Source organism: Microcaecilia unicolor, chromosome 1, assembly GCF_901765095.1.
Source record: "Microcaecilia unicolor chromosome 1, aMicUni1.1, whole genome shotgun sequence".
Lineage (NCBI taxonomy): Eukaryota > Metazoa > Chordata > Amphibia > Gymnophiona > Siphonopidae > Microcaecilia > Microcaecilia unicolor.
Window position 1 is genome coordinate 398,853,532 of NC_044031.1, and position 72,089 is coordinate 398,925,620.

General features: G+C 44.7%; 1 protein-coding gene across 2 annotated transcripts; it reads right to left on the reverse strand.

Annotated features, from left to right (window-relative positions):
* Positions 1-7,600: 7,600 nt before the first annotated feature.
* On the reverse strand, positions 7,601-54,748 carry LOC115475416 (TBC1 domain family member 7). 2 transcript variants are annotated; one of them, XM_030211124.1, is made up of 8 exons: positions 54,625-54,748; positions 53,277-53,394; positions 50,417-50,497; positions 42,169-42,356; positions 38,978-39,115; positions 36,117-36,262; positions 31,707-31,836; positions 7,601-7,896 (listed from the first exon to the last, which is right to left on the reverse strand). In XM_030211124.1, the coding sequence occupies exons 2-8, from the start codon at positions 53,386-53,388 to the stop codon at positions 7,810-7,812; spliced, it is 882 nt and encodes a 293-aa protein (XP_030066984.1). In that variant the 5' UTR covers positions 53,389-53,394; positions 54,625-54,748; the 3' UTR covers positions 7,601-7,809. The 2 variants fall into 2 exon arrangements, with proteins under 2 accessions (XP_030066984.1, XP_030066975.1); XM_030211115.1 differs by having other exon boundaries at positions 54,556-54,636.
* Positions 54,749-72,089: the final 17,341 nt, after the last annotated feature.

Consider the following 72,089-nt stretch of genomic DNA (forward strand, 5'->3'; position numbering starts at 1 on the left):
CACCTTATTGACTAATTAGTTTACATTTGGATCTGGGATTTGTGCCCAAATTTGGACAACCTATACAGAATCTGGGGGTGTACAACTAGAATGATTTAAACCTGCCTATCAAGTAGGCTCAGGCAGACTACGAGAAGTGGCACAGAAGCATCGGACCTCATAATTGTTGCCCCTACAGAACTCTTTTGCTCCATTACAGCACTGTGATGCCCCTGAAAATAGAACTGAGGTGGAATAAAAAGCAATGAAGGTGCCCAAAGAGAAAAGACACCCCCAAAGCACTAATATTGAAACACACCCCAGGAAACTGTTGCTGCTAGGGGATTCCATTATCAGAGGCATTAACTTTGAAACATAGTTCAAGGGGCCAAGCAAAGTGAAATGCCTTCCAGGCTCCTCAGCTACCAGGAGTACCAGACAAATAATGACTATAATCAGAGAAGAAACTAAGGAGTCTAACACTGATGTTGTTATCCCTCTGGGAACAAATGACCTGGCCAATAATATGAGAGAAGATCCGCCAGCAAGCGGAGAACTCAAACGCCCCATGGTAAAAACAGTAATGTACAAAAAGTGGGAGAGCGACCAAGGATGCCAGAAACTGGAGGATGTTCTTTAATTAAAAAAAACTTTATTGAAGGTTTGAAGACTCGACACAACGTCGTGTTTCGGCCGTCAGGCCTGCATCAGGAGTCTGCTGTGCAGAATGCTGCAGAGCAATGATGATGGAAGTCCTTTGGAGATCTTACAGCAGTCTCTTGCATGGAGTATTACTGAATAGCAATGAGGATGGTTCTTCAAAAGTAACATAGTAGTCTTTAAAAAGACTGGGAAAGTCCGTCAAAAGCGCTGCAACGAAACAGTGTGACAATGCGGTGACTGTAGCCAGAAGGAAGCTGGGCTGTATAGAGAGAGGTGTAACTAGCAGAAGGGCGGTATTGATGCCCCTGTACAAGTTGTTGGTGAGGCCTCACCTGGAGTATTATGCGCAGTTTTAGAGGCCGTATCTTACTAAAAATGTAAAAAAAAACTTGAAGCAGTGCAAAGAAAAGCTACAAAAATGGTATGGGATTTGTGTTACAAGACATATGAGAAGAGACTTACTGATCTGAACATGTAGACCCTGGAGGAAAGGGTGATATGATACAGATGTTAAAATTTTTGAAAGGTACTTATCTGCAAACAAGTCTTTTCCGGAGACGGGAAGGCAGTAGAACTAGAGGACATGAATCGAGGTTGAAGGGGGGCAGACTCCGAAAAAAATGTCAGGAAGTATTTTTTCACAGAGAGGGTGGTGGATACTTGGAATGCCTCCCACGGGAGGTAATGGAGATGAAAACGGTAACAGAATTTTAAAAATGCATGGGATAAACACAAAGGAATCCTCTTCAGAAGGAACGGAGCCACAGAAGCGTAGTGGAGACTTGGTGGCAACACCAGTAATAGGGAAGCAAAGCTAGTGCTGGGCTGACTTCTTCGGTCTGTGCCCTGAAAATGGCAAGGGCAAATCGTCAAGTATACATATAAAGTAACACATACAATGAGTATCTTGTTGGGCAGATTGGATGTACCGTACAGGTCTTTATCTGCATTTACTATGTTACTATCGGGCTCATTTTCGAAACATAAAAACGTCTAAAAAGTGGCATAAAGCAACATTTGGACGTTTTTCTCATAAATACATCCAAATCAGTATTTTCATAACCCATTTCTAGACGTTTTTCTATGAAGTCAGTCAGAAGTACATCCAAAACTCAAGGGGGTGTATCAGGGGCATGTTCACGCTGGGACATGGGTGTTTTTAAGACTTAGACGTTTTTCAGCCACAATAGAACAAAACAAGTATGTCCAGGACTAAAACTAAGCCGTTTTGAGCTAGACCTGTTTATAGAATGAATAATGCACAAAAAGGTGCCCTAACTAACCAGATGACCTCCTCTTATTCCCCCAGTGGTCACTAACCCCCTCCCACCCCCCCCAAAATGTGATGAAAAACATTACTTGGCAGCCTCAGATGTTATACTCAGGTCCATTAGAACAGCATGCAGGTCCCTGGAATAGTCTAGTGTTAGGTGCAGTGCAGTGCACTGCACTGCACTGCAGACAGGTGGACCCAGACTCCTACCTCCCCCTAGCTGTTACACTTGTGGAGGAAACTGTGAGCCCTCTAAAACTCATCAGAAACCCACTGTACTTACATATAGGTGCCCCCTTCACCTGTAAGGGTAGTGGTGTACAGTTGGGGGTAGTGGGTTTGGGGGGGCTCAGCACACAAGGTAAGGGAGCAATGGTGAGATGTGTACCTGGGAACTTTTTATGAAGTCTACTGCAGTGCCCCCTAGGGTGCCCTATTGCTGTCTTGGGATGTCAGGGGGACCAGTCTACTAAAAATGCTGGCTCCTCCTACCTCCCAATGGCTTGATTTTGTGCGTTTTGCACTTGGACGTTTTTGGGGGGGGGGGTTTTTTCAAAAATGGATGAACAAACAAAATGTCCAAATTACAAAACATTTGCAACCGTATTTTCGAAAACAAAAGATAGATGTTTTTCTCTTTCGAAAATGACCTTCTTTCCTATTCAGATTTGGGACGTTTTTTCGCAGAACGTCCAAAGTTGGACTTAGATGTTATATCGAAAATATCCCTCTATGTATAAGTTGACCCCCAATGAAGCATAAGAAACAGAGCCTATAAAATCAAGCCTAAATAAAACAAAGCATAACATCACATTAAAACATAAGAGAAGGGTCCTAATACTGTTGAAAAATTTGATGTCATTGCTAAACATTGATGCTACGCCTTTATCTGCTTTCTAAAGGGGTGTACATAAGACAAAATTTGAGGATCTAAAGGTAGAGAATTCTGAAGAACAGGTGCCATTACCAAAAACATATGTGGGCATGTAGTGGCCTCCCTGCTCCAAAGAAGAAAGCAGACAACCCACCAAATGCTGCAAAAGCAAATATTTAAATAACAGAGGATATGTCCTGCACAGTAATGCAGCTTGCATTATATAACAAGTCAATCTCCAAAGTAAAACACATTATTTCAGTCAAAGAGATCAACAATACCTCCTCAAAATCTTAAAGTGTATACTGGACTATCAGAGGTGATCCTCAAGAGTTCATATACTTACTCTGGGGTCTATTTACCCAGGTTACTGGTCAAGTTGGCAGGTGACACTTATCCAACATCATTCCTTGATACAGCTAACCAGCAAAACATGACTTATATTGGATGTGTCCACTCACTGTTTGAGAATATGTATCAGTCAGTTTTCATGCTCCCCCTCCTAACATTTAGGATACCAAAGAAAAAAGTCAATTGAACCACACGCTCACAGACCAATCTCAAAAGTAGAATTTCAAGAGTTTATGTAATTCCTCTGCAACTATATCCCAGACAAACTCCTTTCATTGGCGACAATATCTGGAAAAACTAAGAGAAGCTGGTAGTCAGGAAAGCAAAGATGCAAATGGAAAGAAAAATAGCCAATATGGTAAAATGGGGGGGGGGGGGGGGGGGGACAAGACTGTTTCTAGATAATGTTAGTGACAGGAGGAAGTACAAAAGTGGCATTGTGGGGGGCTCAAAGGAGAAGGGAAGAATATGTGGAAGCTGATAAAAATAAGGCGGAATTACTTAACAAATATTTCTGTTCTGTGTGTTCACAGCTGAAGAGCCTGGAGCAGGGCTGCAGAATATAAATAAAAATAGGAATGGTGGTGGTAGTCCCTGAATGATTTTCAGAGGACTGTGTTCATAATAAGCTGGCTAAACTAAAAGTGGACAAAGCAATGGGACTGGATGTCATACATCTGAGGGTACTGAAGGAACTGAGGGGTACTGTGTTCTGATTCACAGACTAGTTTCCAGTACAGCCTTTACCTCTCTGTGAGCTCCAGCTCTGGCTCCGCCCCCTGTGAGCATTTGAACCGGAAGCCAGTGCCGGAATAACTGCCTGCCTGATCAGTGCTGGACATTTTTACCATCTCTAACTGTTCTGATTCAGTGGCTAGTTTCCAGTGCAGCCTTTACATTCCTGTGAGTGCCAGCTCTGGCTCCACCCCCCCTGTGAGCATTTTTACAGGAAGCCAGCACTTGAGGCACCATGCTCCTTCGTGTGGAATTCAGGCAGAGTCAGGGCAGAATTTTGGTGTTTTCCCTTCACCTCCACTGGAATTTTTCATTAAACATGAGTGCTACTCCTATGATCCTAGGAAGGGGAAGATATGGCTCATTGTCAGATGCTAAGCCAGCACTGATTTAACTCCTGTTAAAATTGAGTCAAAGAGGGGCCACGGGGGAGATACACCCCATGTAAACAATTCCTAGCCACACAACTGACTGCAGGGGTAGAATTTCCAAATTGATGAATTTCACTGAAGGGAGAAAATCACATACCACTCTTATTTACACACATCCTATATAATAATTCTCACCTCCAACGTTCTGTGCTTGGGACCGTGGCTCCCTGGAGGTGGTCTGCTAGGCAGACATGCACTGACATCATGACAGCTGATTCCAAGGCAAGGGGAGGAGTAGGGAAACACGCGCAGCCTCGGAATCATCTGTCACCCCCCGCGCTACGGCCCCCTTGACCCCCTCTTCCGCGAACCTGTCGACCCCCCCCCCCCGGCCCGGCGTAAACCGCCCTCCCCCCCGCCGCCTTTGTGGACTACCTGTGCTGACGGGGGACCCAAACCCCCGACACCCGAAGTGCTGTTGTACCCTTCGCGTTGCTTGCTCAATCATCTTCTCTGCAAGTTTCTCTGCATGCATCTGATGTCAGACGCACGCAGAGGAACTTCCAGAGAAGATGACTGAGGAAGCAACACGAAGGGCACAACAGCACTTCGGCTGTCGGGGGTTTGGGTCCCTCGTCAGCACAGGTAGTCCACAACGGCAGCAGGGGGTGGTTTTCGCCAGCACGGGGGGGGGGGGGGAGTCGAGGGGGCCCTAGCGCGGGGGGGGGGGGGAGAGAAATTGTCTGCCTAGGGCCAGTTTCCTTGCCTTCAGAAATGGGCCTTTTTTACTAGTAAATAATAATACAATTAATAACTGTATGTAGTGTGAGGACGAGGCAGGAGTGTATTCATGGAGAAGACAGACTCTCCACTGCAACCAAGAAGGGAAGGATTTAGCCCCAATATCTGTCTTTAACATTCAATAGGGAGTTCGAGAAAACAGGAAATTTGATAGGCAAGACTTGCATATTTGTCTTTCCCCGGTTATTGGGCTTTTGATTGAGATGGGAATGGTCTCTCTAGCCTAAGTAATCTGAACCACAGTCCATGGGGTCTATTAGCTAGAATCATGAAGAGCTGGAGTACTATGTCTTGGATCTACCAAGAATGTGATCCATCACACTGGAGATTGCTCCTTAGAAAAAAGACCTTGCCCATGGATACACTCATGAGCAGCACTAGACAGCCCAGGAGATGTGGCTGAGGTGCCTGGTGGACAAAGCCCTTGAGGCAGTGCTGCAGCAGCAGGGAAATGGTGTCCCAAGGATACAGCCCAGGAGGAGGGGTGCAGCAGCACAGCAATCACCCTTCCAACTAGGAGTGAGGTTTGGCAATGAAAAGGCAACAGAGACACAGCAAAGATGGAGCTCTGTGACCACACAGCAGAGCACTGGAGACAAGCAGACATCACAGATCCTCCCAGGACTTCCTACAGCCAGTGGTCCTGTTGCACTCGCACCTCTGGTTGAGACTCAAGGACAACTAGAAATTTTTTTTTTTTTTTTTGGGGGGAGGGGTATAAATGGGTTCCTTACTTAGCTGATGATACTGGGTTGGGATCAATACCTTTAAGTATCTAAATAGTTACCTGCATAGGAGCCGTATTTTCAAAATGATTGGAGGTGCTAAACCCAACAGAAATTACCCCTCCCTGGATACACTCATGGAGTTTGCTCAATATTGAGGGTACTTGAGCACCCACACACCTGACTCCTATGGTTACCTATACTTTATAAAAATGTTTTGCATAAGAGGTTCTACCTGTTTTTGGTTTTTTTTTTAATTATTTTGCTGTAAGCAGGTTTAATGTATCCATTTAAGGGCACTGTTTATACTTGCTATAAACCTATAGTGGAATATGTTGAATAAACTTGTAAATATTACCAGCCAGCTTCATTCACAGTCATACTTTGGGTTTTCTGGGAGGGGGAGTAGGGGAAATCCTACCCACTAACATTCTTCTTCCTCAACTAGAGGCACCAAGCATTCAGGGACTGATGAAGCCTGCCCAAAGGGGACTCCAGCAAGGTCAGCTCAGACCGCGGAACACCCACAAGGGTATAGTAAAAACTGTAATGTGATACATGGAGATCAGGCAATGATTGTGACCAAACTAGAGGGAATTGCAGGAGAGGAACATGCCAATTGCTGTTTTTCACTGATGGGAGGAAATCACATACCACTATTTTTTTTACACAAATAAATACTAATATAATTCAAAGCCAAAGGATAAGAAGAATATAAATAGCAGAAATGTAAGAAATGTACTTATTCATGGGGAAGGCAGACTCTCCACCCAATGGTAGGATTTTGCCCTAGTACCTGTTTTCAGAGAAAATTAGAGGTTAAGAGAAAAAAGGCAGGTGAAGCCTTGTTCATGAGTTTCCCCAGCTTCCACCTGTCTCTGTGACTGGATCTCTCGCCTCTGGGGCCATTGCTCAAAGCTGGCACTAAAGCCCACAATGCAATAGCTCAGAAAGCAATGACAATGCAAAAGAACAGCAAAGGGATGTTTAAAACAAATTATATTTAAATTTTATGTATGGTTAAATTACACTATGAAACTGAAAGCAAGGGGAGGAACATGCCTGGCACGTGCACAAGGGTTTTGCAGAAAACGCAACTCTTTTGCGCATTTTCAGACAAAACCGTAAGTGCAAGCACACATTGGCACCATTCTTCTGCACATTTAAATATAGGCCTTTCAAAAATTGTTTGCACTTTAAGGGGTGAATTCTATATTTGGTGCCAAAAAAATTGGTGCTGAAAAAAGCTCTATTCTATAAGCCACGCTTAAAGTGTGGTTTGTAGAATAGCGCGTACTTCTGGAAATTGCACCTAACTTTAGGCGTGGCCATTTGCATCAACTTGGCATGTATCCCCCCTCATTCTATAACAACATGTGTAAATATAAGGAGTGTCCCTGTTCTGCCCATGAACCTCCCATTTCCATGCCCCCTTTTTTTAAACTCGTGTGTAAAATTTAGGTGCGTATATACCAATTAAATCTAATTAGTGGTAATAATTGCTTGTTAAAAAGCCAAGTATTGGCGATAATTAGCTCATCATTCAAATTGCACACAGAAATCAGGCACACACCCAAATCTGCATGCACAAGTTAGCAGCTTTTATAGAATTAGGGGGAAAAACGTCAGAGTGTTGAAAATCATAATTTGGACATTTTTGAGAAAAAATATCCATCTACCACCTTATGACGTTCTTTGGATTTTTTTTTTATTGTTTTGTTTTGAAAATGAGCTCTCTCTCTCACTACTACCTGACATCACAAATTCAACGAAACTCTACTTTAACAAAATATCTATCCTCTTCACCAACACAGTACCACTATATATGTCTTTTCTTCCACGATTTTATTCTTGCAAAATACACATCTAATTTATTCATCATATCAGAAACAAACCATTGTACCATTTTACTAAGTTATAGAGGCAATATGAAATTATTTACAACTATTTAAGTTAAAAAAAAAAAAAAAGTCAACTTCAACGAGTGTTCCACAGTACTGGAGCCCAGCAACTTGAAGTACAGGGAAGGGCAAGTCCTCATACTGAATGTACAGGTGTGCCACAGTGCTTGTGCCACAGAGCCACAGCTTTGCTGACAACAGCATCAGTGTTCTCTTGAGGAATCTACAGAAGAGAGTAATAAAGGAATTAAACTACTAAAAGTTACCTTTTTTGGGGGGGGTTTTTAACGCAACTGATGAAATCTGCAATTACATTCCTTGACATTGTGCCACTTATTGAATTCGGGATATCTGTATGAACTAGAAAAATTAACAGCTCAAAATATGCACATCTTTTTTTAGCTTATATTATATATATATATATATATATATTATATATATATATACATACACACACACACACATACGCTATCAGATTTTTTTTTAATTATGTTGAACAAGCATACACTTAAGTAGTGCTTTTGATTTTTTGGTTATAACTGAAAAAAAACGCATGATCCAATGATGCCCTGCAGTTGAGCTGAGGAGGGTAGTAATGCTGTCTTTGAACATGCGGTCTGGGTGGAGGAAGCAGCCACGATAGCAGGAGCACATCAGCCTAATAAGCAACAAAGCCCCAAGGACCTAAGAGCCATGGCACCCTCATGAAACAAGAAGAGGAGAGAAAAAGTGTCTTCAAGGGGAAAAGGATGGTAGATAAATGTGACAGCAAAATAATAAAAGCAGCAGATTAGACCAAGTAATTATGAGGTTTTTTTTGTTTTGTTTTTTTAATATGGAACAAAAAATGGCATGAAATCAAACAGTAGGTGAAGAGGTCTGTACATGACTAGATGAAGTTGGATTGACAGACTATTTTATGTCATGTAATGGAATCCCAAAATGAATATGTAGGAAATAAATCAAATAAACCTATACCTTGTATTACACATATATATTCTTTAAGGTATAAATGTTCTTTTCAAAAACATTACCACCAAAGTATACTTTAAAATAGTGTACTAGTGTTTATTTATTATATATGATTATGAAAAGTGCTCGGTACACACGTCAGTCATAATAAATGTGACCAGCTGAATAGAGAACCATCATCGCACCCTTGGCGTTCTCAATAATAAAGGATCATCCATAGTGAACCTATGAAGCTTATAGTAACAAGGCAGTTTGATTAATTTTGTATTCATATGCTGCATATAACTAGCAAAAAGAATTGTTGTAACAAATTACTATAAGCTTCATAGGTTCACTACGGATGATCCTTTATTACTGAGAACGCCAAGGGTGCGATGATGGTTCTCTACTCAGCCAGTCACGTTTATTATGACTGACCTGTAAACTGAGCACTTTTCATAATCATATATAATAATTTAACACTAGTACACTATTTTAAAGTATACTTTGGTAATAATGTTTTGAAAAGAACATTTATACCTTAAAGAATATATATAAATGTAATGGAATCCACCTAATGGTGCAAAGTATTACCAATAGACCCCTATTTTTCTTAGCAAGCCAAGGCGCCAAGATGCCTGAAAAATAAACCCATAAATTTTCAAATTAAAAATCCCTAGAATCAGAAGCCCTTACTCATAAGCTAAACAACTGTACAAGCCACGAAGGGAAATGGCTCCGATATGAACAAAAAATAAATTATTCTTATTTACAAATGCAGATCTAAGGCAGGCACCATTACTCCACCAGATCTGGAGAGAAGACATGACGGAAGAACATTTTACCATTCTTATGTGAGTTACTCTACTTTTTAAACTGCTCATTTACTATCTGAAAAATCTGCATGTGACCCATAACCTTACAGGAGTAGAGGGTCTTGTTACAGTGAGGAAAAGGGGATGCTTCTGCCTTAAGTAAAAGTGGAGGCAGTGACCTCCTGCAACTGATCCCTTAAAGCCTGTCTTCACCTCTGGTCCTTGAGGACCACAACAGGTCAGATAGTCAGGACATCCCTAGTAAATATGCATAAGAGAAACTTTATATGCAAACCTCAATCATGCATTTTCGTTAAGGGTATCCTGAAAACCTGACCTGTTAGCAGCCCTCATGGACTAGGAGATCAAGAACTTAGAACAATGTACAGTTCATTTTCTACGACTGACTGGAAGAGCTCACTTTCTGACTGGTATTCAGCAAAGGAACAGCCAAAGCCTTCGGCAAAAGGAAAGTAAAACAGCTCGGTCAACTGATAGCAAAACAGCAGGGTCATCAACATCCCATTACACTGCCGTGAGTCTCCCTTCATTTTGCACTATTATCTTTTCATTTACTAGCAATTTAATGAAAACCGCTTTGAAACCAAAGTACAATACATTAAAAAGTAACAACAAGATGTATTCCCTTGTCTGTTATTGGTTTCTCTTTCTCACACAAAAAGAGGCATCAGCATTTCATAAGGCAGATGAGAATGTGAGCGGTCAAGTAAATGAGACAAAGTAACATGAGGTACCAGAGAGCAGAATGCAAAGAATGAGAGGATTATGAAAGGGAATATAGGAAAGAAACAATAAAAATGATTCAGTACACCGACAAAGGTAACAACAATCATTTCATGTTTTTTTCTTTTAATTTGGGCACATTTTTTTGTATGCCAGAACTTGTTGCTTCTGCTTCAGCTAGAAGCTGAACACTCACATATGTTTACCGTTACAAACACTGTCTGCTTACTCCTGATTCCAACTAGAGAGCTGCACGGGAACGGGGTTCGCGGGAATCCCGCGGGATTCCCGCAGGGACGGAAGTAGCTCTGCGGGGTTCGCATGGGGATGGAAGCAGTTCTGTGGGGTTCCCGCGGGGACGGAAGTAGGTCCTGCGGGGTTCCCGCGGGGATGGAAGCAGTTCTGCAGGGTTCCCGTGGAAGTGTAAGCTGCACTGCATCAGCCTCTCATCTACTGAGTACCTTGAGTGCTGTCTCCTTCTCCTCCTCTTCCTCCTTGCTTTAACAGCACAAATGTGGAAAGTCTTCTTAACGGGAGGTGGTAGAGACACAAATGATGATGGAATTCAAAAAGGCTTGGGATGAACACAAAGGATCTCTAATTAGAAAATGGAAGTTATAAAGAACCTAACCTTAAATGGCTGTATGTGTGTGGATGTGTGAAGTAATACTTAGATGGCGACTCTGGCTGTGATTAACTATGGCCGATACTGGGCAGACTTGTATGGTCTGTGTCTAATATATGGAAGTCTGGTTTAGGATGGGCTGGAAAGGGCTTAAACAGCAACTTCAGTGGCTGGAACATAAGGACAGTGCTGGTCAGATTTTTACGGTCTGTATCCCACAAATGAGAAGATGAATAGACTGGAGTGGGCTTCAACGAGAACTCCAGCAGTTGGAACATAAGTATAGGGCCAGACAGACTTCTATGGTCTATGTTCCAGAAACATGACAGAAAGTATATAATATCACACTTGTTGATTTAATCATGAATTGATAATGAGTGTGACTATTGGACAGACTGGATGGACCGTTCAGGTCTTTATTTGCTGTCACTATGTTACAATTAATCCTTTTTGCTCCCGGGCTGATGCGCAGACCTCAGGTCTGACACCTGACCTACTGGCGCGTGCATGTGGTGACCTCTCAGCACACAGTGCCAGAAATCAGAGACAAATCTTACATGTGCACACCAGAGTGTTCTAAGTTTCAGCTTCCATTCCTTCCTTGCCTACAGTGATGTGGCTCAAATCCAGAGAGAGACTGAGGGAGCTGACCAGAATTTTCTTTTATGTACCATTAAATTCTTGCGGGGATGGGTGGGGATGGGTTAAATTCTTGCGGGGACGGGTGGGGACGGGTTGGGATGGGTGGGGATGGGTAAGATTCCAGTGGGGACGGGTGGGGATGGGTGAGATTCTAGCAGGGACGGGCGGGGATGGGTAAGATTTCTGTCCCCGTGCAACTCTCTAATTCCAACCTTTTCTGTCGGTCATTAGAAACCAGGGGCCAAAACAATAACCTTCATTCTTATATATAAAGTCCTTTTCTGGCCAAGCTGACCTGCGTAATTCTTAATGAAGGGTTCTCAACCTAGTACTCAGGACACACCCAACCTCTCTGGTTTTCAGCATACCCACAATGAATATGTATGAAAGAAATTTGCATATACTATTTCCACTACATGCAACTTTATCTCATGCATATCCATTTTGAGTATCCTGAAAACCTGACAGGCGTGTCCCAAGGACCGGGGTAAGAACCACTGTCCTAATGTGATCATGATCCGTTCTGCTGTTATCCAGAGCATGATGGGATCCTTGAATCCAAGTCATTCCCTTCTCTACCTTGCTTACTTCACTGCCCTTTGCTTTGCCGCTTACCTTAGATTGTGAGCCCACTAGGGACAGAGAAAGTATCTTAATATATTGTGAAAAGTGCTTTGGTTCCATCATAGAAAGGTGATATATCAAATGCATTATCTATTACCTGCTCTGCTCCACTTCCTTCTCAACCCACAAACCTGCTCCATGTGCTACCACAGCTGAATCTCTTATCATACTTTCCAGTCTTCACAGAAGAAACTGGAGCTTTGCTAGAAGAGAGTGCACCCTGATGCACAGTCTGGCTCCACACTTCCCCAGAGCTGCCAAGGGGTACTGATTTTTGAGAGGTAAATTTTAGTACATGCCCCACCCACACTCCACTCTGCCTTGGCTCCACCCACTCTACCTCATGGATCCACCCCCTGGCACACCTCAGTCCCACAGCCATTCCAGAAAATATTTTATTTACACCAGTGACAGCAGGAATGGGTAAGAGGGAGTGTTTCAGTTCACTCTATTACACCCCGCTAGTTGAAGAGGTCCACTGCATGAGCCTCCTACCGTGCTGTTCAGCAGTGCAGCACTTGGAAGTGTGCTTCAGCCACCGATGCCAGCCCTCCTACATATGCTAAGTTCAGGCACTTGAAAATGGAAAATAAGATACCTTTTTATTCTACTAACCTAATACCTTTTTCAATTAGCTTTCAGAGTCCAAAACCTCATGCCTCTCTGCATCCTTCGTCGTCTCCCCTCCTCTTTCTCTCTGCATCCTTCCATCCAGCATCTCCTATTTCTCTCCTACCCTTCCATCCAGCATCTTCCGTCTTTCTCTCCTACCCTTCCATCCAGTGTCTTCCCTCTTTCCCTCCCCATCCTTCCACCCAATCCTTCCATCCAGTGTCTCCCTCTCTTTCCTTCCTTCTAGCCAGTTCTCTCTCTCTACCCTTTTCCATTGTGTGTCCCCTCTCTCGCTTCCCCCATCCTTCCAGTGTCTCCCTTTCTGCATCCTTTTATCCAGCGTCTTTCCTCTCTCTCTCCCTACCCTTCCATCATCTTCCCCCTTCTCTTCCCATCCAACATCTACCCTCTCTACCAATCCTTCCATCCAGTGTCTCTCTCTTCCCTTCCTTCCTTCCATCCAGTGTGTGTGTGTGTCTCTCTCTCCTCTTTTCCATTCAGCATGCATGCCCCCCTCTCCCCATCCTTCCAGTCTCTACTCTTTCTTTCCCTACCCTTCCATCCAGCGTCTTCCCTCTTTCTGCCCCCATCCTTCTAGCATCTTCCCTCTTTCTCCCCCTTTCATCTAGCATTTCTCCTCTTTCTCTCTCCATCCAACAGCCAGGGTCTCCCCGTTTCTCCCCAGCAGCTTCTCTCTCTCCTGCCCTTTTCCAAGTCCCCTCTTTCTCTCCCCATCTTTCCACTCATCTCTCTCTGTACCCCTCTTCCATCCAGCGTCCCCACTCATTTTCCTCCTTCTGTTCTCTCCATTCAGCACCTCCTGCCTCCCTCTCCATACCCTTTCCCCCTTCCACCCTGTATCTCAACATTTCCTGGCCATTGCTGCTTCTCCCAATGAGCAGCAGCGGCCGTGGAAAAAACAAGAAAAGCAAGTGCAGGGCCGCAGCAGCCTTCAGGCAAGTGCTGTTGGCTCCGCCAGTCTTCTGCCCCCAGAACGGGAAGCTGACATTAGCGGAGGGCAGAGGACCGGCACAGCCGACAGCGCATGCATGAACGCTGCTGCGGCCCCATGCTTGCTTTTCTTGTTCTTCTGCTGCTTATTGGGAAAAGCAGCAGAGGTAGCAGCAGCGACAGTGGAGCCCCTAGCCCAGCACTCTGTCTAAGCGAGAGACTTTCCCACTTTGGCGGGAGTGCAGGAGAATACCCGCCAAAGCGGAAGTCTTCCGCTGAATGTGGGAGACTTGGAAGGTCTGCTTCCCATGGACTAGCTACACCCTACACATTTGATACACCAAGGGACTTCGCCCTTCCTGCAAAATATTATTCAGATCATACAAATTTAAAAGTTGATATGTTGATAAAAGCCTTTTCTAGGAAAGGGTTCTATCGCATTGGTGATAATTAATATTGCAAAGGCTACTTTATATTAAAAAAATAAAATAAAAGTTAATAATTTTCTTCATCCCATTGTAAAAAAGAACAAACCTTTAAAATATGTATTTACAAGTGGTAAATACTCACAAAAGAGATTCCGGGGCCTGTGGTAAGTCTCTCTGCTCCTGAGCAGAGGTTCCTAATCCCATCCTTGGGACACACACCGTCAGTCTGGTTTTCAGGATAGTCACAATCCGGTTCATATTTAAAATCTTTTAACCAGCCAAGAATGGCACCTGGCCGGTTAAACAGTACTTAACCAGCTATCTGGCAATATTGAGTGGGAGATTTACTTAGAAGGTTATATCACACGATATAACCCACTATCCGCCAATATTCAGCGCATCACTGGCTAAGTCTGGCGGCCAAAATAGCAGGTATATCTTTAGCCAGTTTAAACTTATCTGGTCAGTGTTGAAGATATTTTTAAACTGGCAAAAATACACCCAGATATCGAATGCTGATCACCAGAAACAGCTCGGCATTAAATATCTGGACTCAGCACTGACTGTGGGAGGCAGCCTGGCTACCTCCCAGTCTGAATATTGGGTCCAATGAAGATACATAAGATAGAACAGCATACAACAGAAGAAGTGTATGCAAGATATCTTTGGCACATTCAATACTGATATCCTAAAAACCCACAAGTTGGATGCGTCTCAAGGACCAGGCTGAGAATCATTTGCATAGAGGAAAGGATTTCAAGTATGACTGTCTTCTCCTTAGGCCTGGATGGTTATGTTGGGTATGTGGGCTGAGATCTGCCTGTGTGAGAGCTCGGTTTGCACAAGGGGAGTGGTTAATATTGGAAAAAAAATACACAAAACCCCCATACTACTCACAAATAGCAAGAGGGAAGGCACTAAAAGTGAAGAAAAAAATCTAATTTTGTAGTGCCACAACTGAAGAGAAGTTTTCAGTACACTGTGGAGAAAAAAAAAAAGGCTGAGGGTCCTGTGTGATATGGACTGGTGGGAAGGCACTCACGAAAGCGCAGTGTGCTTGTCCTCGGAAAAAGTGAAATCTATCTATCTACACACAATGGCATATTTTCACTCTACATTAATTTTCTTCATTACCTTTCCTTTTTTTCCTATAGAAGTAAAAACACTGGTAAATTTGTTACTAAAGTGGCTGTATGGGATATATCAGTGACAGTTCAAAACAATTTTACATATGGTCAGTGTACAGTTTATGACCTAATAGTTTAAGCATGGTAAATATTTCTGCATAAACTATAAGGTGCAGTCCCTGCCTGTTCTCTGCCTCCATTCTGCATATTAAATGCTAGGAAGCTGAGTTAATGCAGAAAATATTATGCACCAACAGTGAACAGCTAATGCAGCTTAGTAAAGAAGGCTCACAAGGTAAAATGTGGACATTATGTCCTATTTAGTAACAGAAAACTATGTTTCATAGACACACAGAAATTATTAAGTTTGTGTCAGAAGAACTGAATACATTTATTACACAATCACCACACTGCTGCTATATGTTTAAGTATATGTAAAACTTATCCGAATAGTGGTCAAATATTGTTGTTATCTGGTTTACTTGAAAGCCCTCCCTTGATCTATCCTTTGTGTTCAGATGGATTTTCAGCCCAATGCTATTTGTATAGCAATGAAAAACTACAGATAGACAAATTATATGAAAACCATGGACAGGCAAGTTAGATGTTTGTCAGCCGCTGGTATGAAAACCATGGTTAGGCAAGTTAGATGCTTGTCAGCCGCTGGTATGTATAGATAGATAGATAGATAGTTTGTTTTATGAGTGTCTTTATATAAACTAATTAGATCAGTCATTCATTTGTATTGTATAGCAGTATATAAGATTTTTTTAAAACAAACATCAGTCACAGTATCTCTACCACTCCCTGCTATATATGTACTACCTTATGGAAAGGGAGGTGGGAGTGCCTAGAATTTTTCTCCTGCTCCTTTAGAGACTTTTGTTTCAGTTAGAACCAGTCTCTACTTGGCTCCTGTGCTTTAATTCACAGTTTTCTGGGGCTGTCTCCCTACTTTCATGTCTCTTCCAGACTCACTTAGCTCAGCCACTGTTGAGATGATCCTCAGCCAGGGAGCCACAAAGCCTGGTTCCCCATGGAATACAATAATGAGGACCTTAGTCTGATTTCACGATGTCACTTTTGACATTGCCTCCAAAGCATCCCTGACCCCAAGGCACAAAGTCCTGCCCTGGAAATCACCAACTCATGACACCAGCCAGCCTATGAACACTAGTCTAAGCTTATGTTGTTCTGGGTCATATAATCATGTCTAAACCTACAGGAAAAACTGTTGTAAACACACAGAAAATTCTGCATCTACCTGCAGTTTTGAACTGCCATAGTAAGGCATGCTGTTGTAAAGTTATGACCTCAGTCATTTTTAGGTGTTCTCATTTTTACATTTCTGGATATCACTTGACCTCCACTGAATCCCATAAGAATGATGGTTAAATGAAAAGCCACCACTTCCATAACTTTTGTTTAAATGAAAATATTGTAATGAATAAAAAAACACATCTTTTGGAGATCACGTGATGCACGGTTAGAAAGTGGCAGTCGCTGTGCAGAGCTCCCTCCTTACCTGAAGTTAGCTGAGCTTTCCAACCTTCACCGCGCTACTCCCACTCAATCGGAGAATACTGTTGAGCAGGGGAAGTGTAGCGGCAGCTTTTGGTGGACGCGGATTGTGTGCAGGAGCGGAGAATGGCGGCCAAATCTGGAAAGAAAGAAGGGGCGCGAAGTCGGCTGCTTGAAAACAAGATGGCGGAGGCAGAGAGCGGGAGTCCCCCGACAGTGAGCTCCACGTGGGCCGCAGAGGTAGCGGCAGAAGTTTCTGCCATGCTGGAAGTCTCCATAGACCTTAAACTGCAAAGGATCGCGGATCAGCTGAAAGGGATCGATGATAAGCTGGGCGGTATCCAGACGGAGCTTACTCAATACAAACAAAGGCTGTCGGATGAATAAGATTCGGTGCAGCAACAGGAGACGTCGAGTAAAGCCCTGAAACAGAAGGTGGAGCGACTTGAGGCAAAATTGGAGGACCTTGAAAACCGGGCGCGGAGGAGTAACATCAGGATGGTGGGGCTGCCGGAAGCTATCAGAGAGGCTGACTTGCGATCCTTTCTGGAATCCTGGCTCCCCACAGCATTTCAGCTAAAGCTGACAACAGGCCCGCTGAGAGTGGAGCGGGCCCACAGGTTAGGGCCTGTGCGTAAGGACGATTCGCGTCCCAGAGTAGTAATTTTTTAAGTGCTGAACTTTGCACACAAAAAGGATATTTTGCAAGCGCTCAGGAAATTGGGACAGCTCAAGTATGAAAATTCGGTGGTGCGCTGCTTTCAGGATTTCTCCACGGCAGTGTCATTACAGCGAAAAGCGTTTCGCGAACTGTGCCAGCTTCTGTTTTCCAGGAAAATACAATTTGCTTTACTCTACCCTGCATGACTGAAAATCTGGTATCGGGGGTCCCAGCAGTTCTTTACTGTGGCAGAGGAGGCGATGAAGTTTGTACAACAAGATCTACCTGCTGAAGGGCCAGCATGAAGAGACTGGCTTTGATAGCAAGTGAGAGTGGAATAGACACTTGAAGGGACTGGACTGTTACATACTTGATGAGATGGTGAGGAGTACTAGTGAGCGACTGCAGTGATTTTTTTTTTTTTGAACAGTGGGGATAGGCATTACAAATATATAATGCAGTTAGGTTTGATTTGTTTGAGAAGGTGGTGAGTGAATGCTGTTCTATTTTCTGTTAAAGTTGGGTGAGGAACTGTAAGGGAAACTGAATTATAATTATCTGATGGGAAGGGCCCCCTGGGTACTAGAGTAATGGGCTATATATATGAGGTTTGGATGGATATTTTATAATGAATGGGGGGAGTGAGTGGGTGTGGGAAGATTTAAATTTTGATGTATAAAGGGGGAATGCATGTGTGACTATGGAATTGTAGATGAGATGGGTGAGGGGGGGAGCTCGCGTGGTCCGGCTTTTTGTTAGGAGCTATGGGGGGTTATGTAGGGGTTGGGTTGGGAGGGAAGAGGGGGGAGGGATGGTATGGAGTAGCTTTTGGAATGGGTGGCTGTGGGGGGGGGGTGTCCATGGGCTGGGGGGCATCCTCCTTTGTTTTTGAGTGGAGTTAGTTTTGTTATGAGAATACATGACTACTGGGTTAATGGGATCACTTAAAATAATCTCGTGGAATGTGGGGGGGGGGGGGGTTTCCTCCCCTATTAAGAGCACTAAGGTGTTACAAGCGCTGTAGCGGCAGAGGGCGGATGTAGCTTTCCTACAGGAAACGCACCTGTCCTCCGGAGAACATGCTAAGTTTAAAAGAGGTTGGGTTGGTTCTTTGGTGGAGGCTCCTGCAGTGGGGAGGAAGGCAGGGGTGATGATCCTTTTCAGGAAAGGCATCCCACTTCGGCTTAACACGACCCAGGCTGATCCGGAGGGTAGGTGGGTCTTGGCTGATGTGGAGATGGCTGGGCGCCATTTGGTGTTCTGTAATGTTTATGCCCCCAATGTGTTCAATGGCAAATTTTTTCAAGCCTTAAGAGACTGGCTCCGCGTGCGGGGGGGGAGATGATCTTAGGAAGTGACTATAACTTAATGTTTGATCCCTTAGTGGATCATTCCAATCCAGGTGGCCAGAGTTCGGGGGGAGGCTGTAGGGCGTTATCTTCCTTGGGTAAGGCTTTGGAGCTGGTAGATGTTTGGAGGGTGCTGCACCCGTCTGAGAGAGACTTTACTCATCTTTCTCGAGCACATGGTTTCAATCCCGTATCGATTATTTGTCTCTCGCTCTCTATTGTCTCAAGTGCAGAAGGTGGAGATTGGACCATACGCGGTTTCTGACCATGCTTTGGTTTGGTTGACCCCGATGGACAAACCGCGGGCTGGGTGTAATCGGATATGGAGATACCCTTTGGAGCTGGTGCGGGATTCGAGATTTCATGCTTATTTGTTGGATAGATGGGAAGACTATGTATATCACAACGGGGAGCATGTAGATCAGCCGGCCCTTTTTTGGGAAACAGCAAAGGCGTTGTTACGAGGGGACATTATCTCTTATTCGGCGAGGGTTCGGAAGTTGAGGGATGGGGAGATTGTTCGTTTGGGTGCCTTGGTTCAGAGGTTGTGGAGAGCCTATGGGCGCTCACCTACTTCTGAATGCAGGGGGGCATTGTTGGGAGCGCTGAAAGAGTTGAATGAACTGCTGCATCAAAGGGCGGGTAATACCCAATTTTATTATAAATATCGTCTGTTTCAATATGGGAACAAGGCGGGGCAATTGTTGGCTAGGATGCTTCATAAAAAGGGGGGTGTTAACCGCGTGTTGCAGTTGAAGGCAAAAGATGGGAGGCTGACGAGGGCAGATGGAGATATTGCTGATGTTTTTGGACAGTTTTATAAAGCGCTGTATGCAGTGGATCAGGATGCTGTGATGGACAGTGATATGTATTTGGAGAACCTGAATTTACCTCGGCTTTCTGACAGCCAACGAGACCGCCTGAATGGGGCATTTACGGAGGGGGAGTTAATGTTGGCTCTGCAGCAGTGTGCTACTTACAAGGCCCCTGGACCAGATGGTTACAGGGTAGAGTTTTACAAACAGTTTTTTGATAAGGTCAAGATGCCGTTGTTGTCCTTGTTCAACTCGATGGTGGCTAAGCGCACGCTCCCGGGTACTTTTCAAGAGGCTCAAATAGTTGTGCTCCCTAAGGAGGGGAAAAATGAGGAGGAACCGGAATCTTATAGGCCCATTTCTCTTATTAACGTTGATGCGAAGTTATATGCTAAAGTTTTGGCCAATAGATTGGCGGTGGTCCTCCCGTCCTTGGTTGATGAGTCCCAGGTGGGTTTTGTGAAGGGAAGGACAGCAGTGAAGAATGTTTGATCTATCTTGACATCTTTAGAAGTTGTAGCCCGGGAACGCCTGCCATCGCTCTTAGTTAGCTTTGATGCGGAGAAGGCGTTCGACCGGGTGAACTGGTCCTACATGTTTGCTGTTTTGAGACATTACGGCTTTGGGGGTTTTTTTCTGGATGCTGTTGAGGTCTTGTATTCGGAACCGCGGGCGTATGTGTGGGTGAATGGGGAACGCTCAGAGTCTTTTAGGATTTATAGAGGGACCAGACAGGGATGTCCCTTGTCTCCTCTTTTGTTTGTTCTTTCCTTGGAACCTCTCATTCGGGAAATCATACAGCATCCAGAGATACAGGGAGTACCAGTTGGGCGAACGGAATTTCTTCTTTCTGCTTTTGCGGATGACCTGCTGGTGCATCTTACGGAGCCAAGCACTTCTTTACCTGCCCTTTTAGAACTTTTTCGAGAATTTGGAGACCGCTGGGTTTCGTCTTAATTATTCCAAGTCATTGGCGTTGCCTTCAGCGGAGGAGATACGGCGGGAGTGGGATGGGGAGTTCCCTCTTCATTGGGCACAGGGATCCTTTAAATATCTGGGTCTGCGCTTGTCGATGAGGGTTTCAGAGTTGTACCATCTGAATGTCTCTGGTTTGTTGAAGGCCACATCGGAGAGGTTGCAAGCTTGGATGTCTTTGCCTTTGTCACTTTCTGGGCGGATCCAGTTGTTCAGAATGGTGGAGTTCCCCAGATGGCTATATCTGCTGCATATGTTGCCCATTTATCTAAGCGCCAGAGACCTCAATCAGTTGGGTAGGGTGATTAGACGTTTTTGCTGGGGGGGGGGGGGGGGAGGAAGGCAAAGCTGCCGTTGAGTCTATTGCAGGGGTCCTGGGGTGAGGGAGGTTTGGGCCTGCCGGATTTGCAGCGTTATAATTGGGCTTGTCTCATGCGTTACATTGGGGACTGGTTTTTGGCGCAAAATGATTACATATGGAGACAATTGGAAAACCAGTATTATACGCTGTGTAATTTTCATTTTTTATTACAGGCTCCCAGCAAGATGATTTCGGTGGAGTTGCGTAATAGTATATTATTGACCCCTCTGCGAAGTCTTTTGAAAGATATGATGAAGCTGTTTGGCTTGAGTAGATGGATCTCGGATATTCTTCCTATTCAGGGCAACCTGTTGTTCCGACCGGGTTTGGAGAATGTGTTTTTTCAGAAATGGGCACGACAAGGTATAACTAGGTTAGAACATGTGTTGGATCGGAAGGGGGTAATGTTGAATCTGGGGGCATTGGGACTCGGGTATGATATGGGAGGTATCCTCGCTCACGCCCAACTGAAGCATTATGTTGATTCATTGGACAGGTGGGGCTTTAGGTTCTCGGCATTGTCATTTCCTGCGGCAGTTTTTTCATTCGATACAGGGGGAACGTCTTTCAATCTCTGGGCTGCATAGGGTGTTGGGAAGATATATGGTGCCCAAGGTCCGAGGGCAAATTCAACAGCGCTGGGCGGACGATTTGGCAAGACCGCATTTGGCTTTGGATTTCAATGCTTTGACATCTAGGATTTCAGGTTTGACGGGTAATGCAGGACTTAGAGAATGCCAGTATCGTATTCTACACAGGGCCTACCTAACAAAGACAAGTGTTCAGGATGGGAGGAGTATCCACTCCTCTCTGTGGGAAGTGTGGGAGGGCTCCGGGGTCGTTTTTTCATTATTTGTGGGGGTGCTACAAGGTGCGGTATTTTTGGGACTCCATTGTTCGGTATCTGGGCACTCTTTTGGGATCAAGAGTCATGTGTTCCTCGATGGGGATCTTGCTAGATAAGCATGAGCTTTTTTTTGTTACATGGTGGTGCGGCCCGACAGTTGATTCGCAAGGCTTGTCTAATTGGTAAGCGGCTTATAATGAGTCAATGGATGGAGGAGTCCCCCCCGGATTTCTGGCACTGGCGGAACAGATTGCATGAATTCATGCTATTTGAAAGGAGAGGGGTGGGCTGTTCCCCTAAGCGGCGGAGGCAGTTTCTGGACATTTGGGGGCCATATATCCAAAGCTTATCTTCTAAGGGGAGGAGTTTAGTGATCAATTCGCTTTAAGTTCTCAGTTGAAAGGGAGTCATTCATTTCAGATATAGATCAAAAGTTTGGGTATCTCCTTAGAGGGGGGATTTTCATTATTGGTCTGATTTATCGATATGGTTTTTTTTCTCTTATAATTAGGGGGGAAGGGGGATAGAGGGCGAGGGGGGGGAGTAGGCAAGTAAACTTTTGATGGGTATAGCAGTGTTGTTGGGGGGAGGGGGGGACTTATTACGAACTATGGAGGATAACGGTGAACGTTACTATAGTGTGGTTATGACATGTTACCTAAGGAGGTTCAAATTGAAGTGGTAGGCTGTACTGTAAATGTTGAATTATTAAGATAAATTGTTGAACCATAAAATGGTAGGGAGCTATAAGAATCCAGGCTCTCTACGCTTCTTTTGAAAGATGATGGTTACAGCAATTGATTGTGATGATGAGTTTTAGTTGTTTGAAATATACTTAAAAGTTAATAAACAGCGTAGCATATACTCTGAAGGGGTGGGGTGGGGGTGGAGTTGGAGGGGGAGGGGGAGAAAATGTTAAATATTTTGATGATGAGATTTTCGCCATGCTGGTACTCTGTTTGTCTTGTTTTCCAATTGATATATATTGAGATTGTTGACAGTTACTTTTGTTATATCATCAATAAAAATTGTTGAAACATAAAAAAAAAACATCTATTACATGTATTTACTTTTCTACATAGTCACCACCATTCGCCACACATTTATGCGATCTATGGTCAAGTTTTTGAAAGCCAATGCAAAAGAACTGCACATCTTGACTCTTCAGCCAGTTGCTCAGTCTTTTCTACCTCTTCAACTGAGTAAAAAAGATGGCCCCAAAGGTATTTCTTCAATTTTGGAAAAAGATGGGGAAAAAAAAAAAATCCCATGGTGCTAAGCCTGGGCTGTATGGCAGATGAGGTAAGACTAAGACCCATCTTCGCAACTGACTCTGTGGTGGTTCATGCTGTGTGAGGCCTAGTGCCATCATGTGGCAAGAAAAATTTCTCTCTTCTGCTTCAGAACTCTTCTCGTTTTTCAAAGTTTTCAGGGTTGCACTGTAACACTGAGTGATGCTCTGATTGTCCTTTATGAATTTGTCAACCCTTCTCATGTGAGGCTCATCCGTTGATGTCATGGGTCGTTCACTTCATTTTTGATCACACAAAAAAATTAGCCATCCCCAGTACACAATCTTTATATTTTTTGGCCCAGTGAAGCACAGTACTCACATCACCACAGTATGCAATGGTGAATTTCAATTGAAGGGACTCCTTCAACAATCAGAAATTCTATCATGGCACATTGCTTAAATCATACCGACTCATGCTCGCTGCATGCTTCCATTTTACAAGCAATAGCAAAATAGCCTCTTTACACAGACACTTCTCACCAACTGAGGTGAAGAACAAGTGAACATATGATATGATAAATTCTAGTCTTCCAAACAGGCTCTTTTCCAGTTCTTTGGGGAAAAAAAAAGCAGTAAAAAGACCCATTCTAAAATGCAATTCATTGGACCCTGCTTTGCCGGAGAATTATCGCCCCATTTCTAATTTACCTTGGATGCCCTTCTTTTTTCCATTATCGGCCGAGGCCACCCATGTGTTAAGCACGTCCCAGTCCCATCTAGGCTATTCTTCCTTAAATGGTGTGTAGCCCCACCCAGCGCATCCCAGGATACACTGGGCAGGGCGCCGCCATTTTGCAGCATCGCAGGCAGAGGAGGGAGGCAAGCTACCCTCCCTCCTCCAACACACACAAGGTAGGGGGGGTCCAGACCGGACCACCAGGGAACCCTTGTTGGGGGACTAGGGGGGCTGGAGACCCACCAGATCTCCAGCCCTCCCTGAACCTGGGGGGGGGGGGGGGAAAAAAATCGATGGTCCAGCGGACCTCCAGCCCCCGTCGCTGGGGGGGGGGGACCGGAGGTCTGCCGGACCTCCTGCCTCCGTTGCTCAGGGCAGAGGTAGTTGGGGCCTGGTGGTCCCATGGACCTCCAAGCCCCTGTGTTTGACAGGTTTGGGCTTTTGACAGCCCAGACCTGTCAAACAAGTGTGGGAGAATTGTGCTGAGCGCATGCTCAGGCACAATTCTCCCGCACTTCTACCCCATGATCAGAGATAACTGCATGCTTAAATTTGCATCGTCTGTTAGAGAGAATTTAATTAGAAAATGGTCTGACCGTGATAGGGGTGTTATTTCAATACTGTTATCCCAGAATTTTGGGATATCCACCCCTTTGTAGAATACCAGGTCTAGTATGCGACCCTTTTCATGGGTTGGAGAATTGATCACCTGCGTAACTCCTAGTGCTATCATCGTGTCCAGAAAGGCAGCTGTGGTGGTACCTGGGGTTTTGATGTGTAGATTGAAGTCTCCCATGATCACCAGCCTAGGGTAATTCAGGGTCACTTGAGTAATCAGGTCTAGGAGTTCTTGCACAAATAATGTGTTGTTACGAGGCGCTCTGTATACCATGAGCAGCCAGATTGGCTTCTCCTCTTCAAGTGGAATTAAAAGAGATTCTGATCCATGTAACTGGGGAATGAATATTCTGCGCAGTTTGATTGTGTACCGAATCAAGCCTGCTACCCCTCCACCCTGTCTTCCTGGTCTTAGTTGATGTTGGATGTTGAAACCTGTTGGGCATAGTTCAGCCAGTGGTAAAGCCCCACTTTCATCTAGCCAGGTTTCACTTATTCCTAGGTTTATAAGATGCTGTTCATTTATGGCATCATGGATCACCAAGGATTTCTTTGCAGCTGATCTGGCATTCAGCAGTCCTACAGTTCCCAAGGGTGGTCTGGGGGTGCTGTGGGTAGCTTTGGTGTGACAATGAGGTGATCTTTTAAGTACTGTTATGCAGGTGTTTGACCTCTTGCACTTTTGCCTTCTCTTTGGTTGGTGGGGGTTATGGTTTCCTCTCCCATACACCACTGGGATGCTTGCATGACACATTTTTATGTCAGAAGCTAGTTAGGCAAAATTTCACTGGGTGGCGCTGCAATCCACTCTTTGGAGTACACCCTGTAGATCAGCAATCTTCCTAGTTGGCAATGCATGGTTAAGGCTTTAATAGCTGAAAGAACAGACCTTTTTAAAGTTCTAAATTCAGACCAGGCCTGTGAGATCACAGTCTTACATCAAACAGAGAAACAAATGGCTGCAATTAGCACTTCTATGTGAAATTCTTGGAGACAGTGTATAGGTCTCCTTTAGTTTTAAGCAGTCTAAATGATTCAGCGTTATAGAAGTAAATTATATATTTAAAATAAATTTTTAACTCACGGATTGCAGGTATGAACTTTAGAGTTTCTGGTTCTGATATCCTTGGATGGTCCAATTGATGCAGGTTGCTGTAGACCTTTTCTTTATTGTCCCCAGAGGAAGGATAGATGTAGATAAGGATCCAGCTCCAATCTCAAAATATGAGGAGAGTTAAAATTTCCTTTCTCCGGCCAAAAATAAATGGAAGAAGTTCCGAGTAAAATTGAGGACTGGTGCCTCAACACAGACTGAGCAGAAGTCAGTAAAAGTTTGGGTTGTAAATAAGCAAAAAATGTAGTTATTTAATCTAAGTTGCAGAGCCTGATGTGAACCCAGCCAGCACATTACATTGCAAAGGGCTTCCTTACATGTTTCCTTTGAACTATCTCATTTCCTTCTTGATTGTCCAATGGATTCACTTGTTTGGGGGAGAATTTTTGTTGATTGCACCCTTTAATTCCTGAGAAGCATCGGAAGTCATTCATATGGGGTCATCTAGTTAGTCTAAGGAAGTGCTCATTAAGACCGCCAAAAGATAGTAAATTTAAATGCTACATTCCTTCTAATCCCTTGGCTGGGGACTGGGATGGGGTTTTTACTTTCTAAAAGTACTTAAGTAAAAGCACTGACTTCAAAAGTAAAAAGTCTTATCCAAAAAAAAAAAAAACTCAAATAAAAGTAATGAAGTATAGCCACTTAAAACTACCTTTTTTATTACAAAGGAAAAAGTATTCTTAACAAGTTGGACATAATTATTTTAGTCCTTCTTATCTGATTTTTTTTATCAAATGCTGAGTTAAGGCCCAACAGTAGCTGATGTTCAAAATGGTCAGAAGTCATTTTACCTCTGTTTGGACTAAACAACTGTCTAGCAACGCTAAACATTCACATGTAGCACCGGCTGGTAAAGCAGCGTTGAGTTCAGAAAAGATATCTGAGAACAGCATATCCAACAAGCTCTGCCAGAGAATTTACACTGTTCATGTAGGCAGACAGAATAGCTTCGCCACTTCTGGTATTGGTGTCTGCAGTGTTGAAAATGAAGAGATCAGCCAAGTCCAATTGAATCTGAGCAGGTGTGGCATCTGCACTAGAGTTACGGACTGCACTTTAGCAATTTCTGTCTAGGGTCATTGATCCATGCAGTCTTAAACTTTGGATGCAATACTGCAGCTGCTATAAGTTCCTTATTCATTAACTGCTCTTCAAAGAGCATCTGTATGCCACTTAGCAATCCTCTTACTAATGGCTGACAAGCCTGAAGTGTGTTTTTCTCAAATGCTTGTACATTTCTCTGACAGCAATATTAGAGTGAGCAAAAAGGTAGGCCAGCTCCAGAAGCCACCCAAGGACCTCTTAACCCAGACCACTAGGCCAGAAACCTTCTGACCAGCTGCAGCTCATACAGGCTTCACTGTCCAAGAGCTCTTCTCACCTGCACACTGTGATCCAAGAGCTGCAGTGTCATAGCCACCAAAGGTAAATACTTTTGTTTAAAAACAACTTTCCAAAAATAAACTACTACTACTTTACTAGGTACAAAAGTACAGCTTCAAAGTAAGAAGTTACATGTAACAAGTAAGACAACACAAATGTAACTTGTTACATGTGAAAGTACTGAAAACTGTAACAAAGTATTATAACAAAGTGCTGCATTTTGTTACTACCCAATCCTGGCTGAGGGGTCACTCTCCCCTAAGGGCAGACTAGTTGCCTGTTGAGGCCCTCATTTTTAAGTGTGAGAATTGTCTTACAAGTCATTTTCTTCATTAAGGATTCATCTCTTACTGCTGTGCTCCTTGCTTCCAGAGCTGCGGGTCTCATTTCTCCTGGACATTTTAATCTACATGAATTCTGCAGTGGGGTTATCTGGTTTACGCCAGCTTCAGAGCCTATGGTTCCCAAATACATAATAATGTTTCCTGATATGGGTCTATGAGCACCGCTACTATAAACAGCAGATTTTTTAAATAGTTTCTTTTGGCTCTTTCGCCTTTTCAGAACTAATGATGTTGAATTCTGTCCTCTTGAATAAGCATTCTTGCTCTTCTGCTTCGTCTCAATTACAGTTCCTTGCATCAACAGTCACATAAGCTTCACATCCCTTGTGGCACAAAAGGAGGATTTCCTTCAGTTTGCTTAAGCAGACAGCCCTTACCAGTTCAATCAGCAGCACTTGTTGCTAATGTACTTTGGACTTCACTCTCTCTCTTAAAACATTTTGCTGCCTATGCAACATGTCTTAGAGAGGATGCTTCTTCTACAGTGGTCATTGGTAATAGATATCCCTTCCCTGTGCTACCTCACCAGTTCTCGCTTGAGCATTTTATCTTGAAAAGTAACTGTCCTTGCATCAGGCTATCTCCTAGTCACATATTGTGCAGTGTTGGATTGACACTAATGAAGGGAGTTTCAAACGTTCACTGAGCCTCCCCTTCTGTTCTCTCTCTTATTTCCAGTGTCTAAGAGGCAGATGCAGCAACCAAACGTAAAAAAATCTAAATCGTTAAAGTCTCTAACGATTTTAAAATAACGAAAAATGCACCAAAAAAAAAAAAGTCACACATGCTGAGATCGGTATTGAAACGTACAATGTACCAAAGAATCACAATACACATCGTTAATCGGCCCCCAAATCATGCGCAGAGCAGCCAAGCGTTATGTTAGCTGCTCTGCGCATGCCACAAACAGTCAAAACACAGTCAAATCACAAGCACATGGCTCCCAAATCAAATCAAAACAAAAATAAAAAAAAAAGGATCGGGAGGGGGCAAGGGCGCTCATCAGGAGCGTCCTGTACGGACGGCCTTGCCCCCCACCCGCTGCTCGCCACTTTCCGCCGCTCCCCCCACCCCGAAAAAGCAAAATGCGAGCTGCCCCGGTCCCCTCCCTTCCTCACTATTCTGTCACCTCAGCTCCGCCTCCCGACATCCTCCGTCCTGTGCCCCGCCCCCTTTTGGGGTCGTCGCCGCCATTCCCCTCTTCCATCGGGCCCCCCTCCCTCTTACCGGGCCCGTGCAGCGCCTCTCTCCTCTGTCCAAAGGCGCTGCACGGGCAAGAAGAAAGCTGATGCCTGCCTTCGCCCAGCTTCGATGGCGCGTCTTTCTCCTGCTGGGCCCGCCCCTGTCCGACGTCGGTAACCTACGTAGGTTACTGACGTCAGACAGGGGCGGGCCCAGCAGGAGAAAGACGCGCCATCGAAGCTGGGCGAAGGCAGGCATCAGCTTTCTTCTTGCCCGTACAGCGCCTTCGGACAGAGGAGGCGCTGCACGGGCCCGGTAAGAGGGAGGGGGGCCCGATGGAGGTGGGGAATGGCGGCGACGACCCCAAAAGGGGGCGGGGCACAGGACGGAGGATGTCGGGAGGCGGAGCTGAGGTGAGAGAGTAGTGAGGAAGGGAGGGGGGCAGGGGCTGCTTGAATTTTGCTTTTTCGGGGTGGGGGAGCGGCGGAAAGTGGGGAGCAGCGGGGGGGGGGGCAAGGCCATCCGTACAGGACGCTCCTGATGAGCGCCCTTGCCCCCTCCCGATCCTTTTTTTATTTTTATTTATTTTTGTTTTTCTGACGTCCTTTGGACCAATCACAGCGCTTTTAGCTCTGCTAATGCGCTGGGATTGGCTCAAAGTTTGTTTATTTTTTCTCTTAATGATTTTTCCTGCCACAGAGCTGACCTAACGAGTGGTCCAGACCTCTCGTTAGTTTTCCTGCCTTTTTCCTGCGTAAAGGCAATCGGAAAAGGTTAGTGCATGTCGTTTCAATGGGGTTTTCACACTAATTGCTCATCTCCATTCCGTTTTCGTTAGCTGCTGGCTTCCTCGGTAAAAGCCCTTTGATGCATGCAACGGATCAAATTTTCCTCGTTGGAGAGTCATTAAAGGCTCATTTAGCTTTAGTGCATCTGCCTCTAAGAGACAGAATAGTTCCTCCTGGAAGGGAGCTGACTTCCCACCTGGAGATCACATGTTCAAGGTTGGTTGTCCATCACAACTATTATCAATAGAAAAAGTGCTGAAATTTAAGGGAAATAGAGATGTCTCATGCTGCAGATAAGCAGCAACATTATCAGCTAGGTGATTGCACTGTTTTTTTTTCCTACACCTTCTTCCAGTTTGGCTACAAATATAGGCAGCTCACTGACTGAAGGAAGGTCATATCAGTTCACCTTATTTGGCCTAGACTGGGAGCAGAAAAATAGGTTATCCACTCTCTCCTTTCATTCCAGTATGTCTGTGAATGAGGAGTCTGACTCACTGCAGCTAATTCATGGCAGTTCAGTGGGTTAGCTGGTGTGTTTCATCTGGCTTAGGAATACTCATCTAGCATTAAGCCTAAAGTGAAGCCACACAGGTTCCCCATGTGTGCGGTGACCTGTAAGCTCTGTGTGACTAACACCAATTAATGCTCCTGTTTTTCATAAGATCAGCCTTTGCACCTGCAACACAAGCAGCAATAAACAACCAATTAAATAAAAGGTTCATAAAAACTACATATCCACTTTAGACTTAGTTATTGCTGCGCAGCTCCAATTTTCTACTGAATTAATATGTTAGTAAGTGATATCAGATATACGTTAAAGTTCCTTTCTCCTTCCTATTCTGGTTGAGGTGGCCAGTAGGAACGACCTGAAGAGTCAACTTTCGACACCTCTCATGGATGAAGTTTGCACGAGTTCCTAACGCAATTTAGGAAAGACTGATCCTCCCATAAGCTGCTAAGAGTTGTAAAAAAAAAAAATTGTAATAATAATCCAAATATACACTGCAAGGGGTAGCCTTCTCTTGGAAGTTTCTGTCACACTTATCCTGGACTGTTTTTTGACTTGGTAGAACAAGTTCCAACTGGAGACTCTGGTCAGTTGATGTACAGCAACACATAACTGTTCCTTCTCTGTACCTAATGCTCCTGATCTGTGGGCAAAAACATTCACTATTTTCATAAGATGTGTAAAGTCCGACCCAATTTCAGGACTGCATTGCTACATCCCATGTGTTCAGGACTGGTCTGCTACAGACACTAAGGAAGGAGACACTGTTTTACCTGATCATTTTCTTTCCTTTAGTCCTACCAGATCAGCCCAGAAACCCTCCTTAGTTGATTATTAAGGAACCTGCTTCCATTCAGAATTGTTCTCTTGTTTTTTATTTCACAATTCGAAGTGTTTATATTTTGAAATTCCTCTAACTTCTCTCATTGGATTTCAGGCAGCTCCTGATCCAGCTGGAGAATTGTGCGTCAGTAGAGTTTAATAGTGCCTTATGGGTATGAATAATAGATGAATGCAATATTTGACCTGAATATTAGCTCCACAGCTTGATCATTTGAAATAGTAAAAATCCCAAGGCTGCACAATCCCCTTAAAGAGGTAAATCACAGAAGAACTACTTTGTTTCTCTATTTCCATCCACTGGTTAACATGTATAATCCACATGTTCTGGACTGGTCTGTTAGGACTAAAGACAAGAAACATCTTCAGATAAGACATAGCTTCTTCAACTTCATGGCATGCCTGTGGCCCAAAAATGCATGCTTGACTCCATTCCTAGCCTCCGATTCTTAGGTGAATTCTAACATATATCAAGAAAGATATCCAGCACTATATAATCATGCTTTATGGAGGACAAAGGACTTAAAATGTTTGTAAAGAAGGCTAGAGTGGTAGCATTAAAATGTATCCTTAGGACATGGACCCAGGCAACTCCACCTTTCTATTAGAATTGGCAAAATAGGTTACATGCTTTGACTATGATGGAACTTCAAGAAATAAAGGCTTTCATAAATGCAGGAAGAAGTTCCTGACTAGTTGGGAAAGTTATATTCAGACACCATCTCCCAGAGCTCAAAGCCAAATTTTAAATGTCCTGTGATAGGATTCTGGTAAGTTATAAGAGGGAGATACGGGTTCCTGAGGAAGAGGAGGGAGGTAGAGAGAGTTTTGCCGGGGACTTTGCTCATTGTGAATTTTTTTGTACAGTCAGTAGGGGCTATAAGAGTCCAGGCCCCTCCCAACATTTTGTGGGGGAGGGTGGGGCAGAGGAGGAGGGAAGGGAATAAAGTGTTATAAAATTGTAAATCAGAGATTTATAGCAAGTTGGTAGCGTGTATCTTCTACTTTCTTATATTATTTGTTTATGCCAGTGTGTGCATATGAGCTTACTCTTCCTAATAAAAAAATGATTTAAACAATCATGCTTCATTTGCAGCAACTGATCAGTTTATCAAGGTGCTCATTTTGATTGCCATCTAACACCATTACCTTCAAAAGTATTTCTATTACTTATTTTGGAATTTTTACTTATTGTGAACCCATTCTATTTATTCAAAAACTGAAATACTTACATTTGCCAAAAATTCTCTCACAGCTTCTGCATTGTTTAGTGCCATTATTTTCATCTTAAAGGTCAGTAAAATCTCCACAGCAAGAAAAACTAAAATCTTGCAGGATCCACTTATTACTTTGTCCCATATCCTTTAAAAAAAAAACAAAAAAGCCAAAATGAATTTAAAGTCACACTGCAAACTGTAAATCATGTTTTCAAGAGTTTTTACAGTTCATGCAGCATGCTAAAAAAAAAAAAAGCACTAACCTTACAGCACAACTACTCAACGATACACCAAAATCTAGGCATAGTTTATAGAATATGCCCGGTGCCCATTTCCTGAGACTATATTTAGTCACGGCCATTGACACCAACTAAAACCTAGTGTAAATGCCAATGCCTAAGTTACGCATGGAACGGGCACATTCTATAACACTGTGTGTAAATGCTTGGAATGCCCATGTCCCTCCCATAGCCAGGCCTCCTTTTCAGATCTGCGTCTTAGAATTTACATACATCACTTTATAGAATACGCTTAGCTATGCACGTAAAATCTAATTAAAGCCAATTAGTGGCAATTATCTGTGCTTTTTGGCTTGTTAAGCCAATTAAGTTGTACATGCAAAGCAGAATATAACCAGATTTGCATGTGCAACTTAGGTCGCACTATATAGAATGTCAGGGAAAGTGCTGAATATCACCACTTAACTGCGTAAGTACTGACTCCATCCCTGGATCGCCTGCAAAATAATCTGTGATATTCATCAGCACCAAACTTTTTTTTGGCTGGTTTATCCATCAAGAACAAGACAAAGATTTATGAAACAAAGTAGGAACTCCACAATCCGTGCTGGAATTGTTTGCAGTATCTGCAGACATGTACAACCAGGAGAAGACATGGGGCACTAGGATGATATGGGGGATAAACTGAAAGGAGTCTAGCTTGGTTAGGATGCTGGATCTGTAGTTTAATGGGTGTAATGGCAAAGTGCTGTATCTTTCAGCATTAAATTTACAATTTATCTTGGACTGACCTAGTAGCGGTCCTACACACTGGTCCTGCAAAGAACAAATTTGATTCCTAGGTCAAGACTTAAAATCCCTGTTCTTGCATCTATAACGTGCATAACTAAGCGTATTCTATTTATTTATTGCATTTGTATCCCACATTATCCCACCTATTTACAGGCTCAATGTGGCTTACATAGTTTTGTTATGACATTGTCATTCCGGAATATCAGATACAGTTAGTAGTGTGCAGAGATTCAGTAAGGGAAGAAAAAGAAAGTGATTAGGTGGGTAATTATATTTATGTATAATATGTATATATAGGATGTAATTAGTTCAGGGGTCTACTAAAATTGTAAAGGTCTTCATCAAAAAGTGTATGGGGACATATTTAAAGCTCTCAATAAGTATACTTTGGAACAAAAGCGGGAGAAGGGAGATATGACAGAAATATTTAAATACTTGAATGGTATAAATGTACAGGAGGCAACCATCTTTCAACTGGAAGGGAGCATTAGAATTAGGAAGCATAGGATGAAGGTGAAACAGGGGCGTAGCCAGACAGCAGATTTTGGGTGGGCACCAAGTGTTCTCCTCCCCCCACAATGTAATGAGGCCAGTATCAGCAGTTTAGGAAGCTTAGACTGCTGAAGTGGAAAGCAGTGTTTTCAGCACCATCAGGGGGAGGTCTTCAGCTGGCAAAGCTAGCTAGCACTAAATATGTGCTGCTGTTGGGTGGGCCTGAGCCCTAAGTGGATGGGCCCCGGCCCACCCAGGCCCACCTGTGGCTACGCCACTGAGGTGAAAAGGGATAGATTCAGGAGTTATCTAAGGAGAGGGTGGTGGATGCATAGAATGGCCTCCCAGAGGTGGTGGAGACACACTGTACCTGACTTGTAGAAAGCATGGGACATGCACACAGGATATCTAAGGGAGATGAAGGGATAGTAGATGGTATGGATGGACAGACTAGACAGAAAATAACAGCAAATAAAGACCATATGGCCATGTTTATATGTGAGAGGGACCCCACTAGGGGACAATCCCCTCATGGCCCAGTGGCACTGCAACTCCTCAGGCCCAAACTGGGGTTCAAAAATGAGAAACGTCACTCACTCTATGAAGTACCATCCCTTGATGTCAAACCTCAACCCCCAATCAAAGCCACCCACACTTCCTGATGCACCCCAAACTGCAAATTCTACTAAAGTAGTGATCCCTAACAGCTTTTACTTTACAGCCACCACTTTGAAAACCATCTCCTGACATCTAGTACACAGTAGTGCTCTCCGATTCAGCTAAAATAATTTCGATTCGGTATGATTCAATTTGATTCGATTTAACTAGATTGAAATAGTGAGGCCCACATGCAAATATTATATCACAAAGTGTAAAAAGAAAAAACCACAGGCAGCAGCAATTGAAGAACAGTGAAGAAAATGGGCACAAACTACAGAGTTTATAATTGCTGTTTCTACCAGCTGCAATAATTTGTGAAGGTAAAATTATGTATCATACCTGATAATTTTCTTTCCATTAATCATAGCAGATCAATCCATAGACTGGTGGGTTGTGCCCATCCACCAGCAGGCGGAGACAGAGAGCAATCCCCTGCCTCCCCACATGTGGTCATGCGCTGCCGGAAACTCCTCAGTATGTCGATATCAAAGCTCCATCTGCAGGACTCAGCACTTAGAGAATTACACCCACAAAGGGACACTCTGCCCAGCTCACCACCGCCGAAGCGGGGGAGGAGAATCCATCCAGCTCATCCCCGCGAAGTAGGGGAGGGACACCACACCCGCCGATGCGGGGGGGATCTGGCTTATCCTGCTACCACAACCGCGGGAGGAGTTGGCTTACCCAAACACCGCCAAAGCGGGAGGGATACAAAGCTACCCTATTGCCGCACGAAGCAGGAGGGAGCCCTGGCATAATTTAGTTATCAATCCAGCCACCGCCGAAACGGGGGGGGAGAGGAAGCAGCAGCTCACTGTAACACAAAATCGTTTCAACTCAAGGAAAATCCAACTGGAAGAACTTGAACACGAAGTCCTCCTGAACAGGAACTGAAGATTAAACTTGAACCTGAAATATAACCTAAAGTGATGCATGTAAATTCTAAGACGCAGATCTGAAAAGGAGGCTAGAAATGTAAAGAGGGGTGACAAAAATTTATTCAGGTATATTAGTGAAAGGACGAAGACTAAAAATGGAATTGTGAGATTGAAAGATGCTGCGAACCGCTATGTGGATAATGATGAAGGAAAAGCAAATTTGCTAAACAAATACTTTTGTTCTGTTTTCAGTGAAGAAACTCCTGGAGAAGGACCACGATTGATTGGCAAAAGTGCATATGAGAATGGAGTGGATATAGCACCGTTCACGGAACCGAATGTGTATGAACAATTTGAAAATCTAAAGGTGGACAAAGCCATGGGACTGGACGAGATCCACCCCAGGATATTGGGGAAGCTCAGAGAGGTTCTGGCGGGTCCTCTTAAAGATTTGTTTAATAAATCCTTGGAGACAGGAGAGGTTCCGTGGGATTGGAGAAGAGCGGATGTGTTCCCTCTTCACAAAAGTGGCGATAGGGAAGAAGCTGGAAACTACAGGCCGGTAAGCCTCACTTCGGTTATTGGAAAAGCAATGGAAGCGATGCTGAAGGAAAGGATAGTGAATTTCCTGGAAGCCAATAAGTTGCAAGATCCGAGACAACATGGTTTTATCAAAGGTAAATCGTTTTGGGGGGGGGTTTGGGGGGTTCAGCACACAAGGTAAGGGAGCTATGTACCTGGGAGCTATTTATGAAGTCCACTGCAGTGCCCCCTAAAGTGCCTGGTTGGTGTCCTGGCATGTCAGGGGGACCAGTAAACTACGAATGCTGGCTCCTCCCACGGCCAAAGGCCTTGCATTTGGCCGTTTCTGAGATGGACATCCTTGGTTTCCATTATCGCCGAAAATCAGAAATGACCAAGTCTAGGGACGACCATCTCTAGGGACGACCTAAATTTCAAGATTTGGACGTCCCTGACCATATTATCGAAACGAAAAATGGACATCCATCTTGTTTTGATAATACAGTTTTCCCCGCCCCCTCCATCGGGACATTTTGTGAGGACGTCCTCAACAAAACTTGGACGTCCCTTTCGATTATGCTCCTCATAGTAACCTATGGAACTTTGTAAGTCTAAGTGCTTTGAAAATATGCCTCATGGCATATTAGTGCTTGGAGGGCTAAGGGGGCATTACATTCTCTGCTGTGCCACGGTGCTTCTATTCGCTTTCCTTCCAATACAGAGCACATTGCATTTCTATATATCCAAGGAGAAAACAGAAAGTGTGATGACATATAAACAAGGTAAAAAGGTGACTCAGTTTTTAGGCTTAATAAAAATGAATATTTAAAAAGAGCACTTGCCTCTGTAAGCTAGATTCAGGCAAGCATCCTGCAAAACACCTGTTGAACCAGAGGTCATAAGGCAGCCTGCTCAGTGCAGAGCACACCTTCAGGTGGCTCAGGAGTCGGCTGTCTTCAAGGCTCAAGTAGTGCTCAAACACCTTCGGCTGTGGAAGAAAAATAAAGGAACAACTGTTTATGTACAGACTACTACTCACTGCTCCAGGATAAAGAGAAAATGAGCTTGCAAAACTTCAAAGTAGGTAAACAGCAACATTCCAAAAATGTTTCTTTTATCTGATGACAAGTTGAGACTGGGCTTCTCAAACTACAGGCTGCAAAAGACTTGTATGCAATGAACACTTGCACACCACAGTCTGGACAGTTAATATCAGAGGGAATAGAGAGGGTAATTTCCAAAACATTTCTGTGGATAAGAGCAGGGCTTAACCTGCAGGAATGGATTTTTATATACAGCGCACTACACTTACGAGCATGTAAGATAAGTGCACACTCCTCTTATGTGTTATGGAAACTTACAGTCCCACATTTTTTCTAATATCGATTTGGCACACCAGCGATAAGGGCACACTCCATTAAGTAAAATGCTTCAACTGGCTCTTTCAACATCACTCCGTTTAAGTGCACCCTCCCTCACTTACTCCCCGTCCCGTGAGGTTCTAATGCCACAATAGGCATGCAGCTGCACATAACAACGCTACGAGCCAATGAAGGAGCAAGAGGAGAGAAGCAGGATCACCCCTTCAACCTCATTGGCTCCCAGCTTCATAGCATGGCAGTTTTACATCATGAAGCTGGGGGCAAATAAAGTTGGAGGGGTGGTCCTGCCTCTCTTCTCTCTCTCCCTCATTGGTTCACAGTGTTGTGATGGGCAGCTGCATGGGTCACATGGCTGGGACTGAAGGAGGGAGGGTGCTCACCATTTTCTTCCTCACCCGTGTGATCGAGCAGCTTGTAGCAGTGGTGGAACAACCGTGCACCTAAACGGTAAAATGGGATTAACGGCTTAAAAGCTGAACAACCTGTGAGTTGAAAAAGTTGAACAAACGTGCACCTAGATGCTTTGAATAAGGTCACTTCAGTTATGTGCACGCTCCAGTTAAGTGCAAGTAAAACTTCAGTCCAGAGCCCTTGCTCTTAACAGGAGTGCACTGTAATTCACTAACCTATCCTGTGCACACTTTTACTCACTATAGCGGGGAGAGCATTCCTGGAAACAGGGTTTGGATCTATGTGCATAGTTTTTAGTTTTTTCAAAAGCATGCAAATATTTTACCAGAAAAAGTGTACATACAAGTTAACTGTTACAAATGTGTGTGGGTGCTTTTCCTCAGTTAATTTTCAAAAGTGAAAGTACATAAACACATGCTTTTCTTTTCAATATTAAGTCCACAGAGTGAAAAATACACAAATACTTTTCACCAAAGTAGGTAGTAACAGATTGCCCCCCCCCCCAAAAAAAAAGTTTATTCACTTGCAAAACTATGTAACTGTCATGATTTTGTATTACAAAGGCACAATTACAATGCAGGGAATGAGAACAGCAGGTCCTAAAGTAGTATCTGAAACAAAGACTCTACAGTTCTGGGAGACTCAGAACTGACAAAAGGACATATGCCCATTTGAACTAGGTACTCTCTTTTCCTGAAGGATGGTATTTGATGATAGGTCCAATCTTTTTTTCCACAGGTCCAATCTTTTTTTCCACTGCTTCATTCACTGGCTCTACCAGAAAGTTAACTATCAAATGCAGCAAGCATAATGGAGTGAAATTAGGCCCAAGAAATACCTGCATTCTTAATATTTCAAAATCACTTCCAAATAGTCCAATTTATTGAAGACAGATCTAGGGTAGGGGAATTGTCAAACTTTTGTGCATTCTGAGGCATGTGGCTCAACATTCAGAACAGGGTTCATTTTAACGCATCTTTCATCAGCGAGTCTGGATTTGCTGGTGTTCTGCCTTTGAGCCACTGGATGGCTCTGATAAGTTTAAGTTTGAGCAAGCTGGAAGGGTGGGCATAGGGGTCTATGACTAAGATCTGTGACTATTTCTTCCCTGATGAATCAAACTGGTTCTCATGGGTTGTAATGCAATCACTGGGAACAAAGGCTGCTGATTTGTAGGAAAACCTAAAAGGAAACCTTTGAAGTCTTCATATCCTAAAACACTGTGGTTTGCACTATCAAGAGGCTCAAAAAGTAATAGTGGAAAAACTGTGCTTCAAAAACATTCTCTCTCAAAATATGGTACATTTTTTTGTTCTCATCCATGTTACTTTCTCACTTTCATATTCTGTGATAGCTTTTGCTAAACTATGCTAAATCCCAATTAGTGGAACTACCAGGTGTAGCCATCAATGGGCCGACAACCAGGGAAACCTGGTTCAGATCCTGAAGTTGCTCGTTGTGATCTTGGGCAAGTCACTTTTAACCCTCTAGTACCTCAGGTATAAACTTAGATTGAAAGCATTCTGGGAACAGGAAAATATTGAAATACCTAGTGTACCTGAATATAACTCTCACCTTGAGCTACTACTGAAAAAGGTGTGAGCTAAGTCTAAATAAAAGACAGAAGATTTGGGAATGACAGGAAATGCTGAAGAGTGGTGATAAAGCAGTTAACTGGGGGATGTGTGTGGGGGGAGACACATAATTGAGAAATCATCTTTCCAATACACATCAACCTCCTTTTCAGTGCCTTGTGACAGTACAATGGAGTAAAAGTGGTAATACTGTTCTCTCCGTTGGTTGTTCCATGGTCTTGCAGCCTTACTGCATCTACCTTCCTGCATGCCGGCTCTATTTCCTATTCCCCTAATGCCCACACCCTACCACCTAGTACCATAGGAAAGTCTTACCAGCTGTGGCAATGAATCTCTATATTTGGTATTCAGCAGGCTCACAAAACTCCTACTAAGCCAATAGCAGTCCACATCATTGTCCACCATTTCCTCCATAGCTTTAGTGACGGCCAAGAATGCTTCATCTTCTGGATCCTGCGATACAAGACACAAAGCTGCCATTTATACAAGCACCTGAGGAATTTTTTTTTTCTTTTTTTTAATTTTGAAAAGTCTTTATTAAGAACCAGGTGTCAAAACGACAGACAACAACAACACGGTAAGGAAGCACAACAGCAAAGAATACAACATTTGGTAACAAAACAGAAGGACATCCCGCTGGTGCAAATCCCCAATTCCAAAGATAAAGAAATCTTAACATACACTTCTAAACATTTTTTTTTTTTTTGGGGGGGGGGGTGTTGCGTTTCTACTCGTAGGTAATATGTTTATATACCCCCACCAGAATGGGGAACTATTTTTTTCTTTTTCTCTTAATTTCTGACCAAAAATACACATATGTCTTTTCATGATAAAGGATTTGATACAAATCTAAAGAAAAGTCTTGGCTGAATCTGTGAAAACATACAACATTGCATATGTCTGTAACACTACAGAAATAAGCAGTGGTAGAAATAGGAATATTGTTCCTACTGCAATGTCAACAAAATGGTCAACTGTTATTTCTTTGAGGATGAAATGTAGTTTATCTATCAAATTACCAGATTATTTACTGAACAAAAATTGGGAATAGAATTTAGCCAACCTATGCCTCCCTTCCTTCCTATTTTTTTAAATTCACCCCCATTCTAAATGAGGAACAAAACACTGTTATGATTCTGCTAGACAGGCAGGGCAGGGGAATGACTGGGACTCGCTTCTGATTGGCCTGTTAGGGATTGAGCTGACGTCAGAAGTCAGATCTATTTAAACCTACCTTTCCCTACAGCCCATGCTTTAGCGTTGATCCCTGTCAGCTGAAGCCTTTTACCCTCTCTGCCTGTGCTAGTAGCACACCGTGCTATTGTGGGAGTTTGTTTACGCCTCTCATTGCTCGTAGCTTCTCTGTGTGCTGGTTGTGCCCAGTTTATGCTTGTTCGTTTCCCTAGCTAAGCTGCTTTTACTGATTACCCTGCTTCCCTGCACCTGTGGGTGCTCTGTTGCTGTGTGCTGACTTTCTGGTAAGAACATTGTTTGTTTTTCCCCTTTGTTAGCTTTAATCCTTTGACTGCAGCGTAAGCCCTGCTTCTTCCTGACTTGTTTAAGCAGCCCTTCAGCCTGCTTTTATGCTTTGTCTGCTGTGCTTGTCTCCCGATTCCAGCGAACTTTGCCTTTATCTGTTTGTAAAGGCAGCCTTTCCTGTTTGCTTGCTTTTCCCTTTGTCTCTAGTGTCTGTTATTTGACTCTGTGGCTCAGCCTTGTGTATTCCTATAGTGGCTTCCCTTTACCCTTGTACCCAGTATGGTACAAACTAGAGTGTTCCTGTGAGTGCTTCCCTTTTTCCCTTGAGCGCTGTATGGTACAGCCTCGAGTGTTCCTGTGAGTGGCTTCCCTTGAGCGCTGTGTGGGATAGCCAAGTGTATTTGAGTGCTGTATGGTACAGCCTAGAGTGTTCCTGTGGAGCTTCGCTCTTATAAAGTCCGAGTTCCCTTCTGTCCTCGGCTTTCCCATTTTCTCTGTGGGCTTTGCCTCTGCTACCTGTGTTTCTGCCTAGCCATTGTTTGCATTCTCTTTCTCTGGTTGTAGCCTGTACCTGCCAGCTTTTGTCTGTCGTCCTTCACTTGTGTCACTAGCTAGCACTGTGTGTGTTGCATACACTTTAGTCCCTTTTGGGACCCCTCGTTGTTTTTTTCTCCCTTCCCTCATGTATGACTCTGTTCCAGATTAGCCGTGAGGCCCGTACGCTTGGTCTCTGTACGAGTGGGTTCCCATTCGGCCGTGAGATCTGCCTGAGTGGTCTATCTCCCTTTTCTGGAGGTGCTAGTGGATTGTGCTGAGTGTGCGGGGCTTTGTTGCCATGGTACTGCTTTGTGCCTGGTTGGTCTACCCTAGGCCCAGATCCTCTCAGCCTAGGTCCAAAGGCTCACAAACAGTTTAACAAACATCTAACTTATCTGGTCAAAGATAGATTTAGTTGATATTCAGCTGAAAATCATTCTAACCAGTTAGAACTATACTTTAACTGGCTTGTATGGAGAATCAATGCAAGACTGCTAATTCCTCTCTCACCCACCCCAATAAAATGCCACCCCTCCCTGCTTCCATCAAAGGTATAGCTTCACCCCACCCCTGCTACCCGTCTCTCCTGCCCTGCAAACAGCCCTCCATGATCCTCTCCACCTTCTTGAAGGTAAAAATGGTGAGAGAGGGACCAACCATCCCAATTTGAGTCAGCAGGAGGATACAGCCCTTCCTCATCCTGGCTTGGCATCCACCATTGCTCTAACAATGACTATCTTAATGTTATTGTCAAAGCAACACTGGATGCCAAATCAGGAGATGGTAAGGCTGTGCCTTTCTCCCAGCTCAGCTTGGGAAGGTCTTAGGAGATGGGAGGGGCACTAGGGACTGTCAGTTCACACTCCTCCCAGACTTTTTCCCTTGAGTAGGAGAGGAGGCAAACAGTGGTGGTGGGGAATGCTGTTAGTTCCTCCCCCCACCCACTGAACTTATTTTGGATAGAAGTGAGGGGAAAATTCAGGGGGTTTCTACTGGCTCCGTTCTATTTTTGCTATCAAAGAGGGATTCCTAAAAGGAGGTGTTTGCAAGGGGGAAGTTGGGAAGTTATCAAATCCTCCCCCCAAAATTGCTTTCACTTTTGGGCTGGAGGCAAGGAGCTTACGTATCCCACCTGACCTTATTTTCTGGTATAGAGAGAGAAGCTCTTGCCAGTCAAATTTAGTCTTGCTATACCAGGTTAGAAAGTTAGCAGTCAATGTTACAAAACGTCATATAAGATATTCAGGTCCACATAGAATTTGGAGTTGCTTAAAGTTAGCCGCATAGGGAAATTTAGGTAACTAATATGTTTGGTCATGTTTCAAAGGCTTTGTTCTAACCTCTAAATAAGTTTTCACTTAGCCGGCCAGATCCCTTTGAATATCCAACACATTTCTATCCATCGCTACAGTCTATTACTGGAAAAAATTAATGCTGGAATTTTTCCCCTTTTTTGCTGGGGCTGCATGGCCAGAGGAGACGGTACTTACCAAAGGGCCTGTCAGACTGTGAGACCGCTTTCCTGCCTCCAGGAGATACATGTGCAAGTGGACGTTCACTTTTGTTGTAGAGTCCTGGATGGCCTGGATGACATGCAGGGCGTGAAGTATGTCCTGGTACTGTTCCTTACGGTACATCATCACCAGTGCATGAGACTCCCGGTGAGGAGGAAGAATACCTACACAACACACACCAAGCACAAGAAGTGGAATTCATTACTGCTCCAAGTAGCATAACAGCACTGAAACCTTGACCAGTTGCAGTTTTAATCTAGTTATAAACTGCGCTAAGACTGGTATTTGCACATAGATAATTGTCAGCAGCAGTTATCAGTTTCACTTTACCTGATCTATTAAAATACACTGCAGCCAACAACACACCCATTCCCTGATATTTATCAAGATTCAGAAGCAAAATCAGTGCAGAATCTATCTGAGGGGGTTAGCACAAGAGCAATTAGGGGATTTTTTGCAGCTCAAATGCAAGCTTACAATTCAGCAACAGGTATTTATTTATTTGTTACATTTGTATCCCACATTTTCCCACCTATTTGTAGGCTCAATGTGGCTTACATAGTACCGGAGAGGCCTTTGCAGGCTCCGGTGTGAACAAATACAGGGTGATGTTGTGGTTAGATCAAGTTCATGTGGCACAGCCACATTAGGGAATCAGAGAATGGAAGAGTTGTGTTATGTCTATTACGTGCTTTAGTTTGGTTGTGTTGCAGAGATTAGGCATTTAAGTTGGATCGGTATAGGAGGTGAAAAGGTCAACTGCGCCTGTAGAAATACCTACAATGGATTAGCATTTTGTAAACCACTCAATAGATCTAAAACAGGTAGAGTGTGCTGGTAACCAGCGAGCATAGGGTTTTCTCCTCTCACATCCAAAATTAGAAGAGTGTGGGTTTGTTTGTTTTTTAACAGATTGTCAAGATTTCCAACAATTGAACAGTAGCTCTGAGTAGGGCTTCCGATTTTAGCTTTTAATCATTAATCAATACAGCATCCCCAATGCTAAAAATTTAAACTCTGGTCAGCGTTTTAAATGCTGACCATAGTATTTAAATTATTCATGGGTGCTGAAAATCCATGCTATTTGGAGAATGGTGATATTCACACTACTATGCAGATAGCTTGCCAGATACATCTGGAACAGCAACGTTTCTGTCCTATCTGAATAGTTATTTGGATAGTAGCTTATATCAGCACTAAACACCCAGGAATAGTCATAGCTAAGCCATTTAACCAGACTATGAGGCCTGGTGTCTACTGGATAAATACTGGAAACACAACACTTACCCTACTTCTTTCAAGTTCAATTTTATTTTACATATCACTAAGCGTACATAAAACAACCAAGTGGTTTACAATTCAAATCAATGATAATGGGGATGAGGATATATAAAAATCAAAGAACAAAACAAGGCAAAAATTAGACCAACACATAACAGAGTAAAAAAGAGCAGTGAAAAAGGGGAGAAATAGATGGGAAGAGAAGGAGAAAAAAGTATTATAATTGCCGAAAGGGTTACAAGGAGAGGGTATAGAGTGCAAAACAGCAGAAAAAAAAATAGGAAGAACAGGACTGCAACCTACAGAAAAAAGGGATGGGTTTATGGGAATGCCTGAGAGAATAAGTTTGCTTTAAGGCAGCCCTTGAATTTTACAAGGGAAGGTTTGGTCTTGAAGTAGGGAGAACATTCCACTAAGTGGGTGGAACAACAATTAGCAGGTGTTATATAGAGAGTCAAGCCATATGTGATGGAAGGAGGGAACCGTAGGTGCTGTAAAGGACTTGAAGCCTATCTGCATATCCTTCCAGGTCCACCCCGAGTCACCCAGTGCCTCCGCTCCAGGGGCCTAGCGCTTCCACCAGCTGCCTTCCAGGTGCTGTGGAGGACTTGCAGCCCATCTGCATATCCTCCCAGTGTTCTCTGGGATGACTCTCAGGTCCACAAAACATTTTTTCTCTCTCCAGGTTTTATTTCCTTTCTGCCATTCCCAATGACTCCAGTTCAATCTCTCTTCTTGCTACTGTTCCTTTCCAATCTCTTTCTCCTTCTGAAACCACTGTATAGCTCAAGTCTACACTGCCCCTTTTTGCTTTCATTGTCTTCGCAATATTCCTTCATTTGTCTTCTTCCTTCGTCTCAGCTCTCAAGCTTCAACATTTTCTTCCTTTCATTCAACCATCTCCATTTTGTCTGAGTGCATCTAATCTTTGTCATGCCTCTCCTACTCTTCTCCATACTCTCTTGGCTCCTTCTCCTGCTCTCTGCTGGGGAAATCAATCCCAATCCTGGTCCTCCAAATCAGCTCTCACCCTACCTATACAGATCACACTGCAGTGCCTCCAATCTAATTTCTGTTCCTCTTCTCTCCCCTTCTTTTCTGTCTTTCTTATGTGCCCTGTGGAATGCCTATCTGTCTCCAACAAGCTTTCCTACATCCACAACCTCTTTATCTCTTGTACTCTCCATCTGCTTGCACTAACTGAGACTTGGCTTTGCACTGAAGACTCTGTTTCAGCTGCTATCCTGTGTCATGGAGGTTACCTTTTCTCCCATACACCTCGCCCAGTTGGCCTTGGAGGTGGTATTGTACTACTGCTCTCACTCTCTTGTAGATACCAACTTCTTCGACCTCAGTCTCACTGCTTTTCTTCCTTAAAAGTCCACTCCATCCTTCTATTCACTTCTCTATCTGTCTGAGTAATAGTCATTTACTGACTCCCTGTAAGTCTCTATCTTTTTTCTCACGGCTTTCCTTCTTTCTCAAACCCTCTTCTCCCTCCCTTATTCTTGGTGATTTTAACATTCATGCTAATGATCCCTCTGACTCTTATGCCTCTCAGTGCTTTAACATCCTCCTTCAAGCAGCTGTACTCCACTATCCCTACTCACCAGAATGGCCACTGTCTTGATCTTGTCTTCTTTTCCAACTACTCACTCTCCAGTTTCTGCACCTCTGTTGTTCCCGTCTTTGAACACCATCTAATAACCTTCACACTTAAACACCCTCCCTCCCCAGTCCCATCCAATCTCCACCTATACATTTAGGAATCTTCAGGCTATTGACTCTTGCACTCTCTCCACCCGTGTTTCATCCCTCTCATCAACCACTATACTATACAAGTCTGTCAAAAAGGCTGTCCCTTCCTATAATACTATTCTCATCTTTCTCAAGCCATCTGCTGCTTTTGACACTGTTGATCACCACCTACTCCTTGATACGCTTCCCCCACTTGGATTTCAGGGCTCTGTTCTTTCTTGGTTTTCTTCTTATCTCTCCCATCACACATTTAGTGTATGCTCTGGTGGATCCTACTCCACTTCTATCCCACTATCAGTTGGTGTACCTCAGCACTACAAAATTATCCTGAGAAGAAATTACTAACTTTGCAGCAGAATTAAATTAATGACCACAGGTCCTAAGACAACTAGTCTTTCACAAGCAAAGACCAGACACTGACCCCGAGCAACAGAGGAATAACTGTTTGTCTCTCACCCTCAGTAGTCCTCAGCGTCCTCTGTAGATGGTGACGACGTGGATCCTCTTCAGAGCTCAGCTACTCCAGCAAGCTCCTATTATCAGGCCTCAGTCCGTGTCCCTGCCCTGAAAGGCAGCCAGATGTTCACTTCAGTTGTAAGGAAGCTGTAAATCAGCTACCAAATCATTCCTGGTGCTGCTGTCAGCACAGCCAGACTTTGAAGCCAAGTCAGCTCCTGAGTTTCACCTTGGCTACACTTGGCACACAGAAACACAGTTCACAGGTGATCTAGCAATCTAGTCTCGTCTTTCCCTACATCCCTTCCCATGCACTCCGCTCCATGGATAAATCCTTCTTATCTGTTCCCTTCTCCGCTATTGCCAACTCCAGACTTCGCGCCTTCTGTCTCGCTGCAGCCTACGCCTGGAATAAACTTCCTGAGCCCCTATGTCTTGCCCCATCCTTGGCCACCTTTAAATCTAGACTGAAAGCCCACCTCTAACATTGCTTTTGACTCGTAGCCACTCGCCTCCACCTACCCTCCTCTCCTCCTTCCTGTACACATTAATTGATTTGATTACTTTATTTTTGTCTATTAGATTGTAAGCTCTTTGAGCAAGGACTGTCTTTCTTCTATGTTTGTGCAGTGCTGCGTACGCCTTGTAGTGCTATAAAAATGCTAAATAGTTGTAGTAGTAGTAGAGAGATGTGCACACCATCAAATCCTCTTCTCTTCCCCCTTTTTTTGTTCTTCCCTTTCTTTTTCCAAGTCCAGCACTAGCATAGCGCTCCAGGTCCACAGGTGACAATCATGGACCAATCACAACCACGTACCCGCAGGTTGCATAATCATGATAATGAGAGGCCTTGTGGGCTTCCAACAAGAACATCTTATCAGTGGTAGTCTTGCAGTACCAAACTTCCCTCCACGGTTCACAGATCTTACCAGAGATACTATCTCTGAAGCTTGCTCCTCCACTCCTTCCCAGGACATAAACTGGAAGGCAAGACCAAATAAACACTATATCTGTGAATGAAGTCAGGAAAGAAATGCACAGAGTTCATGTTGTTTTACTTGCAGAAAAGATGGTTCAGGCTGTAACCATGCTTCAAGCTGCAGAATCCATACTGGTTCCAAAAAGATGGTTCAGGCCTAACCAGGTCTCAGACTTACCAAAGGCGAGAGACAAGGAAGCACTCCAACAGATTACTATCCCTGCTATTTTTAGTTTAATTAGGATAAAAGTGCTATGTGGTGCAATGTAGTGTACAGTGTTGTCAACCAAAGGACCAATACCAAAAATCATGAGGAGCCCAAATGGGAGTTAAGTACCAACATACACAGGATTAAATTCAGGAACCTGAAAAGTTAGGTGAAATTTCAACTGAAATTGGAGGTATTCAAGTATCACTGACAATTTGCCTAGGTCAAGCACTCAATTTTCTTTGAATATCAGCTCCTGCTCATATTCCCCCAAACTGCAGCCACTCTGAAAAAACACCTTACTTTTAATCATTTCATTTTACCCTTCTGCTAGGCATGTCTCCTGGTAAACAAGAAGGCCTACTCGATGCTCAGTTTGTCTCTACGTCCACATCAGAGGCCATCTTTGTGGATGTCTTAGGCTGAAATCTAGTAGAAAAATGTGGTACTATGGTACCAATGTTCATGGAAAATCCAGCTGCATTTTTAGTGGGAGAGCCTCCCATGCATCAGGAGAACAGAGTTGTCATTTCAGAGAAACTATAGCATAGAAAACTCTGAAGAACGTGCCTTCCACACATTATGGTAAGCATATACTTCTGCTACCTGTTTAATATAATTATTGACCAAGATTTGTAAAAGGTTTTTCCTCCAACTGCACAAGCTATTCTAACTACACTGCAGCGTGGCTACTACAGAATATTACAAGGCTCCAGGAATAGCGGCTAACTGATGTGGGCCTGCCAGTCAGTTAATGTGCAATTTGTCCACTTCCCATTTCCTCCAGTGTCAGCAAGAACAGGATGCCTGATGAAGTGTGGAAGACAGCCTCAGTTAGCATGGACCGGTCGTCAACTAGACTGTTATTTAGTGCAGTATACACAGGAAGAATATTAAATAAATAGAGTATCACTATCAGAAGAGAGGTTCTTTATTTTTCAGTTGTAGGGTTACCCCTTTTATACTGGATAAATCATATTCTAAGCTTATTTCATAAAGACACACAGAAAACACATATGTCTTTATAAAAATACTAAATACAAAAACAGCTGAAACCACAACTAAAATATGACTACATAGGTTTGTGCTTCATACAACGTATGCATTTACTTTGCGACTCCACCTTCACCCTGCCCAAACTCATCCCACAAACACCCTACACCCAGGACACATATAAGTACAGGGATGTGTGAAAGTTCCCCCTCCCCTCCTAATTTCTTCTATTACTGTATATATGTCACACTGAATAATTTTTGATCTTTAAATAAAATGTAATACCATTTGAAACACAGGGATCCCTAGTACATACTTAACAGTTAATAAATTACTTCATTTTTTTTTTGCATTATTAAATTATTTATTTATTGCATTTGTATCCCACATTTACCCACACATTTGCAGGCTCAATGTGGCTTACATTGCTCCGTCGTGGGGTCACCACGACAGAATGACATATATAGTTATAATTTCATAAGAATATGGGAAGCATAGTACATAAAAGCATCATGTATAAAGATATCAATATCTTAACAACAGGTAAACACGGCAATGTACTAATGTTCAAATGATGGATCATTATGGTATATTCTATTAAAGAGGGGGGTTTTCAAGGATTTCCGAAAGTTGGTCGTGCAATTTTTTCAAAGCAGTTGGTAGCGCATTCCATAGCTGCGTACCTATGTAGGAGAAGCTGGATGCATGTGTCAGTTTATATTTTAGTCCTTTGCAGCTGGGGAAGTGGAGATTCAAGAGTGTACGAGATGATTTTTTTTTAGAGTTCCTGGGTGGTAGATCTATGAGATTTGACATATAGACCGGAGCATCTCAATGAATAATCTTGTGAATCAGGGAATTATTTCTTCATATATGCAAAAATGGGGGAAGTCTTTTTCACATCACTGACAACTGCCTTCATGTCATAGCATGCACTTGTATGTGTGGGATAATTTTGTAAAATGTCTTATGAATATTTAAAGTCATGTACATGCAAAAAAATACTTTCACAAATTTACCCCCATAATGAGCCATATTTAAAAGGTATAGTGAGCAGGATAAGAAAATTTTCAAAAGACATTTACTCGAGAAACATTGGCTGAAAACAGATCCTCCTTTACCTGTGCAAAAAGCATGTGTGTGGATTAAAAATGCATTATGGAGAAAATTCTATAAAACTAGCCCTTGAGCCCGTAAAAACGGGCTAGTATAGGAAGGGGGGTGTTGAAAGGAGCCCCCCCCCCCGCCACCGAGTTCGCTGCTGCCGCTCCCCCTCCGAGTTCGCCACCCCCCCCCCCCCGGAGCCGTCGCCACCCACCTTCCACCCGGTCGGGCCCTCGCTCCGCTATTGAAACAGCGAGGGCACACAGCTCTACTGCTGAGCTGCCGTGGCCTTCCTTCTTCTTCTCTGCCTGTGTCCCGCCCTCGTGTGACGTAACGTCGTCGAGGGCGGGACACAGGCAGAGAAGAAGGAAGGCCGACGGCAGCTCAGCAGAGCTGTGTGCTGCGTGCCCTCACTGTTTCAATAGCGGAGCGAGGGCCCGACCGGGTGGAAGGTGGGTGGCGTCGGCGACTCCGGGTGGGGGGAGCGTTAGCGACGGCGGTGTCCCTCGCAAATGTGCAGTAGAGACCCTTTCTGTTCCGCCCCCGTCATCATGTATTGACGTGGGGCGGGGCAGAGAGGGTCTCTACTGCGCATTTGCGAGTGAGTACGACACTCGCCATTTATATATATTGATGGTGATCAAAGATTGGTGCCAGAAAAAAATCACCACTAAGCACTATTCTATAAAAGGACACTCCGAGATGAGCATGCCTTATAGAATGGAACTTGGAGCTGATTACCACAACTAAAACTGAGTGCCGGAATTTATGAAACTCATGGCATTTCAGCGCATAAACATAACTATTCTTTAACAGTGCTCATATTTTTGGAATGCTCATGCCCCTCCCTGGCCACATACCCCCTTCTGAGTTGCATGCTAGAGGATTTAGGCACTGTATGTTATAGAATGGTATGCAAGAAGATGTGTATGCAAATTCCAATTATGGCAATTAAGTGCAATGATTATGGCTCATTAATTCATACTTGATAGCTTATCTACCAATTTAGTTGCATGAACATCAGTTCACTATGCCTAAATTTTGGCACAGTTCTGTTAGTGCCATATATAGAATCCGAGGGTGTATGTCTGCCTGCCTTTGGGGTCAGTGTCAGGGGGAGGAGGATGCTTTACGCCAGAAGAAATTGCATGCCTAGATTACATTTTCAAAACTATGCATGTTTTCAAGGAAAACAGTACTGAGAGAATGAGCACATGCAAATCTCTGTGGGTACCTTTTTACAAGACCAGTTTTGAAGGGAAAGTATGTTCATGCTCTCCCTCTGAAAGCCCATGGAAAGAAGTACTTGTGATAACCGTATTGTAAAGTTTGCAGCAGAGCACAATACGCCAATATGTCAGCTCCCTCCTATTCAGCGAAAGCAACCCAATCCACATGTTGTCAGAGGTCTTTTAAGAGCATCTCTATTGTTGGAAATACCATACCTAAGAGGACCTTCCACACCAAGATACGGTACATGGATGGGAGGGGGAAACGCTGACTGAATGTGCAAAGTTTCTCTACATCTGAAAGGTAAATAAAGAGTTTTAGAGCTTAGAATAAATTACAAGAAGCAGAAACAAATGTGTGTGTGTGTGTGTATATATATATATATATATATATATATATATATATATATATACACACACAGAGAGAGAGACACACATGAATGCACATCTATCCAGTGCATGTAAAAGTCTTCACACCCTTGTGCATTTTTCACATTTTGCAGTTTAAAAAATACAGATCGGATTACAATAAACTAGGGGTTTGTTTCACTTATATATGTACGCTACACGGGTGGATTTTAGGATGTAGAAAGGGGGATTCACATGTCCAGGTCAGGAGATGGAGAATTCCCATAGTATTTTAGAGCCTCTTGTAAAATAGGGGCAAGAATGCATGCGGATGTCTCCCCACATTGAGAAGGAGCAGCGATTTTAAAAACCTGCACATTGTTAAATGTGTTAAGTCAGTTCACAGCTTTATTTAAAAAAAAAAATCACTGCTGCTTAACTGCCTGAACAACCTGATCCTGCAGCCAGTTTCCCCCAATCATCCCCCATTAATAACGTACCCCTGACCCTTCCACAGCATCACATCCCCTTAAATCCCTTCCACCCAACCATCTGACTCCCTTTCCATCCAATCCCTCCCCCCTTAAGCCCTCCAGCCAACATTGCCCCCAAACACCCCAATCTCAACCCTTCAGTGTCTAGGATGAGAAGGACCAACCCCTGTTGTTCTTGTTCTCCATGGTCCAGATTTCAAAACAATGGCTGTGAATTCTAGCAGTATTACTATTGTCACCAGGGTCAGGCTGTCAAATAAGAGCCCTTGTCCATTTATTTATTATGTACATTTGATATTCTGTTAAAGGCCTACACATAGGCAACTAACCAATTTACCATGAGACTAGACAGTTAAAATAAAACACAGCAGCAGAACAGGTAAGAGAGAGACATAGACTGGGAAGAGTACATAACATAAAACAAGGCAGCAGTACATCTCATATATGAAATCAATTTTGTTCAGTTCAATTTATGATGGTCAGCAGGGCTAAAATGCCCAAGCCAGATGGCTGTAAAGGGATTCATCAATATACCCACTCTCTCTAGCTCACAACACTGACTGCCATGCTAATAATCTCTAAGAGCTGGGATCCAAGATGGCGTCTAGAGCAGTGCGAATGTTTCTTTGCTCCTCAGACTCTCTGAAGCAACAAGACACTAGGAACTTTTCCTGTATATTAGTATGGGGAAACGAAAAGGAAAAGCTAAGGTTCCTACCTCCTCGAACCTGGCTTTAGTTCCCCCTGCACGTCAAGACGACTTTGGAGAGCTTCGGTGTGAGAGCACTCGGGGAGCAGACGCTCGCTTTGATGGGTTCCGCGACCATAGCATAGAGGGAGTGTCGCTGAGTCCTCCCTCCAACACAGCCCCCCCGCGACCCAGAAGGGATTTGGCGCTGGCGGCCATACAACAGGTGGAGGTGATTGGCGAACTGCAGCCCTCGTGTGCTGTGAGGGGGGCCTACCAGCGCTTCAACCCCAAGCAGAACAACAACGGAGGGGATGCAGGGATTGCCGCTCTCCTCGTCTACTGCTCGGGGTGCGACTTCCAGTGGAAACAGTGGTTTGTCAAGGTCAGCTGTGGTGACGCTGGAGTCGCTATGGGATGCTATCCAAGGTTTGAACTCTACCTTCTTAATAATTTCTAACTCCTTTAAGGGAGAAATTTTGGAACTTAAACAGTCTTGTCATAATTTGACCGAAAGTGTCCAGGAACAATCAAATAAGATCACAGCATTAGAAGTTACCCAGCTTCAAAATGTTACTTCAACGCTTATTAAGGAGAGGGATATTCAAGCACATAAGCTTGAATACCTTGAAAATCAAGGACACAGGAACAATCTGAGGTTTTTAAATTTCCCCAAATCACCGTTAATTCCTGCTTTGGAAATGTAAAAAAAATACTTTGGTGAAATATTGGGAATACCAGCAGAGGGCTTTCCGCCCATAGCTAGAGCCCAGTTTATAACAGGCACTTCAAGAATATTAGATGGCCAACCTTAGTCTGTTTTGGATCTAAATTGGACTGAATTCCTGGAAAGCTCATTAGAAGTGGTGACAGAATGAACTACACTTTTGGTGACATTTGCCTTAGAGACGGACAGAAATAACATTTTTCGTATTTATTTTTATCATATTAATGCTCTTTTTTTGGGAAGTAAAATCCAGGTTTTTCCTTATTTGGCTAGGGATACACAAAAAAGGAGAGAATTCTTGGTGTATAAACCAAGGGTTCTCAACCTAGGAGCATTATTTAAGTTAAAATTTCCTTGTAGGTGACTTGTATCTCTAAACCCTAATAATTATGCTTTCTTTGACCCCCAAAAATTGCTACAATTTGTAAGTTCTAAAGAAAGTGCAAGGGCTCCCTTACTGACACCCAATATTAATATGCTAATTAATCGGCTAGCGAGTATGTTATTGCTCTCGAAGCTCTAATGATATAAAGTTTTTCCTTTTTATTTTTGCCTAGTACCTGGATCCCAAACTATTGAGAACAAAGTTAAATGGGGAAAGATTTCTTTGGTTGTAATTTGGAAATATCCTTTGTTTTGATTTACGAATATTGCTTATACATTTATATTGGAAATGTAAATGTAAAAAACTAATAAGCTCTAAGAGCACAAGATCTGGAAGCACAAACAACAAAGCCAAGCTCGCCCAGCCATGATACCAACAAAACTTGCATGAGCATCCAAAAAAAACAAAAAGAAGACGAAAGGCATGGCACACACCGAGGCGGTCATCTTTCAGCAGGATCTCCAAGGACTTTTTCTCTTCCACTCCTCGGAAGCCAACTTTTTCATAATACACTGAGCGGAAATTTCTCTGTGATTCCTCCACCATATTTCACTGTATGGAAGAAGAAATATGAACCTAAATGTGATCCTTTGAAGACTGAAATCACATTATGCAAAGCACAGCGAGTTTCTTTGAGGTGGCCAATTCATCTGAACTCAGTTTCTTAATTTAAATCACTATTTCTACAGCTGGTGCACTAAGATGAAACATGAATGCCAGAATGCATTTGTTCCTCTGTTATCAGCTGACACACTTAACACATCCTGACCTTCAAACTCCAATGCGCCACAACAGATCAAATATACAAATTGAATAAATTAAAGCTTTACTAACTACAACACACATAGGAATTTATTACTAGTCTTTGAGATATTATGACATGTTTTAATTACTTATTCTATACAAAATGTATTAGTTTTTTTAAATGTCCATTACTAATATATGTTTTACTATATTCATTCATCCGATCAAGGGTAGAGTGTGGTAGCCGTGTTAGTCCACTCTTAAGGTTATCAATAGAAATCAAACAAAATAAAACATGGAAAAGAAAATAAGAGGATACCTTTTTTTATTGGACATAACTTAATACATTTCTTGATTAGCATTCGAAGGTTGCCCTTCTTCGTCAGATCGGAAATAAGCTTATTTCCGATCTGACGAAGAAGGGCAACCTTCGAAAGCTAATCAAGAAATGTATTAAGTTATGTCCAATAAAAAAAGGTATCCTCTTATTTTCTTATCCGATCAAGGGGAATGAAGGTAAAATAGATATTGTTCTGATTTCCAGCACTGGGTGTCTAAGGTTAGCTGAATGAATTCAGGTCTAAATTTATTTAGGAGCCTAGTTAGTTTTAGGTCCTAAACTTAGGCATCAGTGGCTTGCAAGCCTTGCAGTGACATTTACAATAGAGGATTAATGTAGCACCTCCCACCTCCACCAAAACAACAAATGGGGCTCAACAGCCCCTACACAGCACTTCCCACTCTCAAAATCATGACCCACTCCAGCAAGAACACCAGGAAAGGCTTAGCGGGCTCAAAGTAACACCTCCTACTCATGTGGAAAAACAACGTGCTTGGCAGCCCCAGCATAAGTTACCACCGCCCAATGGAAATGGGGCTCTGTAACCCCAACAAAACGCCCTCCCCTCCGCCTCTGCAAAAACACCACCCATATCTCTTCCCAATCCTCTTTCAGCCTGTAAACTGTACCCAACAGTTTATTTTCCTGCAGTGCCAAATGGCTTTCTCCGCCTCCTTCCGCGCGAGTCTTGCACCTACTCCGAGTCGTCTCTTCCGCCCACTCTCGCCCATCGGCGCGGTCGCTCCTTTTTAAAGCCCAGAGTCTTTCTCCCTCCGACACCGGCGATTCACACAGCCAGCCTTCTGCCAGTCGGGGCCTCGCCCTCAGACTCCTCCCACCTCTGCCGAAGACTGGACGACGTTGCATTAGAGGAGGCGGGACCGCCTGAAGAGAGGCCCCGACGCTGGCAGAAGGCTGGCTGTGTGAATCGCCGGTGTCGGAGGGAGAAAGATTCTGGGCTTTAAAAAGGAGCGACCACGCGAATGGGCGAGAGGGGCGGAAGAGACAGGACTCAGAGTAGCAAGAGGGCAGTGAAAATCACAACGGAGTATGGACGAAACATGTAAGGCAAGGCGAGGCGAGGCGAGGCGGGGTTGGGGGCGGGACTGGAGAAAGAAGAAAGCTGCCCAAGGTTTAATAGACAGGAGTGGAACTTACTCAACCTATCTAGTCCGTAGTAAGCAAGGAGGCCAGTTTGGTTAATCTGCTTCTGCTCCCCCCCCCCCCCCCCCCCCGCAGTTGTCATTGCCGTTCCGTCCTTCACTACTACGTCTACTACTAGTACTATTAAACACTCGAAACAAAGTAAGCAAACTTATGAGCTACTGCATCCAACTTGTAATTTAACATGTCTAAAGCAGTTTCAGCTGGAGGAGAAAAGACATGCCAATCGAATATCACTAAAGCAGCTTCAAAAATTATTATAGCCCGTAGAAACCACAGTTATAAACTCTATAGGTTGAGCTCATTTTTTCTTCACTGTTCACTGATAGGGGCACCACTAGAAAGGGGGGTAAGGAGATAGGGACACAGAGAGGGCACTACTGGAATGGGGAGGAGGAGGAGGGACTAGAAGAGGCACTACTGGAAGGGGCAATGGGAATATGGGGAGATGGAGAGAAAGAAGTAATGCTGGAAAAAGGGGGAAGATGGGGACACAGAGCAATGTTAGAAAAAGGGAGAGATGGAGACACCAGGAGGGCAGATATTAGAAAAGGGAGAGATGAGGCGACCAGGTAGGTGTGTGCTGAAAAAGGGGGGCGATGGGGACACAGAAAGGGCAGATGCTGAACTTGGGGGTAGGATAGGGACAAGGGAGATAGACAGGACAAATAGTGGTTCAGAGGAAAGAAGGACGGTGCACGTGGCGCCAGAAGAAATGTCAGATGGGCAAGAGACCCTGTAAAGGCAGAAGAAACGGAGAAAAAAAAAAGAAAAGAGACAGTGAAAATAAATTGTTCAAACAGTAGAAAAAGGTATTTTATTTTGAATTTGATTTTAGGAATATGACAGTATTTTAAAATGCACATCTCCGATGTCTTCAAATTAGCAACCCTGCAGGAGTCCGAGTGCACAGATTTTGATGGGTAGAATCAGGGACCGCAAATCCCACATGAATTTGGGATGTCAGTTCACACTGGGAATGGTTGAAAAATCTCCCTTCTGGAGCTTGATCACTTGGCAGCTCTATGCACAGCTATTTCATAGTGGGGACATAAAACGATGTAGCGAAGGGGACAGTGCCAACAGATGTAAGAAGGAAAGGAAGAAGACAAGAGGCGAGAGAAGAAATGGAAAGGCCAACCTGGAAAAGAATTTGTATGGCTGATTTGTGGAACATGGAAAAAAAGACTGGGAGCAGCCAAATTCCCAGACAACAAAAGTAGAAGAAAATTATTTTTATTTAATACTTTGTAAAGACTGAGATGTACCTTCTTTGTAAAAGCTACATTTTTTTTCTATTTTTATTTTGCAAAGTACAGGAGAAAATGCATTTCTGTTTCTTTTTTTACCAGTATTGCACTGTTTATAGAGTCTGGCTTCCTTGGGCAGAGAGGAGGGAGGTCTCTATTTCAATTTTTGTTGTTTTTTTGTTGTTGTTGCTCTCTATTCTGTATTAGATTGGTAGCATGGAATGTTGTCACAATTTGGGTTTCTGCCAGGTGCTTGTGACCTGGGTTGGCCACTGTTGGAAACAGGATACTGGGCTAGATGGACCATTGGTCTGACCCAGTATGGCTACTCTTATGTTATATAGATGAGGGTCTGTCCATGTTCTGCATGTGTGACTGAGGTGAAGGATTCTGCTAGCATGTAGTGTCTGTGTAACAGTGCAGCTTGTTCCAGTTTCCCAATAGTAGGTATATTGGTTCTCCAGAGCCCAGTGTAATATATATATGGCACTGTCTTTTCATAGGTAGGTTAGGGCTGTTATAGTGTGGTGAGTTTTGTGTTCTAGGGCAGTGTTTCCCAAATTGGTTCTAGAGTACCCACTTGCCAGTCAGGTTTTCAGGCTATCTACAATAAATATGCATGACATTGATTTGCATATACTACCTCCATTACATGCAAATCTTTTCCATGCAGATTCATTGTGGATAGCCTGAAAACCTGAATGGCAAGAGGGTGCTCCAGGACCACCTAGGGATACACTTCTCATGGCCCCACTGTAATATTTATAGAACCGTCTTTTCATATGTTGGTTAGGGCTGTTATGGTGTGGTAAGTTTTCAGTATAGGTTTTGGGTGTCTTTTTGCAGGGGTTTGTGTTATTTCACATTGAGGCATATTTTCAAAGCACTTAGTGCTTTGAAAATGAGCCCCAAAGTGTCTTGCCCTATTTGAATGTAGGCTGTGGGACAAGGGAGGAAAACAGGCAACAATATCCGAAAAAGCTAAGAGAAGCTAGTAAAGTAGTCAGGAAAGCAAACATGCAAATGGAATTAAAAATAGCAAATACAGTAAAATGAGGAGACAAGATGTATTTTAGATATGTTAACGATAGGAGAGCATGCAAAAGTGGCAGGGGAGGAATGTGTAGAAGCTAATAAGGATAAAGCAGAATTGCTTAACAAATATTTCTGTTCACAGATAAAGAGCCAGAGGAGGACAATAGAAAACTAACTCAAATAGGAATGGAAGACTTTGAATGATTTTCAGATCAGTGGCGTACCAAGGGCGGGGTGGTGGGGGCGGACCACCCCAGGGGCAAACCAATGGGGGGGGGGGGGTGTTCTAACTTCTGCTCTGCTCTGCTCCATCCGTCAGTTTGGTCTGCCTTCCCCTAATTTGTTCTGCGGTGCCGGCGCATGCCTTACATCTCTCCCCACGCCACTTGCTGTGTCTCCTCCCAGCGGCTCCTCTCTCTCCCGCCCATCTCGACTACTCAACGCTTTCCTTCCCCTGTGGCGCCCTGTGTGCCAGTGCGCCTTGCAGCCTTCCTGCTGCTGTGATGTCTCCTGGGGGGCTAGCTCCTCTCTCCCTCCCAGCTCGCAGCTGCCCGCTGTCTTCAGTGCAGCCACGAGCCTGAGCCTTCCTCTTCCTGCACTAGTAGTGTGGGGAGGAGGGGGGGGTCATAAAATGTGAAAAAGGAAGGACCGGGGCAAGAATACTAGTCTGGATGGAAGAGAAAAAGAGCACACTGGATGTATGGATGGAGGGGACAGACAGAAGGGTGGACGGCGCTGGAAATGAGAGAAGAAAGGGCAGACCAGACGCTGGATGGAAAGGGGCAGACAGAGAAGGCAGATGCTAAATAGAAAGGGGCAAGAGAGAGAGGGCATATGCTGCAGGGAGAGGGACAGACACTGGATGGAAAAGGGCACAGAGAGGGGGCATATGCTGGATGGGAGAGAAAGGGCAGACGCCCACACGCAGCTGTATGGAAAGGGCAGAGAGGGGGCAGACTAGAGGAAAGGGGCACACGCTGAATGAAAAGAGACGGGGGCAGAGAAGAGGGTATGTGCTGGATGGAATGGAGAGAAAGGGTAGATGCACATGCGCAGCTGGATGGAAAGGGGCAGAGAGGGGGGCATACGCTGGATAGAAAGAAGAGAAAGGGCAGACGCACATGCGGCTCGATGGAAAGGGGCAGAGGGGGGGCAGACTAGATGGAAAGGGGCAGACGTTGGATGAAAAGGGACAGGGGCAGACACTGGATGGAACGGGGCAGAGAGAGAGGGGTTATACGCTGGATGGTAGGAAGAGAAAGGGCAGGTGCACATGCGCAGCTGGATGGGAAGGCGCGGAGAGAGGGGACAGAGCAGATATGGAAAGTAGAAACCTGAGATGACAAAGGTAGATAAAAAATTATTTTTATTTTTTTACTTTATGATAAAGTAGTATTGTAGTTGTGTTAATAAACATTTATAAATAGAAAATGGAAAGAAGGATCTTTTTATTAGACTAATTTTAATACATTATGCCTAAGTTTTGGAGACCAAACCCTTTTCCTCATGTCAGGACAAGATGCTGTAACAGCAGTTTCCATATCATCAAGCTGATCAATCCATAGACTGGTGGGTTGTGTCCATCTACCAGCAGGTGGAGATAGAGAGCAAACTTTTGCCTCCCTATATGTGGTCATGTGCTGCCGGAAACTCCTCAGTATGTTCTCTATCTCAGCAGGTGGTGGTCACACACAGCAGCAGCTCTGGCTAGGCCTCCAAGCCTAATCCTTAGGTTTTGTTGAGGCCTGGGGTTGAGGGCTCTTTTGAGCAAGTGCAAACCTGGTGGTGCCAGGTCCCTCCTTTTCTCCCCCCTCCCGCTGGCTCCGTTTAAAAAAAAAAAAAAAAAAAAAAAATTTTAAACGTCTTTAAAGGCGTTTAATTCGACGTTTCTTTAAACGTTCATTGCAGCTACTCACTGGGACACCAGTTCGTTACAGCTCGGAGCGGCAAGCAGGTAATTTTACCTTTTTATAGCGGGCAGGGGGTTCCCCGATTCTTCTCCTCGTGGCATATGGCGTCGGAGGGCGAGGGCGCAAAGGGTCGCTCCCCGGATCGCTGGAGCGCTTCTAGAGGGGATGCGGGGGTTTTACAACCTGATTCGCCCTTGATGGGTGACAGTTTAGTGACCGATGAATGTCCCGGTCGTTCCTCCGGCGTGGTGGTTTTTTCCCGCCATAAACGCCCATCCCCCGCTCCTCGCCTCCGCCATCTTGGCCGGCCACGCGGCTCGGACGGCTTCTTCGTGGGCCGCCCTTGAGGTTGGAGACATTAATGCCATGAACGCCCTTAATTTGGGCGACGGCACAAGCGGCTAAAGTTAAGCGCCGTTCTTCCCGCGCGGCTCCTTCGCGGAGTTTCGCGCCGGACGCCATTTTGGATGCGCAGCATGTCTCTCCCCCGCTATTGCGAGCGCCGGTTGAGAGTGCGTCTAGGGCTGTTGCCCAGGCTGCGGAAGTGCACAGTCTGGGGGGTTTCTCCCCCGAGTTTGTTTTGCTGCTGCATCAGGCTTTCCTCATGCAAAACGCTGCCCCTGCTCCCTCTTCTGATAAAGAGGTTGAGGTTCCCAGAGGTAAACGCCCTCGGGTTGATTTCCAGGCCTTGGAGGACTTTGTCTCCTCCGATGTAGATGAGGGCAGCGTGTCTGAAGTCTCCCAACGGTCCTTTGCGGATTCTTTGGAGGAGATAGATCCCCGCTCGGATGGAGCGGATGACCCCTCTGCAGCGCGGCTTTTTAGCCCAGAGGATTTGCCCAACCTGTTTTTACAGGCCATGGACACTTTGAAGATTTCCTCTCCGGAGGACGTCTCTCCCTCAGCCCCTGTTGGCTCTGCCATTATGCTGGGGACGAAGCGCCCGCCTAGATCCTTCCACGTGCATGATGCCATGCACACCTTAATTGCGGCTCAATGGGATGTCCCGGAAACGAGCCTTAAAGTGGCTAGGGCTATGTCCCGCCTCTATCCTTTGGCTGTGAGTGAACGTGAGGCCTATCTGTGGCCTACCGTGGATTCTTTAATCACTGCGGTGACTAAGAAAACGGCGTTGCCGGTGGAAGGTGGCACGGCCCTAAAGGACGCCCAAGACAGAAGATTGGAGGCGGCCTTAAGGTCGTCCTTTGAGGCAGCTACTTTAAGTTGGCAGGCCTCAGTTTGCGGCTCCTATGTGGCCAGGGCGTGCCTGACTATGGTGCAGCGGGCTTCCCCCTCGGATCTTTCCTTGAGGGCTGATTGGCCGGCCCTGGAATCGGGCTTAGCCTATTTGGCAGACTTGCTGTATGATGTCTTGAGAGCCTCAGCTAAAGGCATGGCTCAGACAGTCTCTGCGCGGCGGTGGCTTTGGCTGAAACATTGGTCTGCTGACCACGCCTCTAAATCCCGCCTGGCTAGATTGCCTTTTAAAGGCAAGCTGCTCTTTGGGGTCGAGCTGGACAAAATCGTGACCGATCTCGGCACGTCTAAGGGCAAGAAATTACCAGAGGTCAGGGCTCGGGCTAGTACTCGTCCCGGTACCTCCAGAGGACGGTTGCTGGAAGCCCGTCGGTACCGCCCGGGCAAGTCGGGTTCCTCTGCCCCCTCTTCCTTCAAGAGGAATTTCTCCCCCAAGCAGCATTCCTTTCGCAGAGACCGCCGTCCCGGAGGTGCTCCCTCCGGTCCTCCCCCAGGGTCTCGTACCCAATGACGGGGCCTTGGTCCACGCCCCAGTGCAGATTGGAGGACGGCTGTCCTCGTTTCTGGGCGAGTGGACCACTATAACTTCAGACGCGTGGGTGCTGGAAGTCATCAGAGACGGCTACAAGCTAGAGTTCTGCCAACCCTTAAGAGACGGGTTTGTACTCTCTCCCTGCAAGTCTCCGGTCAAGCTGTGGCAGTGCAGCAGACCTTGGACAACCTGATCCGCCTGGGTGCGGTCGTTCCGGTGCCAAAAAATCAGATTGGCAAGGGACGTTACTCCATTTACTTTGTGGTTCCAAAGAAAGGAGGTTCTGTCTGGCCTATCCTCGACCTCAAAGGGGTCAATCGGGCCTGGAAAGTGAGGCACTTTCGCATGGAGACTCTCCGCTCTGTTATAGCGGCAGTGAAGGCAGGAGAGTTCTTGGCTTCCTTGGACATCAAGGAAGCGTACCTGCATATTCCCATCTGGCCTCCTCTCCAACGCTTTCTGCGTTTTACAGTCCTGAGACGACACTTCCAGTTCAGAGCCCTCCCTTTCGGGTTGGCTACTGCTCCGCGGACCTTTTCCAAAGTAATGGGGGTCATAGCGGCCTTCCTGCTAAAGGAAGGAGTACAAGTCCATCCTTATCTGGACGACTGGTTGATCCGAGCCCCCTCTTATGCAGAGTGCGGCAAAGCTATGGACCGGGTAGTTGCTCTTGTGAGCTCCCTGGGATGGATCATCAACTGGAAGAAGAGCCAGCTGCGCCCGACTCAGTCCCTGGAGTATCTGGGAGTTCGATTCGACACCCAAGTGGGCAGAGTGTTCCTGCCAGACAATCGGATTGTCAAGCTTCAGGCTCAGGTGGACTAGTTCCTAGTAGCCTCTCCTATTCGGGCTTGGGACTACGTGCAGCTGTTGGGCTCTATGACGGCCACGATGGAAGTAGTGCCCTGGGCCAGGGCTCATATGAGACCACTACAGCTATCTCTGCTGCTGCGCTGGACTCCGATGTCGGAGGATTATGCTGTGCGCCTTCCCGTGGACCCAGCAGTGCGCAAGGCGCTGAGCTGGTGGACGCAGACAGACAAGTTGTCTGCAGGATTGCCTCTGGTGACCCCGGAGTGGATTGTCGTCACGACAGACGCCTCTTTGATGGGCTGGGGAGCCCACTGCTTGGGAAGGACAGCGCAGGGGCTCTAGTCTCCTGCAGAGGCAAGTGGTCTATCAACCTCCTGGAACTCAGAGCCATTCGGTTGGTGTTATTGGAGTTCATCCCGGTACTGGTGTTGTAGCCTGTACGGGTCCTGTCGGACAATGCCACGGCTGTGGCCTATATCAACCGCCAGGGAGGTACCAAGAGCGCCCCTCTAGCCAAGGAGGCTATGAGTCTTTGCCAGTGGGCGGAAGCGAACCTGGAGCAGCTTTCAGCGGCCCACATTGCCGGAGTCATGAATGTCAAGGCGGACTTTCTCAGTCGCCATACCTTGGAGCCCGGAGAGTGGCAACTATCTGCTCAGGCGTTCTTGGACATCACGAAGCCCTGGGGCAAGCCGAGCCTAGATCTGATGGCGTCATCGGCCAATTGCCAAGTGCCGCGCTTTTTCAGCAGAGGACGGGACCCTCAATCCCTGGGAGTAGATGCTCTTCTCCAACAGTGGCCGACACAAGAGCTCCTCTATGTGTTCCCGCCCTGGCCCATGTTGGGCAGGGTGCTAGACCGGGTGGCAAAGCATCCCGGCAGGGTAATCCTGGTGGGTCCGGATTGGCCCAGACGTCCCTGGTATGCGGACTTGATCAGGCTCTCAGTCGACGATCCTCTGCGGCTGTCAGTGGAGCAGGGCCTGTTACATCAGGGTCCCGTGGTGATGGAGGATCCCTCTCCCTTTGGTCTTACGGCCTGGCTATTGAGCGGCAGCGTCTGAGGAAGAAGGGCTTCTCAGACAAGGTCATCGCCACTATGCTGAGAGCGAGGAAGCGCTCTACTTCTACTGCTTACGCCAGGGTTTGGCGTATCTTTGCAGCATGGTGTGAAGCAGGCTCACTTTCTCCCTTCACTGCTCCAATTTCTTCAGTGTTGGCGTTCCTGCAAGAAGGTCTGGAGAAAGGCCTGTCGCTCAGTTCCCTTAAAGTCCAGGTAGCGGCTCTGGCTTGCTTCAGGGGCCGCCTGAAGGGTGCTTCCCTGGCTTCGCAGCCAGATGTGGTGCGCTTTCTCAAGGGAGTTAATCACCTGCGCCCTCCTCTGCACTCAGTGGTGCCTGCGTGGAATCTCAACCTGGTGCTAAGAGCATTGCAGAAGCCGCCTTTTGAACCCTTGTCGAGGGCATCTCTGAAAGACCTGACGTTGAAAGCAGTCTTTTTGGTGGCTATCACTTCAGCCAGAAGAGTTTCCGAGCTCCAGGCGCTCTCATGTCGAGAGCCTTTTCTGCAGTTCACTGAGGCAGGAGTGACTATTCGCACAGTGCCTTCCTTCCTGCCCAAGATTGTTTCTCGCTTCCATGTGAATCAGCAGCTCTGTCTCCCTTCCTTTCGTAGGGAGGACTACCCAGAGGAGTACTCTGCTCTTAAATATCTGGATGTGAGACGAGTCATCTTCAGATACTTGGAAGTGACCAATGATTTCCGGAAATCGGATCATCTGTTTGTCCTGTTTGCAGGTCCTCGTAAGGGTCTGCAGGCTGCTAAGCCTACAGTGGCAAGATGGGTCAAGGAAGCCATTGCAGCGGCTTATGTGGCCGCAGGGAAGGTGCCGCCTATCCAGCTGAAGGCTCAATCCACGAGAGCTCAGGCGGCCTCGATGGCAGAGGCCGGATCCGTCTCCTTGGAAGAGATATGCAAGGCGGCAACTTGGGCTTCGGCTCATACATTCTCCAAGCATTACCGTTTGACTGTGGCTGCACGGGCGGAGGCCCGGTTTGGAGCTTCAGTGTTGAGGTCAGGGATTTCAATGTCCCGCCCTGGGTGAGTACTGCTTCGGTACATCCCACCAGTCTATGGATTGATCAGCTTGATGATATGGAAGGTAAAATTATGTATAATCATACCTGATAATTTTCTTTCCATTAATCATAGCTGATCAATCCATAGCCCCTCCCAGATATCTGTTCTGTTTTTATTCTGGTTGCATTTCAGGTTCAAGTTTAGTCTTCAGTTATTTCAGAAAGACTTCGTGTTCAAGTTCTTTCACTTGGATTCTTCAAGAGTTGAGACGAGTTTGTGTTACAGTGAGCTGCTGCATTCCTCTCCCCTCCGTTTTACGGGGCTGGATTGAGACATAAATTCTGCCGGCACTCCCTCCCGCTTCGTGCGGCTGTAGGGCAGATTTGTACCCCTCCCGCTTCGGCGGTGTTAGGGTCAGTCAGCTCCTCCCGCGGTTGCGGTTGCAGGATAAGCCAGATCCCCCCGCATCGGCGGGTGTGGTGTCCCTCCCCCGCTCCGTGGGGATGAGCTGGACGGATTCCCCTCCCCCACTTGTGTGGGGATGAGCTGGGTTAATTCCCCTCCCCCGTTTCGGCGGTGGTGAGCTGGGCAGAGTGTCCCTTCGTGGGTGTAATTCTCTAAGTGCTGAGTCCTGCGGATGGAGCTTTGATATCGACATACTGAGGAGTTTCCGGCAGCACATGACCACATATAGGGAGGCAAAAGTTTGCTCTCTATCTCCACCTGCTGGTAGATGGACACAACCCACCAGTCTATGGATTGATCAGCTATGATTAATGGAAAGAAAATTATCAGGTATGATTATACATAATTTTACCATATGTACTAACCTGATGAAAGAGGTTTTAGTCTCTGAAAGCTATATTTATTAGTCTAATAAAATTTAATTACTTTAGTTTACATATTTGTTTTATTTCTATTTTATTTCTATATTCTATTGTTAATTTGTAAAATGGCGATTGTTGGTATTTGTTAGTTTTTTCAAATTTACATCTGCTATCTTTATATTGTGCACAGTACTAGGGGACATGCATACATCATCACTATCACTGTTTCTGCTTCCGTGGTGTTGCATTGTATGCAGAGTCTGGCTTCTAGGGGCTTCAGTTTAAATTTTCTCTACATATTTCTGTTTTTAGTTTGTGCTTATTCTATACTAAGTTAGAGTGTGTCTATGAAAAAGAAATGGTTTTCTGTTAGCATTGACTATGCAGGATCGACAATCTGTACTATTCTGGCTGATAGTCTCTAGAAGGCACAGAAGGGCCCAGTTCAGTCCTTTTTTTTATTTTATTTATCAATTTACTTAATTACATTCACATTTATCACATAAATGTAAGGAAAAACAGAAATGAATGTAAAGGAAAAAGAAAACATTTTCTCTCATCAATATGTATTATATAATTGTCCACAATTGGGAGATCCAAGATCAGGAAAACAATCTCAAAGAAAATAAGAAAAACTCAAAATGGTTAATCTTACAATTCACATTTTCTGAGGGAGGAAGGTTAATCGGTAATTGCAGCCGGTACAGTGGTAACTAAAGGAAGTTGCTGCAGAGGGTTCTTCATCTGTTCTTTCAACTCCACAAACTCTTGTAATTTCTTAGGTTCAACAAATAAGTAATAAGGAAATAAAACACAAGGGAATCGCACTAGGAAGGTCCCACCTAGGGCAATGATTCCTGGCTTAAAAGCCAAGAATTCACGCCTCCTAGTCTGCGATTCCCTTGATATGTCAGGAAATATATTCATCTTTGAACCCAAAAAACTAACAGCCATGTGTCGGAAATACAATTGCAAAACATTATTCCTATCTAAATCAAAGGCGAAAGTCACTAATAATATAACTCTATCTGTAATTTCTGAATTTTCCAAAATGTCAGTTAAGTTCACATCTCTTTTCTCTGATAAAGAAGATTTTAGGGGAAATATACAGTTCAGTCCTGATTCCCTCCCACCCCTAGCGCAACTCTTCGCTTATAGTCAATTATTCTAATTAAGACAACAAGGGGAATTTTCAATTTTCATTAGTCTGAATTACCGTATTTTTCGGACTATAAGACGCACCGGACCATAAGACGCACCTAGGTTTTAGAGGAGGGAAATAGGAAAAAAAACTTTTCCTTTTTCCCTCCTCTAAAACCTAGGTGCTCCGGTGCGTCTTGTCCGAGTTCGGGATCGCCCTCCCGTACTTACGTCACGCGATGTTCCCTGGTGGTCTAGTGACGTCGGGGCAGGAAAGAGCCCCCTCTTTCCTGCCCAGCACGCTGCTCTCCGTCCTCCTGACTGCTTCCTGACGGTCTCGGCGAGATTCAAAATGGCCGCCGAGAATCTCGCCGAGACTGTCAGGAAGCAGTCAGGAGGATGGAGAGCAGCGCGCTGGGCAGGAAAGAGGGGGCTCTTTCCTGCCCCGACGTCACTAGACCACCAGGGAACATCGCGTGACGTAAGTACGGGAGGGCGATCCCGAACTCTCTACCTTCGGACTATAAGACGCACCCCCCATTTTCCTCCCAAATTTGGGGGGAAAAAAGTGCGTCTTATAGTCCGAAAAATACGGTACATTTAATTAGTTTCTAAGAAGCAAATCCTAAATAAATTGCAAATTACAACAGTCAAAAGATCATTATATTCATCTGATATCCCTAGTGCCTTAACAAGTTTTAATTAAACTACTCTATAATATTAAGATACAGACAGTAGTCCAGCAGCGAGAAGGGTGCTGTCCAGTCTTTTGCACTGAGTGTCACATGTATGATTATCTCCCATTTGGCGAGATGTCATATGTATGTTCTCGATGCAAAGAGCTCCTAGCTCTCAGAGAATGAGTCCATTCTCTTGAGGCTTGGAGGAGCTGAGGGAGACAGAGAGGTACATAGAGGAAGCCTACAGTGACGACGTAGAAAGTCCCACCTCCAATCTGGCAGCACCTTAAAGCCTTCAAAAACTGTATGGAGACACATTTTTCAAAAACTACAGTAAAATCTTGTTGATAATCACAGAGCAGTCAAAAGTGGTGGAGGCAATGGAATAAGAAGTATGGTTTCTTCAGCATAACTATAGTAATATATTTCTTGTTTAGCTAAAAGTTTACCCAAAGATCTCATATAAAAAGCAATAGTAAACCATTTTAATCACATAAGTCATATAAATATTCATAAATATCAAAACACATACAAACATAAAGTACATAAAATACAATAAGTTGCCAGAAGTCTGGAGAAATATTGTGATGGCAAATGACTGTCCCAGAAGAATAGTACGAAGCACCACAATGTGACTTTTCTATTTTCTGTATTGAGCCACTAGATGTCACTCTAAGAGCAGTACTTATGATCCTGCAGTCTCTCTCTCACCACAGATAAAGATCAATCAATGCTACTTTATAAGTTCAAGAAATGAAATGGGCCAGATTCTATATATGGCGCCAAACAAAATTAGCACTGAAATAACCACGCTCAGCAGTATTCTATAAATCTCACCTAAAGTAACAGTGCGAGAAATTTTAAGACATACTTATGACCCGCCTATGCCACCCCCACTCCGGCCACCACCACCACCACCCTGCCCCCACCCCCTTACCTTCCTGCATCTGTTCCTCCCTTGGTCTGTCACTCTCTTGCTCCTGTGTGCCCGGACACAGGCTATCATGCTAATGCAATCACCTAGGTCCCGACACACTGTGGCTTACATGCTTGTTTATGGATGATGGCTGTCTAGAGGTCCGCCCGTTCCCAGCTTGTTCCAGTCCGCCCATCCAACTTCCCCCTGCTTGTTCCAGTCCATCTGCTTTAGCGTGTTCCAGTACGCCTGATTCCAGCTTGTTCCAGTCCGCCGATCCAGCTTCCCCCCTGCTTGTCCAGTTCATCTGCTCCAGCCTGCTTGTTCCAGTCCAATTGCTCTAGCGTGTTCCAGCCCGCCTGATCCGAGCTCGTTCCAGTCTGCCTGATCCCAGCCTGTTCCAGTCCGCCTGATCCCAGCTTGTTCCAGTCTGCCGATCCAGCTTCCCCCTTGTTTGTTCCAGTCCATCTGCTCCAGTCTGCTTGTTCCAGTCCAAATGCTCTAGTGCAGTGATGGTGAACCTATGGCACGCGTGCCAGAGAGGGCACGCAGAGCCCTCTCCCTTGGCACGTGCGCCTGTCGCTGGTCCGCCCATGCTCCCTCCCTCCGAATAGTTCGCCGCCTCCCGCCTTCCCTCCAACCCAACCAATATCAGGCCGCCCGCCCGTCCTCCCTCCCTCCCAGCACCAGGAACCCCTCTCCTCCTGTGAAATTTTAAAAGCCTACCGTTCCTCGGGGTTAAAGCAGCGTGCAGCGCCGGCAGCGAAGAAGCGCGTGTTCTTCGCTCGGTGCGCCTTCGGCCTTCCCTTTGGTTTCTCAAGCTCTGGTCCCGCCTATGTATGTGTGTAAGTGCTACTGTTCTTATAATCTTAGCATGCAAATGGTATTTACATATAGGCACTAAGGTTATAGAATTAGGGAGAAAGCATGAACATATGCATTTTATAAAATAAGCAATAAGCACATATATCACAATACTTTCTCTGCTCCATCCAAACTATTCCCATGGAAACACCTACACACAGACAGGGCCGGCTCAAGGGACCATGGCGCCTTGATCCAACTTTTAGTTTGGCGCCTCCCCCCCAGGTCATCCTCCTCCCCCCCGCCTAACTTAAAAGGCAGTTTTCCTCTCCTGAATACTGACAGCGTTTCACCTAACACTACCTGCATTAACCCCTGCGTCTTCCCTCTGCCACGTCTCTGTGGAAACAGGACGTTATGTCAAAGGGGCTGGAGTGTGGCAGAAGGAAGACACCAACTCTAATTCAGGTAGTATTAGCTGAAACGCTGCCTGTGTTTAGGAGAGGAAAACTGCCTTTAAAGGTAGATGGGGGAAGGTGGCCTGAAAGAGGGAGAGAGGAGGTTGCCGACTCTTCTATTTTCCCTGCAAAGCAATGCTGCAAGGATCTGAGCAAGCTTAACCTATAGGGCCAATGACATCACAGGCTTAGACTTTGGCAACCTTTATCTCCAGCGCCCTGGGCCAGAGCTTCACCTAGTCCGTAGGTTAAGCCAGCCCTGCACACAGACTGTAAAAATAGGTGCACACTTTCCATGCATATACTTTTTACACATGTATGCATGCCCTTTTCTGTGTGTAAAACAGACTTTACACACAGAGAAAAGATTTTACCTTTTACCTATCAATTCCTTTCATGTCTACCGCCCCTATTCCAATTCATATATTCTTGGGCACTGTTGCCATTATGTTTATCTCCGTTCACAAATTTCTTCTTACATGTCCTCCTCTGTAATGCTTTTTACTATGTAAGCCGCACTGAACCTGCTGCATGTGGGAAAGCGCGGGGTACAAATGTAATAAATAATAATAATGTATGAAATTACCCCTACAGAGGCCTTAGTGGTAGAGCAAAACAGCAGGCAGGTACAAACGAGCATACTTGATTGTTTGCTCTCTTTTTCCCAACATTTTGTGTTTCTCTGTTTCTTCTTTAATACTGGAGAAAGCCATTTGTAAGTGTATGTTATAAACTAAAATGAGAGGAAACATATTTTGGGACTGGAAGTTTCTTTGCTGCAAAGGGGACAGGCAATAAAGGTGCTTTCCTGGGACATCTGTTCAAGGTTCAGAAAGGATAAGAGGAACAAGGAAATTCTGAAAACTAGGGATATGCATTCATTTGAAAATTAATGGTAAGGATCATGCAAAGAGTGGAAGACACCATGAAATAAATGTCAGGATGGCCAATGGCTCAGTTTATTTTTCAAGAAAAAATACAAAAAAATATAAAAAAATTATATATCATCAGTTCATTCTCCAGATGCAGTATACAGGATATGTAGACAAATGACCCAACATGGGTCGTGTTTCAGTGCACAGACCTTCCTCAGGGGTCCTGTTAAAAAAACTGCTGAATTAAAAAAATGTCAGTGTGTTGCACAGATGGTAAACACATATACTGCATAGAGAAACTTCAGATTGACTTCCTGGAGAATGGATCAGACCACACTTACCTGATGGCTGAACATTTTCTTGATTGATTTTCTGCATGTTCTTTCTCTGTAAACCAGCCTCTGATTCTTGTTTTTGCTTTTTGTGCTGTTTTTTTAAATTAACGGTAAAAAAAACATTACACATAAGGGCATTTCTGGTTTGTATCCATTGAAATGAACCAAACGGCTATGGTGCCAAGAAAGTAGCCTGTTTGCTAGGCCACAAACAGTAGAGCTGTCTTAAGTGGAAGAACAAAGAAGTGGCAATCACTTGACCAGTCCTGCTGAATCTTTTTTGTAAGCATCCAAACAAGCCTATCCCAGTCTCAGTGCTTTTAAATCCCATGGCTGAGGATGTCAGCCAGACAGAAATAAAGGTAATAATAGCACACTCAAGGCTCAGGTAGACAGGGGTTAGTTCAGTCCATGTGTCAAAAAATGAAGCATTGTGTACTTTTAAATGCAGACTGTAGAACAAAAGACTGGTTTCATAGTGTGAAAGAGCAGAGCAGTGGCGTAGCCACAGGTGGGCCTGGGTGGGCCGGTGCCCATCCACTTAGGGCTCAGGCCCACTCAACAGTAGCACACGTTTAGCGGTAGCTGTTGGGGATCCCAAGTTCTACTAGCTGAAAACTTCCCCCTGATGGTAACAAAAACGCTGCTATCCACGATGCTGGCACCTGTGTATGCTCAGTTTTCAGCGCATGCCTGCTGCAGACTGACAAGGTGGAAAGAATCATTTTCCCACCGAGATATTTTTTTGGTGTGTGGGGGGGGGGGGGAGAACACTTGGTGCCCACCCACTTCTTGCCTAGGCCCACCCAAAATCTGTTTTCTGGCTACGTCCCTGGAGCAGAGGTCTTGCAGAAACAGGGAAAAGGACACATACACCAATTGTGAGTCTGCTTTTAAAGTCTGGCACACTGTATGGATACACAGGAGCAGATGTGTCCAATGCAGTACATTATGACAGCATCCTTACTTGGCATTGGAAAGGCAGAGGTCAAACCCACATTTTTTGTTGATGTGTGAGTCACTCCACTAATAAAATCTGGCATGCTATGTATTTTTACAAAAACAAAAGGCATTTTTACTAGGCAGGGCAGAGGGCACACATACTGATTCTGCTAATGGAAAAAGTCACTCCACGAGCAAACTGTTGATGCAAAGAAGTGAGTGGCTGCTACAGTGTCACAGTGACAGAATTCAGGGCAGAGGGCACACATATTGATTCAGCTTCTGGGAGTGAGTCAGTCTGGTAGTAAAGTCACCTCCTCCTCTTCTGTTGTGTTCTTCTGCCTGTCAGGGCCGCCGAGAGACTGGGCCAGACAGTCCCACCCGCCTCCGCCACCAGGCCGGGCCCTTTCCACCCAAACCCCCGCCAGCATAAGTGCTGTCTTCTGACTCCGGCGTGCGCAGCCCACAGACGTGCTCCTGTCAGCTGATCTTCGCTGAACTCTGCAGGGCTTCTGTGCATCTGACATCCTGCATGTGTATGTGCAGGACGTCAGACGCACAGCTCCAGGCCATGCTGCTGCCAAACCCACTCTCTTGATCCATTGTAGCTGTTGCTGCCTGGTGTGATCAGCAGCTCCGCCACCCTCTCATTTCCACTGGAGTGTTATGTCCACTAAAAGAAAATAAGTGAAAGAAAATACACAAAAAAGTTGATATCCCTGTCCGGTTTTACAAGTTGATTATGGCAGGATGGTGTCGGGGTGATTATGATTGTTCTAATTTTCAAATGGTTGGTTGGGGGTTGTGGCTGTGAGCCTGAAAGTTAATTGAAGGGGGACACAAAGGAGAAGGTTCACCTAGGATAGTATTTTTCAATCTTTTCAGGCCCAAGATGTAAATGCATGTACATATTAAAGATCTCTTTATAAGCCACAACTATTGCGGAAGCTGCAATTTTATTTGACCCCCTTCTGATTTTAGATCATTGCTACAGTTGAGATAGGGCTGAAAAGCTCAATTATTGAAATTCATTATATTTAGGGTTATCAAATCAATTTCTCCATTGCAACTGGTACAGAATGCAGCTGCCAGTCTGTTGTATGGAGCGTCTTGTTTTGATCATACTTCTGTCCTGTTTATTTTCTC

What these genes read in the sequence shown, in the direction of transcription:
- LOC115475416 (XM_030211124.1), bottom strand. Translation starts at nt 53,388, where the DNA reads ATGGTGGAGGAATCACAGAGAAATTTCCGCTCAGTGTATTATGAAAAA. An exon ending in GCTGAAAGATGACCGCCTCG is followed by an intron (nt 50,498 to 53,276) that starts GTGTGTGCCATG and finishes TTTACCTTTCAG; the next exon opens with ATGTAGAGAAACTTTGCACA. An exon ending in GGTGTGGAAGGTCCTCTTAG is followed by an intron (nt 42,357 to 50,416) that starts GTATGGTATTTC and finishes TGTGTTGTGTAG; the next exon opens with GTATTCTTCCTCCTCACCGG.